Source organism: Tenrec ecaudatus, chromosome 6 (assembly GCF_050624435.1).
Source record: "Tenrec ecaudatus isolate mTenEca1 chromosome 6, mTenEca1.hap1, whole genome shotgun sequence".
NCBI lineage: Eukaryota > Metazoa > Chordata > Mammalia > Afrosoricida > Tenrecidae > Tenrec > Tenrec ecaudatus.
Window position 1 is genome coordinate 80,977,406 of NC_134535.1, and position 60,031 is coordinate 81,037,436.

At 51.5% G+C, this 60,031-nt stretch overlaps 2 protein-coding genes across 2 annotated transcripts; both read left to right on the top strand.

The window, feature by feature from the left end:
* Window positions 1-22,332: 22,332 nt before the first annotated feature.
* LOC142451495 (keratin, type II cytoskeletal 3-like) lies at window positions 22,333-30,512 on the top strand. Its single transcript, XM_075553286.1, has 10 exons — window positions 22,333-22,651; window positions 22,715-22,869; window positions 24,914-25,134; window positions 26,552-26,612; window positions 27,287-27,382; window positions 27,714-27,878; window positions 28,056-28,181; window positions 29,035-29,255; window positions 29,854-29,888; window positions 30,163-30,512. The coding sequence occupies exons 1-10, from the start codon at window positions 22,333-22,335 to the stop codon at window positions 30,510-30,512; spliced, it is 1,749 nt and encodes a 582-aa protein (XP_075409401.1).
* An 11,299-nt stretch (window positions 30,513-41,811) lies between these two features.
* LOC142451004 (keratin, type II cytoskeletal 1b-like) lies at window positions 41,812-53,147 on the top strand. The gene is made up of 9 exons (XM_075552941.1): window positions 41,812-42,369; window positions 45,037-45,254; window positions 47,475-47,535; window positions 48,418-48,513; window positions 49,470-49,634; window positions 50,369-50,494; window positions 50,598-50,818; window positions 51,479-51,513; window positions 52,891-53,147. Exons 1-9 carry the CDS (start codon window positions 41,812-41,814, stop codon window positions 53,145-53,147), a joined length of 1,737 nt encoding a protein of 578 aa, XP_075409056.1.
* Window positions 53,148-60,031: the final 6,884 nt, after the last annotated feature.

Here is a 60,031-nt window from a genome sequence, read left to right on the forward strand (position 1 = left end):
CAGACTCCAAGATAGCATTGGTTTAAGGATGGAAAGAAGTCAGTAATGACACACACACATACACTTGCACAACACACTGATGAGAAAGGAAGGTAGGAAAACACCCAACATAAAAAGGTATAAGATGACATCACAGAGTCTGCAGATGGAGATAATAACCCTGAATATCAATGGCCTGAACTCAGGCATTAAAAGACGGAGACTAGCAGACTGGCTTAGAAAGCACAACCCATCAATTTGCTGCCTACAAGAGACACAGCTCAAGGCTACAGAGAAAAATAGGCTGAGAATCAAAGGCTGGAGAAAGGTATACCAAGCAAACAACAATGAAAAAAAAAAAAAGCAGGGGTTGCAATCCTAATCTTGGATAAAATTGACCTCAAAGAGCAAACCATAAAAAGAGATAAGGAGAAACACTATATAATGCTCAAGGGAATAGTAGACAAAGAACCACAAAGCATTGTAAACATATATTCCTGGAATGAGAGACCCGTTGAATACGTCAACCAAACACTCCAAAATATGAAAAAAGAGAAAAAAAAGAGAAAGCAGGTGAATAAGTAAATGTGAAGAAATCTGGTGGTGCCCGGTTATCAAAAGATATAGTGTCTGTGGTTTTAAAAGTTTAAAGGTAAACAAGCGGCCATCTAGCTCAGAAACAACAAAGCCCACATGGAAGAAGCACACCAGCCTGTGTGATCATGAGGTGCTGAAGGGATCCAGTATCAGGCATCAAAGAACAAAAAATCAGATCATTGTGTGCTCACCTCCCTGATACGATCGCTGAAGACAAATGGGTGCATAAACATAAACAAATGTTGCGAAGAATGCTGATGGTGCCCAGCTATCAAAATATATAGTATCTGGGGTCTTAAAGGCTTGACGGTAAACAAGCGGCCATCTAGCTCAGAAACAACAAAGCCCACATGGAAGAAGCACACCAGCCTGTGTGATCATGAAGTGTTGAAGGGATCAGGTATCATCAGAACAAAAAATCATATCATAGTGAATGAGGCGGGAAGTGCAGAGTAGAGACCCAAAGCCCATTTGTAGGCCAGTGGACATGCCCTTACATAAGTGTCTCAGGGAGGAGATGAACCAGTCAGGGTACAATGGAGCAACAATGAAACATACAAGTTTCCCCTAGTTCCTAGTTGCTTCCTCCCCACCCACTATCATGATCCCAATTCTGGCTAGACCAGAGGATCTACACCAGTACCTTACAAATCTGGCTATACCAGAGGTTGTACACTGGTACAAATAGGAACTGGAAACACAGGGAATCCAGGGCGGATGATCCCTTCAAGACCAGTGGTGAGAGTGGCAATACTGGGAGGGTATAGGGAGGGTGGGTTCAAAAGGGGGAACTGATTATAAGGATCTACATGTGACCTCCTCCATGGGGGACAGAAAACAGAAAAGTGGGTGAAGGAAGACGTTGAACAGTGCAAGGTATGACAAAATAATAATTTATAAATTATCAAGGGTTCATGGGGGAGGGGGAGTGGGGAGGGAGGGCAAAATAAGGAGCTGATGCCAGGGGCTTGGGTGGAGAGCAGATGTTGTGAGAATTATGAGGGAAATGAATGAAAAAATATGCTTTACACAATTGATGTATGTATGTATTGGGATAAGAGTTGTATGAGCCCCTAATAAAACAATTTTTAAAATGTAAAGAAACCAAGACCCCTCAGAAGTAGACCAATATGCAATGTCATACTTAACAGAAAAAAAAGACTTCAGTTGTCTAGGGTTTTATTCTGCTTCGATCTATATTAGACCTCCATCAAAATAGTCAATGAATGACACAGTGCACTGGGCAAATCTGCAGCACAAAACCTCTTGGAAGTGTTTTAGGGAAAAGTTTTCATTTTAAGGATTAAGGTGGGTCAGACTCAAGCCCTAGTATTTCAACTGCCTTATATTTTGTGAAAGCTGGACAACACGGAAGGAAAACTAGAAGACTCATCGATACATTAAAAGGAAGGGCTTGGCGAAGAATCTCAAAGGTGCCCTGGACTCTCGCAGGAGAGTGAGGATGGCGAAACTTGGTCTCACATACTCTGGGCATGTTAAGTGCCTGGAGAAGGGCATCTTGCTTAGTCAAGTGGAAGGTCAGCTGAACAGAGGAAGACTCTCCATGAGATGGTCGGTATGGTGGCTGCAACCAGAGGCTCAAACACTGTAACGGTTGGGATGATGGTGCAGGATCAGGCCGAGAATTGGGACCATGACTAGATGACACCAGAGAACAACAGTTCTGTAAATTGTAACATAGTTACACTTGAATGTATTTAGAAAGCCATCACTCTTTCATCTCCTCAAACTCCTTCTTGCTGGTGTTTTATAGTCATGTTGCCCCCACCATCCCTAACTCCCTGTAGCTGCTGATTTGTTGTCTCCTGTTAAAGTTTTCAACTTTTTGAGAATGTTAGATAAATGAATAACACAATAGGTGTGTTAGACCAGGTGGACTGGAGAAACAAATATAGGGACACTCATATACGCAGAAGAGAGAACTTTATATCAAGAAGTAATTATATTTAAAGAAACCATTCCAGCCCAGTCCAGATCAATATTAGTGCATAAATCCTTCTTTAGCCTCACATCCACATACAATGATGCAGAATGGAGGAAGATCAGACCGGTGGGTGCAAAGTCTTGCAGATCCAATAGCAGTGGACACATCTCCAGGGCTCTGGCTGCCATCAGTGTTGCTCAAAATGGTTGTCAACTGGAAAGTGAAGCAGAGAGAGGGAGAAGGAGAGGGAGAGGGAGGGCGGGAGGGCGGGAGGGCGGGAGGGCAAGAGAGAGAGAGAGAGAGAGAGAGAGAGAGAGAGAGAGAGAGAGAGAGAGAGAGAGAGAGAGAGAGAGAGAGAAGGTTCCTAGGACCCTCTTTATGAATTGACCATGCTCAGAAGGAGGTACCATTAGCTGTGACTCGATTGGCAGGCTAGACTCCACCCCTTCACTCTATATATCAAGTTGACATGAGATTATGTAACTGCCACAGTAGGTAATTTATTGAAACTGACTACTTCCACTCCACACAGTGCCTTTGGGATTGATCCAAATCATTAAATGTATTGACAGTGTATTCCTTTGTATTGCTGAGAACATTCTATTGCATTGATGACCTATGGGTTGTTAACCAGTTTGGGGTGATTGGAAACAGAGCTAATATAAACATTCATGTTTGGTGTTAGTCTGGGAAGACTAGAGAAACAAATTCATAGACACTCAGATGTGTATAAGAAAGCTTTATATACAAGAGTAATTGAATATTGAGAAACATCCCAGCCCAGTCCAGATTAAGTCCATAAATCTGATATTAGCCCATATGTCCTATACTAATTTATAAATTCCTCTTCAGACTCATAAAACATATGAAATGATACTGAATGCAGGAAGATCACAGGCCAGTAGGTGGAAAGTCTTGTGGATCCTGTGGCAGTGGAAGCATCTCAGCACTGACAGGGGTCTTCACGTGGATTCTTCAGCTCCAGGGCTTTAGCGTAGCTCCATGTGTCTTCTCAACAGGAATGTCTCCCAGGGAGTGAGTATGTGTCCTGTCTCCAGCAAGGTATATATCTCCTTAGCAGCTCCAAATGAGATCATCAAGCTGTGACCTGCTTGACAGGCTAAACTCCACCCCTTCACTCATAAGTCTCAAAGTGACAACAGATTACGTAACTACCACATTTAGGTTTTCCTGTGAGCAAAAGTTTCTATATCTCTAGGACCATTTCCAGCAGTTTGAATTTCTGGGTGGTGTCGTGCTTACACATTGGGCTGCTAACCATAAGGTCAGTAGTTGAAAACATCAGCTGCTTTGGGGAGAAATATGAAGCTTTCTTGTCCCCTAAAGAATCACCTTCTCAGAAACCCACAGGGGCAGTTCTACCCTGTCCTACAGGGTTTCTATGAGTCGGAATCAACTCCACAGAAGCAGTGAGTTTGAGGACGGTAAATTTCTACTTAACTATGAGAAACTGCCAGGTGGTTTCTCAGGGTGGTGTGCATTTTGCTTTTCATCACGCAGTGGGAGAGTGGCAGTTGCACTGTGTCCTTGGGATCACTTGGTATTGTCAATACTCATTATTTGAACTATTCTGATCAGTGAGTGGTGGTGTTGATCTTGGCTTTGAGTATGTTTAGACGGATTCCCTGGCCTTTGACAGGTGAGTCCTCTCAATCCCTTCCTCCTTTCTTGTCTCCTCTATTCCATGATGTAGAGAGGATGAAATAACCCCCAAAAGTTTATTATCCTGCTTAACAAAATGAGATCGATTTTGAATTTCCAAGGGGGTTGAGAAAAAAGGGGGCAGAGATACATGCTTAAGAGAAGAGAGGGGTGAGGAGGGCCCCAGAGTAAGAGGGGGCCCCTGGAACATGTTGGGAGACCAAGTCCTGTGGAAGCCAGGGCCAAGAAGGCACAACTTAGGGGGCATCCACTGAATTTCTAGTAACAGGAATGTCTACCAAGGATCAGAGTCATTTCTGTCTTGTAACCTCCTGTCATTACTGCACATGGTCAGCAAAGAAAGGGCCTAAGGTCCGAGTGGACTGATAGGGGGACATTCTGGCTCTGTGGGGATACAAGCAGCATACCATTAGCAGCTGTGGTGCAGACTGACCAGGAGAACGTCTTGCTCAGGGATCAATGGGCATGTGGAGTGGAGGGACAGTGTTGACATTCCCACAGTCCTAGAATGGGAGCGTGAGACATTTGGTTGACAACAGATTATGTAACTGGTACCACAAGTAGGTACCATCATCTGTGACCTGATTGACAGGCTAGACTCCACCCCTTCACTCTATTAAGTTGACATGAGATTGTGTAACTACCACAGCAGGTGATTTGTTGCACCTGACCTCTTCCACTCCACACAGTGTCTTTGGGATTGATCCAAGTCAAAAGAAGCCTTGAAGAGTTGGAGGATTTTGAGGACATGAACCTTACCTATGTCATTCTCCTATCAAGTCCTTTCAGGCTTCTCACTACCTAAAGAAACCATCTGACATCTGATGAAATACAAGCTCTTTTTGATGGGGCCCTGACTATCTCTCTACGACATCGCTGAGCATCAAACCCCTTTCTGCACTGCTGTTTCAACCAGGGGCAACATTTTAACATTTCTAAACGATATTGAGCTTTTCCATGCTAAGCTTTGCACGTATTTCCCTTTGGCGAACATACCCTTTCCCCATCTTCCTTCAGGTATCGACTTTGGCATCTCCGTGTTTGCCTCCTACCTGCCAGCACAAGTGTCCACCCCTCATCTCTGTCACCATCAGGCCAGCACACATTGAATTAAAACCATGCAGAATCATTTTGTATTGGCATGTCTGCTCTCCCCCTTCACCTGTGCTCTTGAGAACAGGCAGGAACCTTTGTTTTTTCTTTGTGACTCCAGCACTCAGCAGTCCTGGGTCCACAGTAGATACTAAATCCATACTAAATCTGTCAGGGGCAGCAGAGTAAGGTATTCTGCCAGATGTAAATATGCTTCACAATGCTATCTCCCTCTGTCTACTTCATGAACAATCAGAGCGATGCTTTGCGTGGTCCTTGTTTCCCTGCATCTGCAGCATCTTCTGGTCTATCTGGCCAGCTACCCTATTGGAAATGAGAGTGAAAAAGTCCATCACAATGTATCCTTAGTATAGTCTAGCTGGACTCGGTGTGTATGTGTATGTGTGTGTGTGTGTGTGTGTGTGTGTGTGAGAAAGAGAGAGAGAGAGGCTATACCCAGATTTATCTTCAGCTTATGTTTTGTAGCTTCTGGCTCTCTTTCTTAATGTTCTAAATGCCTACTGTTCCCTTTGTCATATGGGGGTGGGGTGGAGGGAATTGTGCATGTAAGGGGTTGTAGCTGCCTTTCTGCATCTTTCCCCCCATTTCTCTCAAGCATCCCCAAATGAAGAGGTAATGGAGAAGGATATATGATGGACTCTCCTATTGAATTGTCACATCATGATCTTGTCCTTAGAAAACGCTACACCAATGAACCATTTGACAAAGTGAATGCCAAATCCCGGTGTGTCACCTGGTACAAGGTACAGTTTGTGCTTTATGATAATTTCCCTGCAACACATCATGCCACTTCTCAGGTACTTTTACTAATTCCCCTCAGAGCCATAGAACACTTTTGCGAAGCTTCACTGCAAAGATATTCCGGCTGAAGAGATGAGTGGGGCCAGAGATTTAAGCACCTTCTGTGAGCCAAGTCCTATTCTCCTTGGCTGCACTTTTTGGAAGGATACCTTTCTGTAACTTGTGCAAAAACACAACTTAAAGAGCCGTGGTCCTGATCCCTCTTATTTAAAGTCAGCTTTTCCAAGGAAATCACTTGCCTGAGTGCTCTTTGGCTTGTAGGGGGAAAGAGGAACATACCGCCTTTTTTCCTATGCATTCCCCACACATCCAACCCTCAGGATTGTATTAGTCTGGGTAGACTAGAGAAACAAATCCAGGGAGACACTCACGTGTGCAAGAGAAAGGTCTATATCCAAGAGCAATTGAGCACTGAGAAAACATCCCAGCCTATTCCAGATCAAGTCCATAAGTCTGAGATTAGCCCATATGCCTGATATCAATCTATAAATTCCTCCTCAGACTCACAATACATATGCAATAATGCCAAATGCAGGAAGATCACAGGCCAGTAGGTACGAAGTCTTGTGGATCCAGTGATGATGTAAGCATCTCAGTGCTGGCAGGGGTCTCCATGTGGCTTCTCTGGCTCCAGAGGTCTGGCTCCATCAGCCTCTCTCCATGTGTCTTCTCCACAGGGATGTCTCACAGGGAGTGAGCATGCGTCCCACCATCAGTGAGCTCTTTATCTCCTTAGTGCCTCCAAATGAGGTCATCAAGCTACTACCTGATTGACAGGCTAGACTCCACCCCTTCACTCTGAATCCTTAGATTGACACCAGATTATGTAACTGTCACAGAGTATGGGTGGTCTATACCCTGAAAGCTAAGACTTTGATAACTATGAGGAGGCTAGGGACAGGGGTCAGAATAGGGAGAGGGGAGGAATAGGATAGTGAGGAGGGAGGGAGGGAGGGAGGGAAGAATGGGGTGGGAAGAAAGGATCACATATATGGGAGCTTTAGCATTACATTGTTGTGTACTTCATTTCTTGAGATGGGCTGTGCAAATCTAAACAGTATATTTCTGTAAAAACAAACATACAAACAAAAATCCCTCCAGATTCCTTAGGCTTCAAACCTGAATAGTGGTCTGAGTGGTTTTAAGAAAAAAAAAAAAAGGAGGAAAAGTAAAACTGAAATGGACTTGGAATCTTTTGCGACAAACAAGCTCATCTTAAACAAACACAAACAAACAAACAAACAAACAAACAAACAGTATGGTCTCCCTGCTCCTCAGTGGCTTCCCAACCCCTGCTGTCCCCGTGGAGTCTACCTTCCTCTCTGTTCTTTGGCAGACTTTGTCAGAGGGGGCTCTGCCCTGGTCTGGGGTGTAAGTCTTGCTTCCCCTTCAGGGTGAAGAGACTTAGCTGGCTCCCCTGACTCTCCTTCAAGCCCAAGCCGCCTACCAGGCAGTTGACAGCATTTACAAACTTGATAAGTGAGTCGATGAGCGAGAGTTGAGTTCCTTTCTCCTCCACACCTTCCTCTCCGTTACAGCAACGTTACTGCCTCCAAGGTGAGCAATCTGGCTTCCACCTCAAATAACGCACAAGAAAGAGTTAGGTCATGTTTGCCAATCCTGGCACCTTAGGGTCATCTAGGGAGCTTTGAAATTTTATGGTGCCTGCGTGGAACCAATTAAACCAGAATCTCTGGGGCGAGATCCAGACATCAATATTTGAAAAGCTCATCAGTGAGTCTCTCATTTGACCACAGTGTCATGGCTTGTCAGTTGTTGAGCCTTGGACACTTCCAATGGCACAGGGCCACCTACAAGGACAGGTTTCTGTGGCGCTTCTAGACGAAGACAGACGAGGCAGAAAGACCTTGAGATGTTCTTCCAAAAATTCGTCAACGAAAACCCTGCGGTGCACAACAGAGCGTTGCCTGACTGGTGTGTTTTGTACACATCACCAGGAAGGATCAGTCACTGGAGGAAGATACTGTTTTTGGGAAGAGTAGATAGATGGCCTACGAGGGTGAGGGAGGTTTTGTAGGTTTGCATGTAGGTTTGCCAAGAGTCAGGGTGAACTGGGAATTCTATCTATCTATCTATCTATCTATCTATCTATCTATCTATCTATCTATCTATCTATCTATCTATCATCTATCATCTGAGTCTAAAATGTTTGAGAAAGCATGAAGACTAGTGGGGTAGCTGGAAGAATAGAAAAGACCTGTCCCCACTAAATTTTCTGTGATTTAAACACTTTCCCTCCCTGCCAATAAGCTTCAAAGAGCCTCTGTCCAATTCATCCTTTACCTGGACATCCAAGACACCGATCAAACGGTGTTCTCTTCTGCTGAAAATCTTTCTGTGGTTTCCCAGCATGAAGTCTGAACTAGCACTTCAGACCAGTTCCCTCATGGTCCTGCAGCCTCATCTCCCACATTTTCTCCCTACGAGTCTATATTCGGATCCCTGGCAAACTGCTTGTGATTTCATGGATACGCCATGGTGGCACTTGGTGACCCTACAGGACAGGGTAGAACTGCCCCCTCAGAGTTTCCGAGACTGTAACTCTTTACGGGAGTAGAAAGCCCCATCTTTCTCCTGAGGAGCAGCTGGTGGTTTCGAACTGTGGACCTTGAGGATCACAAACCAATGTGTCACCACTATACCACCAGAGTGCTGAGCACTCGCCCCCACCCTCCAGGATTCTGCTGCATTGCAAACATGCACAGAAATTCATGCTTTATGATGTCACCTGATTTTGAACTGCCTCATCTATCTGGGCATGGAGAATTAGTCCCTTGCCTGAAGGTCCTTGCTGTCGATCTGTCTTCTCTAGTGTTTTGCTAATGTCTGCCATCAAAGCCTTCCTTAGCATGACCGAGACGTTCTTTGTCGGACATTCACCCTAACATCTAGCCCGAGTGAAGCTGAGCGAAAGGCCACCCCCATTTTCACCTTGTTCCCAGAAGGCGGTGGCATGTGGTGTCCCTTGATGGGTTCAGGATCGCCATCATTTTCCACTGCTGCCTTCGACATGGCATGGAGTCCAAGTTAGTACGGCCACCTCGTTTTTGTTGCCCCCTTACACAGGTGCCAGATTGCGGTCAGGAAGGTCCAAGCTGTCTTGTGAGCAAGACCCGGCACCCAGAGATGGAGAGCGGTTGAGTATGTGGGTGACCTCAAAGCCAAACAGGATGATTCTTGGCTGTGTGGATGTTCCATTCCATTTAAAGCTTTTGTTTCGCCCATGAGGTGAAGGACGAGGAGGCAGCTACTTTTCTAATGCACCGTGTTGGGCAGAAGAAGGAAACATTTCCTAAAAGAAGGTTCTTAGAAGTTGCCATGCGTATGTCTCCTTTTCCTTAAGGAGCCTTGGTGGCATAGTGGGCTATGCAGGGGGCTGTTACCTGCAAGGCCAGCTGTTGAAAACCACCGTTGCTTCATGGGTGAAAGGTGAAGCTTTCTACTCCTGAAAAGAGCTACGGTCTCTGAAACCCACAGGGGCGGCTCTCCTCTGTCTTTTGCGTTGCTGTGAGCTGCTTGCCAAGTGGCCATGACTTGCAATCCACTTGGTGGCAATGAGGGCGAGGACTCTTCCATATCTTGTTCAGAATTCCCATGTTCAGGGCTCTGTGGTGAGCGAGGAGCCGGCCAGCGGCAAAGATCCCTGGGTCTACTCACCTCAGTGGGAGGGTAACAGAGAATAAGTCCTCGTAGAGAGCCCTGCACGATGAAGTCCATTCATGTGGAAGTCTGGTGGAGGCTGGGCTTCGCAGATTCCCCAAGGCATGCAGTAGTATGGTGGTCAAGTTCTACATCAACCCAACCCAAGTCCGTGGCCATCCAGCTGGATTCTGAGAACTGGGGACCCATGTGTGGCTGAGCAGGACTGTGCGCCACAGGGCTCCCGATGACCGTGGCATTGCAGGAGTAGCTTGTCAGGCCTTTCTTGGTGGTGCCTCAGGGTGAAGTCAAGTCACCAACCTCTTGTTTAGTAGACGAGCGTGGACTAGTCTGTGCCACTCAGACACTCCAGGGCTGTCGAATCTGTGACGGAGAACAGTGAGCAGGGAGTGTGCTTTACTGAGAATACGAAAGAACCCACCTTACCTGATTTTAGAAACTGGACAACTTCATCATCCCGACTCTCCTCACCCCTGCGGGGCTGGCTCCCAAGACTGTTGGAGGAGCTTTTGCTAGGGAGGGCCAGACTCTCCACCCCATTGCCGGTGACAGAGTTCTCCCAGGAGATTCTTTTATTCTGAAGATCTGAGGCCAGAGGGACAGGAGCCAGTGGCTTGAGTTGCCAGAGATGGGAGGAACATGAAAAGTTACCTAATTACACCTTCACAATGAGAAGAGGTCTTGATTGAAGCTTGGGATCAGTCCCAGTAGGAAACAGCCCATCCCTGGGTTCAGTGACATCAAAAAGCAAATGAATACTGGAGAAGATAAAAGCAATAGTTAATGCCACGATGTGTTAGACTTGGTCGACTAGAGACACAAATCCAGGGACATTCATATAGGTGTAAGAAGGAACTTGATATCAAGAAGTAATTATAGCTTAAGCAAACATCCCAGCCCAGTCCAGATCAAGTCCATAAGCCTGACACTGGTCCTTAAGTCCCTCTTCAGCCCCATGCAATGGTGCCGAATGTGGGTGCTGAGTCCTCTCGATCCAATGGCGGTGTACTCATCTCCAGATGAGGTCTCCAAGTAGCTTTCCAGCAGGAAGGTGAATCATGGAAAGAGAGTGGCCCACTTCCCGAGAGCCTTGTACATCAGGTGGCCTCCAATTGACAGGCTAAACTCCACCCACATGTTCCTATGGTAGTCATGTTGGCACAAAAATCCCTAGCTATCACGCAAGATTCTGCTTAAGATATATTCAGGATTTGAGGCACTGACTGCGTTTGGCTAAAAACACAAACTCATGATCCTATCTGATTAATGACAGAATTCATCTGGGACCTACAAAAGGGGCTACCCCTCTCCCTGTCTCAGAAGGTGCCTTTCCTCAGAGGGTTTTTGCCCAGGACGTCTCCTTGGATCCAGAGAAAATGATAAGCCAACATTCCAGCGGGCCCTCCAGTACTACTAGGACCACCAGTGACCACTTCTCCCATTGCTGTATCTGGTCAGAGCTGGCCCAGAGCAAAAAGAAAATATGAGGAGATACTCACACACACACTTTTTCAGTAATGACACTTGTCATAAGGACACAGAAAGGACTAGTCCAGTGGGCGTTAAGCCATCAGGGTAAGAATGATTTAACAATGGAACACAGGAACTCAGAAGAGTCTATAATACTGGGGCTTCATTATAGCAAGAAAAAAACTCACTGCTGTTGAGTCAAGGCCAACTCATCCCGACCCTGTAGGACAAGGTCACTGTCACTCTCAGAAGGGTCTCAGAGACAGGAGGTTTTGAACTGCTGACCTTGCAGTTAGCAGCCCAATGTAGACCTACTTGACCACCAGGGCTTCCCCATTACAGCGAGAAAGTGTGCTAATTGCAAAGAACTTTAAACAGTCTGGCATATGTTGAGTACTTATATAGTCTCAAAACAGCTCAGTTAATGGGGAGGGGGCAGGCAGAAAACATCTGCCTTTTGAAGAGATAAGCTATCAACAATTGTGGATCAGATGTGGTTGATGTGTGTCCTTTCCACGGCTGGAAGGGGCTCTCCTGAGAAGCATCTTAGGCTCAGGGGGACTATTTCAAAACTCAGTTTTCCTCACTACCCTCCCCCCTTCTCCCCTGAGCCAGGGCCACGTCGAAGCTACCACCCAGCTGGTATGCTCTTCTCCATCTCCAGCAGGGACAGAGCAATGGGGATCTGCACTCACATGCCACAGGGCCGGGCGGTCCAGGAACCCGGCCCATCTCCACCCTCCTCTTGCCTCCACAACAGCACCTTGCAGAAGGTCATCATGGACGTGGAGCAGCGAGGGCAGTTGGCCATCCAGGATTCCTGGGCCAGGTAGATGGAGCCCACGGAAGGCCTGCAGCTGGCCAAAGACAATCCAGCATGATGGCTGGCAAATGCCAAATGCCAGGTACTGATGGGTGGGCAGCTGGCCTGGGACATTGAGATGACCACCTAGTGCATGATAATTAAAACAGTTACTTTTGAAAGGAGCACACCCTGTGTCCCAAGAACATCTGACAGTCGTTTTGCATGTTTTGGCCTGTGATCATCCCTGCTCTTGCCGCTCTCTTATCCCGTTGGCCTCCTTGCCTCCGGGAGACTTTCTATTGTCACCCCCCTTCTTTCCTTTGGATGGGGCGAGATCAATATCTGCCCCTTCCATGGCTGCTCACGACCTTTGAAGACCCCAGTCCCTACTCGCCAAAGGAAGACGTAGAGCGTGGTTTTTGTGAACCATGCTATGTCCCTTGAACTTGATGTTGTCCTGGGACTGTGGGTCTGTGTCTTTGGGCTCAGCAACTCCTTCTATCTGGGTGTTTGCTTCTGTCTAAGGAGTTTTCATAACATTGCTCCTTTCAGGCCCCACCATGTTCACAGATACATTTGGAGCAGAAGCAATAAGTTATATTCCATATATACTGGGGTTTGGCTTATACAAGGGTCAGTGGTACCCCAGAGAGGTGTAACATCTCACTGCGCCCCCCCCCCACCAGGTAAAGGGACGAACGTCTGCTATCCTCACGGGTGGTTGCCGTTTCTCTGCTGTTCATTCAAAGCCCCGCTGACACTGCAGGGTCTTGAATGTTTGTTTCCTCACATCTAACCAATAAGAGCCGTCCTATGACGTGGATGGCTCCAATTCGCAGAAGCACCCGTAGTGATTCACTTACACCGGCAGCTGAACTGGTAAGGATGTGTCTGTGGCTGCGCTCTGTCTCTCCCCTCTGTGTTAATTCACATCCTGCATCCCCCGTCCACATGGACTCCCCCCAATCCTCCTGGCTAACACGTCACTGCGGGGTGGGGGTGGGCATTACCATGAAAGTTCTTTTTCAAAGTCTTATTTTTTTATCCTATTAGAAATGGCGACTCTTGAACCAAAACAAAACGCTGGTCATATGAGGCTGGTTTCAAAATGAAGGTTGTGTCAAGAGCAGAAGAGAGCAATAAGAGTATTGCAAGTAGGGAATTCTGTGTTGACGAAAAGCAAGTGAGGGAGTGGCGGAAAATGAAGGCTGACTTGGAACAGATTCCTAAAGCTAAAAAAGCTCGTCGTGGTTTAACGTCTTTTTATGGGGCTCTAGCGAGTGAATTGCATTAAATGGGTTATGGAGTGTCGTCAAAATGGTTACTGTGTAACACGCATGAGAATCCGCATACGTGCTCTACAAATGGCTGAGGATGACAAATATAAAGCACCAGGCATTGAAAAATTTGCTGCGTCAGCAGGATGGTGTACCCGCTTCATGAATAGGTTTGGCCTACTATGTTTGAGACAAAGAACAAAGATTTCCCAGAAATTGCCACAAGACCTTGAAGAAAAATTACCATATATCATTCCAGTCATTTATTATAAAGCAAAGAAGGATTTATAATTATGACCTGGCAGATATTGGGAATATGGATGAAACTGCCATGATTTTTGATCTTCCAAGGAACAGAACTGTGGTAAAACACTTTACAGTTGTTCTATCATGTTTGGCTAATGGAACTAAGCTGTGACCTGTAATTATTTTTAAAAGAAAGACCTTGCCTAAAAAGACCAATTTCCCACCAAGAATTACTGTGCATATACATGTTAAAGGCTGGATGGATGAAGACGGAACAAAAAAAATGGCTTGAAGAAATTTGGAACCGATGACCAGGAGCAGCCTTAAAGAAAAAGTCATCGTTACTTGTTTGGGATATGTTCAGAGCCCACCTATCGGATGACATTAAAAAAATTGGCAAAATCTAGTAAAGTTACTTTAGCCGTTATTCCAGGTGGGCTTACATCTGTATTTCAGCCTCTGGATGTATCTTTGAATAAGCCTTTTAAAGACCGTGTGCGAAGGATGTGACATGAATGGATGTCATCTGGTCAAGCCCGACTAACAAAAGTAGGAAATCTCATGAAGCCTGACATAGAGTTAATAGCAAAGTGGGTTCGAGATGCACGGGAAGACATTCCAGAAGACATGGTGCAACGTGCCTTCCAGAAATGTAGTATTAGTAATGCTATGGATGGCAGTGAAGACTGCGCTTTGTATGAAAATGACAGCAGTGATGGTGATGACGGCGATCTCAGTGAGGACAGCGTCTGTGATGACCTCACACCAGCCGAAGCTCTGCACTGGGATACAGATGATGATGAGGAATCCAGTTTTGAAGGATTCTTAACTCTACATTTTGGCTTGGTTGCTGATTGAGCTCAGGGAATAGTACTCGTAAGGTATCATTGTTGATACCTTATTGTTTTTGTTGAACCTAGTTTCCACTTACTGTGCTGGTTTACTAATGTTAAATGACTTGTCCAGGCTCCAGGAGGTCAGGAGTGGGTCTTGAAACCTCCTTTACAAGCTGCCCACTGTTCTTCGTGTGTGTCTGGCACTGAGGACCACTGTCTCTAGAATATAGTCCCATTGACTGTGGTAATGACTGTACAGCTTTCCTGGATAGGATTGAACTATTGAATAGTGTGATGTGTGGATTAAGTGCCAAGAAAACTGTGAAACAGACAAACAAACAAAATAAAATCCCCACTCAAGCAGAGTACAGAAAAGTCAATTGCATCCCGTTTCATCCGACACCTTTGGCTTCCGCCATTACCAACCCCCTTCCCCGTCCTTGGTTCTGCAGACCTGAGGGCTCTCTCACCGACACTTCCTCCCACCCACCGGGATTGCCTTTCCCTCTTTATTCCACTGCCTTTCTTCCAATGTCTACTCCTACTTAGCCTTCAATACTACCGCCTCTAAATTATTCTCCATAGACCCCTGGCTGAGTCTGTTTTTCCTTCTTCGCTTGCCTGTAGTGCAGTGCTGAGTCTGCTTCCATAACACTGATCAGCCCTGACTGTTAGGGAGTCATTCAGGCCTGTCACCCCCCACCAACACAACTGTGAGCTCCTTCGTGCTGTGGCCTGTGTCCAGCTCACTAGGCAGCCTGGTACCTGCTGCAGGAGGTGTATGACCCACCATGGCTGTGTGACTAAATGAATGGATAGATCTTTGGAGAGAAGGCTGAAAAGGGGGTGGTCTATTGCTGTATCCTTTGGAAGGAGGGAAAATGAGGGCTGGGTGTTCCCGCCTGGGTTCTGTGGTCATTGTGCTGGACCACCCCCCAGGGCCTGGCCCTTCCTCTCTGCAGAGCCAATGGGCAGGCTGGGACAGCATCTGCCTTTAGACTGCATCGGTCTCCAAACCTAGCTCAAGCTTCATGTTCTTGCCATTCTTATTTGGGGGCAGAGAAATGATTTTTGCTGTGAGTCACAAGAGAGTGTGTGTTTGTGTACAATTTGTTTGTGTACAATTTGTCTGCCTGTTGGGTCAGATATGCAAAAAAAAAAAACAGGAAATTCTCCATGAACATCAGATACTTTTATGAGCCGGAATGTAAACTTGTTTGGCCTTGTCAGGGAACCAAGAACTTCCCTGAGTTGGATGGGGCTGGATGCAGTGGAAGGCGGTGTGCATCCCCTCTACGGGCTTCTATATCGGAGGGGTGGGGGCTGCGTAGTAAGGCATTCTTATTTGACTTGTGGGCAATGGAGGGGCAGCGGTGTCCCAGGACTAGAGCACAGATGAGCACAAGGGGCCAGGCTGGTTCTACAAGGTATCATGGTAGGGCTGGGCCTTTTGCTGGCTCCTAAAGGGTTGGTTGGTTTGGGAATGGAGGCTGTAAGGGGAAAAAGGGCTTTAAGTCAAAAGAGTCTTCATGATCCACCTACGGAGAGGTAAGCAGTCAGAGGAGTCCACATAGCGCCCAGGACAGAGTGGGTGCTCGGCCGGCCGGTCAGATGAGTGGATGGGAGGGAGAGGGCACCTCCTCAGAGTCTGGGGAGGAAGCAAGCCTCACCAGGTGTGAACTGCTGAGCATCATGGAGGGCCATGGCTATAGGCTCTGATCCACTGCCCAATCAACTTGCAGAGTCAGGGCCTCAATCCTCACCTGGAAGCATCAAGAGGGTAGAGCACAACCAGCCAATAGCGTCCCGCAGGGGACCGCCTGTGGACAAACGTCAGGGCCAGTTTGTGTTTGCTCTCCCTCATCCACAATCTCTCCTTTCACTTCAGTGATTTTTTAAAAAACATTTTATTAGGGGCTCATGCAACTCTTATCACAATCCATACATATACATACATCAATTGTATAAAGCATGTCTGTACATTCTTTGCCCTAATCATTTTTTTCTTTTCTTTTGTTACATTTTATTAGGGGCTCATACAACTCTTATCACATTCCATACATATACATACATCAATTGTATAAAGCACATCCGTACAGTCTTTGCCCTAATCACTCTCAAAGCATTTGCTCTCCACTTAGCCCTCCGCATCAGGTCCTCTTTTCACTTCAGCGATTTTTAACCAGCTGCCAAGGATAAGCACAGAAAGCGCCCAGGCAACCACTGAGGCAGCCTTTTCTCTATTCAGCTCACTCCGCAGGGCAGACTCCAGATCAGGACAGGCCTGCGCTCGAAGCCTGATTCTCTACTTCAGATGAGGTGAACTTGGACACGTTATTTAACTTCTCTGAGCCTCAGTTTCCCTCCTCTGTGAAATCAGAGAAAAACCCCATTACAGGGCTGGGGAGAGGGCTGGATGGAGTCTGGCCTGTGAAGAGCTTGGCCACCTGGTGAGCGTCCCATCGCTTGTCGCTGCGACGGCAATCCCTCTGTGAACACAGTGCCTGTCCACAGAGTGCACGGCTGTACTTATTTCCCCAGGCCTCCCAACTGCTCTGCTGCACAGGCAGAGTTTAGGACCCCAACTGCTCTGGTTTAGAGCTGGTTAATTAGAGGCCAGAGAGACCTTGTGGCAAAAGGGTGAAAGTGCTCAGTTGGTGGTCGAAAGCCACCAGTGACTGTACAAGATGTGGCAGTCTACCTCTGCCTGGTCATTGACAGCCTGGTCAATCCTGTGGGGCGCTTCTCTCTGGCTTGCAGGGTCATGGTTAATGAGCATTAACCAGAAGGTCGTGGGTGGGAAATGGAGAACCAGAGGGATCTGGAGCCTGCCTTGCCTGGGGTGCTCTCTGCGACACGACTCTGCTGGCTTTCTGGGCTGGGTGGGGCTGGGGCCTCTCAGGAGAGGCTGCCTCATTCCAGAGACTCTCACCTGCGGACTGAGCTGTGCTCAGGGCTGCAGCTGCCAGGCCAGCAAGTTTCTTACTGGGCTCCAGAGGTCCTGAGGTGGGTCCCTCCTTGGTGGGAATTGGCTCCGCGCTCATCTGGTATCGGGGAACAGTTCCTGAATGGGCAGCACTATCCTCCTAGGAAACCAGAGCCGGGTCCCTCATCCCTCCATCCTCTGCCAAGACCCTCGCGGCCTGCTATGACCCGCTTTCTTCCCATCCTAACTTAGCTCTGCGTGATTTCCCGCCAGGAGGGTCTAGCTTTCTAGAAACCTCTTTCTCAGCATGGCTCAGCCCCAACCTGCTGTCACCTGTAGGAGCGCCCGTATCTGCGTGCCCGGTGTCCTGAGAGGTCAGGGGTGCCAGGAGGAAGAGACTTCCACTCCTCTTCCTTCCTGGTTCTCCAGCTAGAGTATAGACTTCCCAAGACAGAGAGGGTCTTGGTGCCAGGCCTGGGAGGCATTCACATGGCCGCCAAGCGGAAGCTTCACAGGGCAGTGCCTCTTTGGGGATGCCTGTGTCTTCACTCTCTCCTTTCCCCAGGAAAGGCCCATCTGGGCCAATCCCAGCGGCAGAGACCCCTGGCCAGCCTCACTCTGTGTCTCACCCTAAGAGGCATCTGAAGAGCGCAGTGGGGCTTTTATAGTCTGCAGGCGTGGGGGATTAGCAGCGGGGCTTGCCAGGAACAAGGGATTTGGGATGGGCCTTCTTTAGCGTCTCAAACTTCCACCCTTGGGAATTTGTTCTTGATGTTTGAAAAGTAATCTGACTTCTCAGCAAATTCAAACTAGGCCAGGCGATTGGCAGCTGTCATCTGGTGTAAACCTGTTAGTTGTTGGGTAGTGTTTCTCCTTAGTGGCAAGCATCGGAGGAAAGGTGGGAGCGGTCAGGTAGATAGCGTGGACACCTTGCTTCACTGACTCCCACGGTCCCTTTTCGTGAAGGCATAGACCATGATGCTTGGAGCCCAAAGTGTATATGGGCTTAGGAATTGGGATCAGTTCCACATGTAGGCCAAGAGAGCTGGAAACACAAGGAGTCCAGGACAGATAAACCCCGCAGGACCAATAATGAGAGTAACCATACCACGAGGGGAAGGGAAGGTGGGGTAGAAAGGGGAAGATGATCACAAGGATCTACATATAACCCCCTCCCTGGGGGACAGACAACAGAAAAGTGGATGAAGGGAGATGTTGGACAGTGTAAGACATGACAAAATAATAACAATTTATAAATTATCAAGGGTTCATGAGGGAGGGCATATGGGGAGGGAGGGGAAAAATGAGAAGCTGATGATACCAAGGACTCAAGTAGAAAGTATTCTGAGAATGATGATGGCAACAAATGTACACATGTGCTTGACACAGTGGATGTATAGATTGTGATAAGAGTTGTACGAGCCCAAAAATGATTTAATAAAGAAAAAAAACCACGATCTATAATTAACATGACATACAATTCCATGTTCAATCATATCAAGAAGGGCTGTGTGATCATTGTCATCATCAATGTTGTAGCTCCCCCTCCCCTCCTTTTACACACTGATGCTGATTCCTCCCCACCCCCTTCCCTCCATGTAATCCTCAATCCATTATTATCTGTGTATTTCCGCCAATCCCAGTTTTCCCATGCAGATAATCATATAAGGTGATGGCAGACATCAAGCCAGGACCCATCAACAATGGTGATTCAACACCGATGGAGACAACAGAAAGCAGAGACCATTAGACGTTTAGAATACATTCACATTGGGTCCATAGGAGATCCTATTATAAGACATTACATTCCAGTTTAAATACAGTTGCTGAAACCCCCTTTCCAATGCTCACCATTTGATTTCCGGGTTACTGTCGTTTCTAGCCAATGGGTATTAGGGGCTCCCTGGAGGCCAATAATATGATCCAAAGCTGGAAACGAAACAGTGCCAGTACCTACAGACCCAGACTACAGAAACTGTGGCTGACTGTGGCAGCTCAAAGAGCACAGACTGATGTGCTGTACTGAAACAAGCAGGGAGTCCTGCTGGTGTGGTGGTTGGGTTACCCACTGGGCTGCTAACCACAAGGTCAGCAGTTCGAAACCACCAGTTGCTCTGCAGGAGAAAGATGAGACTTTCTATTGTTGTAGAGTTAGAAGTCTGGAAACCCACAGTGGCTATGAGTCAGAGCTGACTCGATGGCAGTGAGTTCGTTTTTTATTCATAAAAGCCCACCCTCTCCCCAGTCACCAAGACACCCCCTCTCCAGGCCCGACTCTCCTCAGCCTCGTGATGTCAGCAGGGTGTGGGGCCTCAGATGGCATCGGGCCCAGGAGGTTTAGAGTTGTTTGCAAGCAACAGAACACTTTCTTTCAAAAACCCTTTTAATTGTGCGTTGAGTGGAGCTTTACAGAGCAGATAAGCAGCTTTGCACTCCAGCCACATTCTGTTTCATCCCATGCATTTCCATGCCCGCATCGTAGCATGGCTTATCCCACTTCCTCTCAGGGCTTCCTGTTTCCATTCCTTCTGATTTCCCAACCCTTCAATTTTGCTCTTGGGTAAATGCTAACTGGTCACACAGAGAGCGGTGGGACCCTCAAGGCTGTGGCCATGAGTTGCCCCTTCAGGTATAGAACTGAACTCACCCCTGGGCTCAGTTTTCAGCCAAACAATAGAGGAACAACAGCCCCAGCAGAGGATGCACACCTTCGAACGACTTCTTCCAAGAGATCAAAGAGGAGGGACAAAGATGGGGGTGGCAGCAACGGCGAGGCTAGAATAACGCTGCTGCATCCCCTCCCACCCAACCTCCTCCAACGGAACTATGAAACTTCAGGAGGGCCAAGTTTGAAAAACCAAGCTCAAGTCTAAAGCCCTGTTCAGAAGGGGAAACTGAGGGCAGTAAGCAGCGGGAAGACTCAGTTCGTGGGCACACCGGGAGAGGCCCTTGGTCCCTGTCTCACACACTGCGCCTTCATGTGGGGAGAGTTATGGACTCTTGAGCTCATAAACCAGCATGATGCTCCGGGCAGGAGGAAGGGCCCGAGGAAACGAGGGAGGCTCCTGGGGTTTGAAGGGAGCAAGGAGAGTGATAGAGGCTTCGTGGGGAAGACCCCTGTGGACAGGAAGTGTGTGCTTGCGGTTTGGGGACTATGAGTGTGTATATTCACATGTTTGGGAGACGGTATGGGATGTGTGTTTTTCCTCTCTGTTTCTCAGTGATTCTCTGTACCTGTGTGTAGAGAGTCTGGCAGCGTGAGGGAGACCTGAGTCAACGATAACCTTTATTACTCACACTCTCTCCCCCAGCTTTACTTGAGGGTCTCATATGAGTCTGCGTGCTTAAATTGGCCCTTCCCCCAGTTGACATCTCTGATGACCGAGCACTCCCGGAGAAGGCACAGCTGCGGGGCAGCCAGCGAGCCAGGGGGGATTGCCAAGGAAAGGAGGGGAGAGAAACGAAGAGAGGGCCTCTTGTGGGAGCTAGTACCTCAGTGACTTGGGAGTATCGCACTGGAAGGGGAGACTGGAGGGGAACACCCAAGAAGGGTGGGCTCCCTAGGGTCACAGTGGGCATCTTGGGCTTCGCGGCCATCAAGACTGGGTTCATCAAGGCTGTGACCACCAGGCTGGACTTGGCAGGCGAAGGGAAGGAGGAGGCAAATGTTCTAAGAGGAGTTAACTCTCAGCACACACCGCACTTCAATCGAGAACTTTCCTCATGCACGATCCTCTCGACCACTGTAGAAAGAGGGCACCGCTGTTCTTGAACTTCACTGGGAGGGACTCAAGCTTGGTAGGTGGTGTAGGTGATGCATCTCACGATGAGAGGGACAGGGCCCCCAACAATCGTGCCTTCAGGTTCTCCATTCGAGCTGGGAAGGGAAGAACGCAATGGCCCCACTGGTCTGGACCTGCTGCTCTACGGATTTATCCCTGGCTGGCTGGGTCTTCCTCCAGTTAGCCGTCTCCCGTGAACACGCCCCAGCCCAACCGCCCGCTCCTTCCACACTTCTTGGGATGCTCTTTTCTCAAGTCATTCCTCGTTCCCCTTCTTCCAGGGAGCCTTCCCAGGTCGACCCTTTTCTACCCCTTGCCAAAACTTTCCCTTCAAGGTCTTTCAGGCCCCGGTTCTGGTGCACTTGTAGTAGAGAGGTTCTGGTGCACTTGTAGTAGAGAGCTCAGTCCGGAGTCTCTCTTGTATGCGTGTGTCCTCTTCCCTGCGTGGCAGGATCTCAAAGGGAGCCGGCCTATGCTTCCTGGCCTCTGCACATCCCTTCTCCTTATCAGTCTCTCTCTGTCACAGACGGCCTCTCTCCCTTCTCTTTGCTGGAGGCCTGGCACTTCTGAGGGCTCCACACCCATCCCAGTGACCTACTAAGGCTGAGTGGATCAGTGGAGTGGCCACGGGGACACAGGAGAGGAGGCGAAATGCTGACCTGCCATTCCCATGATGGGAACATAAGTCTCCCAAGGATTAGGGGCTGTGTCCAGCCCTGAAGGATGGCCCCTCTCCCGACTTAAGCTTATTTCAGGTGAGTAACCCTGGGTAAACAAAGCAATTTGGAAATTTGGGGTGATTATCAAGGTGTGTTGTGAGTTTGGACTTGACCTCTTGCTGCCAGGCAAACCAAAGCTGATAATAACTCAATTAGTTGGCTGGCACCACACAGTCAGCCAGGCTCCTGGGCCCTATATAAAGGCCATCCCAGGCCCCAGACTCCAGAAGGTTCCTGAGAGTCCTCCAGCCTTCTGAATCCACCTTTCCTTTGGAATACCTTGCCGTCCACCATGAGTCGCCAGGCCAGCTACAGCCAACAGTCCTGCAGGTCTTCTAGCGTGGGTGGCCGCCGCCAGGGCTTCAGTGGCCACTCGGCTGTGGTGTCAGGCCAGAGCAGAATCAGCGGCACCAAGTCCTCATCCTGCTCCCGCTCAGGAGGAGGGGGCGGTGGATCTTCTGCCTGCGCCATGATGGGCGGCGGTTTAAGCAGTAGGAGTCTCCACAGCCTTGGTGGGACCAAGAGGATCTCCCAGAGTGTGGCTGGAGGCAGCGCTTGGGCTGGCGGGTTTGGGGGTGCCAGCGGGGGCTGCTTAGGAGGCAGTGGTTTTGGAGGTGGTGGAAGAGGGATGGGTGGAGGTTTTGGTGGAAGAGCCGGAGGCTTTGGAGGAGGAGCCAGGGGCTTTGGAGGAGGAGCCGGGGGCTTTGGAGGAGGAGCCGGGGGCTTTGGAGGAGGAGCCAGAGGCTTTGGAGGAGGAGTCGGAGGCTTTGGAGGAGGAGCTGGTGGCCCTGGTGGCTTTGGAGGCCCTGGTGGCTTTGGCGGCCCTGGTGGCTTTGGTGGCCCTGGTGGTGCAGGCGGCTTCCCTGGTGGAATTCATGAAGTGACCGTCAACCAGAGCCTCCTGCAGCCTCTCAATGTGGAGATTGACCCTCAGTTTGGACAAGTCAAGGCCCAGGAGCGAGAGCAGATCAAGACCCTCAACAACAAGTTTGCCTCCTTCATCGACAAGGTGAGCCCACCTCAGCCCAACTGGACAGAGACAATCTTATGTACTTGGACTGTCCTCATTTCCCATGTTCCTTAGGAGTCTGAGGAAGGGACGGGGGCTCATCCTAGACCTCAAGCCCACTGTGGCACACCAACAGGAGGTAGACCTGTACAACCAACCCCCAACCCATTGCACTGCCATTGGGTAGCATCTGACGCATGCCAAACTGACAGATGGCTTCTGAGGGTGTAACTCTTTACTATGGGAGCCAGTAGCCTCATCTCTCGTCTGAGGAGAAGTTGATGGGTTTGAATCGCTGACCTTGTGGTTAGCAGCCCAGTGCTTACCTGGAAGCGCCACACAGCCGATGATCCAGATAGCCCAGCCCTTTGGTGGGAGGAGTGTGCCTGCCCACTGACCACAGAGGCTAATCAATGCAATTATTGGTTGGCACTCTGACGTCCCCTCACTGTGTCTCCTGGAATGTGCCCTCAGAGTCCCTGCTCTGCCGCAGAGTGATCACGAGCTGCTCACCCATTGAAAGGGAGGCCAACTCTCTCCCCAAACTGGGATTTGTGCTGAGAGATGAGTTAATCTACCATCAGTCTACAGAGAAGGGAGCAAAGCGGGTTTCTTTTTGTTGGGGGGGGGTAGTGGGGTGGGTGGGTCTCACAGGGAGATTTCAGTTGCGGTGCTGCAGCTGTTAAGGCAGACAAGATGTTGAATAGGGACTTTGGTCCTTGATATGCCCTGCCATGATACCAGTCATGTTGACTCTATGGGGCCTAGGCTTGTTTAACTGTGGAGAATTACCCTTGGGGGTAATGTGTGGTGAGCCGGTGGTGCAGTGGTTACGAGTTGGACTGGGATCCGTATGGTCAGCAGGTCAAAGCCACCAGCAGCTCCTTGGGAGAAAGACTGGGCTTTCGACTCTCGTAAATAGTTACAGTCTCAGCAACCCGCAGGGGGTACTATGAGTTAGCATGGACTCGCTGGCAGGGATCTTGGTTTTGTCTTTGTATTTTCAGGGTGATATTAGGCTTTAAAGAGAGACTTTGTAGAGACCCTTTGAACGGCTCTGTCATCATAGACATAAGTGTCCTGGGACAAGCCGAAGGGGTGCGGGTGGGGGAAGTTGGCCGTCACAGAGAAAAGTATGCCTGTTTCATACATGAAGCTCTTGAAAGTCACGTGACCTTTGAGGGTTGGGGGTGGTGGTGGTGCTACCTGGTTTTCAGCAGACACCTGGGTGTCTGAAGAAGTTCATCCACAGAAGGGCAGATGATGCTTCTCCACAGGTGGGGCCTAGCTGCCCAAGGCCTTCTCGGGAGCAGCTCTTTGCTTCCCCAAGGGAAATTCCAAGCGTCTGTGACTCTGGCCCTTTAGCACAAGGCCCAACCAGGCTCGGGCTCTGCAAATGCTACTTGAATTACTTCTTTACAGCTTTCCAGGTTCGGTTTTCAACTTGTGTGCAGAAACGGTACACAGAAACTTGTTCAGGACGTGTGTGCCAGTGGCTCTGTTTAAATGCTGGGCTCAGGGTCTGGGTTTGGCAGAGAAGGGCCAGCCCTGGGTGCATCTGGGACCTTTGGCTTAGGCAAAGGACTGCCCTTTCTCCATGTTTTCCTTTATTTCCCCAAGTGCACATAGTCAGGGCTGTCAGTCTTCTGGAGGACTGCCTCTGCTGTGCAAGGCTGGAATCGCCCGCAATTTGCTGAGCAGCGTGTGATTCACGAGTGAATGAATGCATGCGTACTGTAGTGGTGACCTTGGTCACGGCAGGGCCATATGTCCTCTTATATACAAAATACGAGGGGGCTTCAAAGAGTTCATGGAAACATTCCGTGATCTTTTAATTCCAGTTTCTTAAGAACTTTTTGAAATCCCCCCCACACCTTGGTAGGACCAGACCTCCCTCACGTGACCCCACCCCTGGCATTGGCATTGAAGCATGGCCACATTAAGACTGCAGTCCTGCAGCAGGGGCATGGTGGGCACCCGCAAGCCCTGGGCTGGGAGCTGGCACCGGCAAACTCCTTGGGTCCCTTTTCTTGTTGGGCTGCAGGTGCGGTTCCTGGAGCAGCAGAACAAGGTCCTGGAGACCAAGTGGAGCCTCCTGCAGGACCAGGGCTCCAGTTCCAACACCAGCCACAACAACCTGGAGCCCTTTTTTGAGAATTACATCAGCAGCCTCAGGGCCTTCCTGAACGGGCTGCTCGGTGAGAAGAGCAAGCTGGAGGGGGAGCTGAGGAGCATGGAGGATCTGGTCGAGGACTTCAAGAAGAAGTGCGTGTTGCTCAGTGGCTCGGTGGGGTGGGCTGGGGCTGGTGTGGCAGGGGGCAGATGGCTGAAGACCTGGTTAAGGTTCCAAGAGGCGTGGGCTCCAAAGCCGTGTTCTACTTGGTTATGGGCTTATTGGGATTCTCTTCCATGCTCGTTGACCTCCAATATCCCAGTCTTCAAATGAGTGGCTAAGGACTTGTTTGGGGGCAGGCGCACTTTTGGGGAACTGGGATTTAATGAAAACACACACACACACACACACACACACACACACACACACACGAGGACCTCAGTGGTGCAAATGGCTAATGATGTACTCAGCTGCTAGCTGAAAGAGGGGGAGGTTTGAGTGCCCCTGGAATTGCCTCAGGAGGAAGACCTGAGAATCTGCTTCTAGAAGATCAGCCATGGATATCCCTAGGGGGCACAGTGCTATTTTGATACCCACTGGTCATCATGAGCCAAAATGGACTCAATTACATGTAAATATAATTTGGAGGGTTCCCAACCCCCCTGAGACTCCTTTATGAGCTTTATAGACCCAACTTTAGAGGACTCACCCTCCCTGTTTTTGTTTTGTTTCCCCTGCCAACAGCTTGCAAACAGGAAGTAACTTGCTGTGTGCTTACAACTACAGGCTCTGGAGTCCAAGTTCCTTGATTAAGACCCGTTCTGCCACGTACCTTCTCTGTGCCTCAGTCTTCTCATCTATAAAATGGAGCTATTGATAGCAGTTATGGGGCTGAATGAGTTCGTACAAGTATACCTCATGGAGCAGAACTTGGCCCATCCCCTGCCACTCATTCTTGGTTTTCATTCACCAGCAAGTATCTACAAGAGCCCACAGCATGGCTGTATTTACTGTCCACAGGGTCAGCGCCAGGCACTTGCCCCCAAAGCTCCGCGAAGTTCAGCCATCTCCTTCTGATTAGATAAACAGTTATTAAGAACTCCACTTTCTCCAGGAAGCCTCCCAAGATTACACCAAAGAGAATCCTAACCAGTGGGGGCTTCTCCTCTAGGGTCCAATTACCACCACCATCATAGTCCCAAATCCCCAAATCAAAACCAGCCCTATTGATAGCATGTCAGAGCCCCCTTCTACGACAGAGTAGAACTCTCCCATAGGGCTTTGTAAAGATGCACACTGCCATGTGTTTTTCCTATGGAGAAGCTGGTGGGTTTGAACCACCAACCTTTTGGTGTTGGCAGCTGGGAACTTTAACCACTGTGCTACTAAGACTTCTTCACCATAGCCAATGCTCAGTATATATATATTATATATACTGAATGAACTGGGTCCAACAGAAACCCATAAAGCTGCAGACCAGGCTTTACTATGACACAGACCCAAGCTCCACTGGCAGGACAAGGAGCCCCCAGTCCAAGTTCCTTATGGGAAGCGGTTCTTATCTCACAGGTATGAAGAGGAGATCAACAAGCGCACGGCGGCAGAGAATGACTTCGTGGTCCTGAAGAAGGTGAGGGGTCCTCTCCCTTAGTTCCTGCCACTGAGCAGGCAGGCAGATTGGTGCCTAGCAGCTGATGGAGCTCACCAGCTAGTCCTGTTCATTGGAGAGCCTTCTTCAGAGATTGCGTGAAGGCCCGGAGCAGGGAGAGCCAGTTAGCAGAGCCATGGGCAGGATCTGTGCGTGGCTCAGGCAAGTGGGCTCCATGAGCCCCATTAGGTCTTGAATTGTGATGGGGACATGGATAAAGAGATGATTTTTTTCCTTCAGGAAAGCCTGCTCATGAACTTTCAAGAGAACCTTAGTGTGCGGTAGAGTGCGTGTCAGCAAACTGAAGGTTCTCCCTGAGGCTCTCCGCACAAGACCTTTCCACCCTGTCTCCATGTCATGGTCCCAGCCCAGCCGGCATCCTCCCTCTCAGACTCATGATGTCTCTTTGCTCTTCCCTGCCGTGTGTTCTTGGTCCAGCTGGTCTGCTGACCAACCCACACATCTGGCTTGGGAGTGTTGTTAGGATGTGTCTGCTTGACTTTGGTTCAAGGTCTCCTTTCCCCTGAGCGGGAGCTCCCAGGCTGCAGGTTTTGTGGCCCCTTCCTCCATTCCTAGACCAGCATGGAGTCCACTGCAGGAGGGAGGTGAAGGAGCATGGCGGGGACACAGGAGACAGTGGCTGCATTCTCTTCCAGGATGTTGATGCCACTTACATGACCAAGGTAGAACTGGAGGCCAAGGTGGAGAGCCTGACAGATGAGATCAAATTCCTACAGGCCCTCTACAACGCCGTAAGTATGCTCGCCATCACCCCACCTGCGGGGCCCCTGCTCCAGGAGGAGAGGACTCAGCAGCAGAGGCTCACCCGCAGGAGGGTGGGTTCTGCTGGTCCTCCTGGTGAAAAAGAGACCCTCACCCACCTGGATGGGTAGTTCTCTACTCAGGCAATTTACATCTCGGCCTCACTACCTTTAGTGTGCCAAGTGGCCATTGATGCATTTCTGCCTCAGTCAGTCTGAAGCCCTCCCTCCTGAGCTGGTGGCCCGCTGTCCTCTGGACATCCTGCCCCCCCCCCCCCCCGTGGGCCTGCTCAGGAGTGAGCGGGTCTGCCTGGCTCTGCAGGAGCTGTCCCAGATGCAGTCAGACACCAGCGACACGTCCGTGGTGCTGTCCATGGACAACAACCGCTGCCTGGACCTGAACAGCATCATCGCTGAGGTCAAGGCCCAGTACGAGGACATCGCTCAAAGGAGCAAGGCCGAGGCAGCAGCCCTGTATCAGTCCAAGGTGAGTGACGGGGTGAGGCAGCCACAGAGATTCTCACTCCCCCAGTGGCCTACCTAGAAGGGCATACAGGCAGATGCTTGCCTTTCCAGTTGGTCATCCGAAGCGTTGGGGTGAGGTGGTCCGTTAGGCCTCGCCCCCCTGCTCCCTCTCTGAAGGTGTGCTTCTTTCCTGGACCAGCTGGGTGAGCTGGAGAGCACGGCCGGCAGGCACGGCGACGACCTCAAGAGCACCAAGAGCGAGATCATGGAGCTCAACAGGATGATCCAGAGGCTGCGGGCCGAGATCGAGAGCGTCAAGAAGCAGGTGGGAGGGAGGAGGGAATGGCCATGAGGAGACCGTGGGCTCTGCTCGTACCTCCAAGCTCAGGGCTTTCTGCACGTGTTCACGGCCAACTCATGACCCCGCTCCTACTCGCTCAGAAGTTTCCCAGGGCGGTTCAGGGTGGGCGCTGACCACGGACTGGTATATGGCCCAGGTCCTGTCTCCCCGCAACAGGAAGGTTATTGCGCGCAGGAGGGTGCAGGCATGATGCGGGACGAGGCTGCGGGAAGAAGTCCACTGGGTGGAGGCTGGATTGGGAGAACAGTCAAGGCAGCCCCTATTTGGTGGGCTGATGAAGGCCTGGGTTTCTCTGGAAGTTCAGGAGGAGGTATGGGTTTAGAAGATGTTCGGCCAACTCGCCACAAAAAAAGATGGCCCTGAGTTGGGCCAGGTCTTTGCATCAGGTGTTGCTAATTTCCCCTCATGGTGCCCCACAGCCGGATGTTGAACCATTTCCTTCCTGTTTGACACCCCCTGCTGAGGATTTGGCTATACTGATTCAAAATCAACAGTTTTAAACAAAGGGATCAGAGGAATGACCCTGGGGGGATCTTGTTCAAAGGAGGAGCCTGGTTCAGTGTATTTGGGGTGGAAATGCAACTTCTCACCAGGGTGTGAAGCAGGTGAACCTAATGGTGGCTGGAAGCCCTGGCAGGACCTGGATGCAAGAGCAGGCTCTGCTTCACATCAGCTCTCTGTCTTGTGACCTCTCTGAGCCTGCTCCCTCCCAGGTGCCCAGTGCAAGGCAGTGCACCCACAACTACCAAGCCCACAGAGCAGGCCTTCAGCGGTGGCTACCCAGATCTCAATGGGACTCCCATTCCCCCATGCCCAGAATGCCAATCTGCAGACAGCCATCGCCGATGCTGAGCAGCGTGGGGAGAATGCGCTCAAGGACGCCAATGCCAAGCTCCAGGACCTGCAGGACGCCCTGCAGAAGGCCAAGGAGGAGCTGGCCCGGCTGCTGCTTGACTACCAGGAGCTGCTGAACGTCAAGCTGTCCCTGGACGTGGAGATCGCCACCTACAGGAAGCTGCTGGAGGGCGAGGAGTGCAGGTAAGCACAAGCCCACCTGGCCCTCAGAGGCTTGGAGACTTTCCTGCCTAAGCCTGCCTCCAGGCATGGTGTATGTATCCACGTTAGAGGTGTGTGTGTGTGTGTGTGTGTGTGTGTGCGTGCGCACTCCTCCTGTTTTGGCTGGAAGATGTTGCCAGACCTTCAAGGGCGCTGTGCCATACTGTGCCAGGGCCCGGTCTGTGGAACACCAGCTGAGCCGCGAGCTGCGTCCGCCAAAGGAGGCCGCAGAGGCGTCAGGATCATTTGTAGGCTACTTAAATTGCTCATGGTTTTCGAAGAGGAGATTCCTAAAGGAATTTGGTCCTCAGGCGCGACCAAATGATACTGGTCGCACCAAGAAGGTCTGAGAACTAGGGAGTGGGTGGGAAGGGCCAGGCGACCATCACTCCCTGGGAGCTTGCCAAAGAGAGATGTACCCCACCGCTCGGAGCACCTTTCCAAGGGATTTCTTGTTCACGCATGAATGGGGGTGGGGTGGGGTGGTAGGTTGAGAGGATGAAGGCTTTACATGTGAGGAAGGCGCTTTTGGGGGGAGCCCAAGGGCTTGAGGGCACCCGTGTTTGGTCTTCCCCAACAGGATGTCTGGGGAGTGCCAGAGTGCAGTCAGCATTGGTGAGCACGGGGCTGTCTTGGTGTTGGGCTCTGGCTTGGAATCGCATCCCATCTGCAGGCTGGGGCATGCTATTGGGGAGGTGGGGGGTGGAGTAGGAGCAACTCAGGCTCTGGGTACCAGAGGAGCCTAGCTGGCATCTCTCTCGGAGGTCTGCCCTCCCCATCCTTGACAGACCCTCAGAGCCACCCTCCTTGTGGCAGCACGCTGGGCAGACTGGGCTGGAGGGGCAAGCGGGCACCTGGGAGCCTTCCCTCACCCGCACTTCCCTTGCAGAAATGGTCAGCAACTACAGTGGTGGCAGAGGCGGCAGCAGCGGCTCCGGCTCCGGTGGCCTGGGCGGCGGCCTGGGCGGCAGCACCGGAGGCCGTGGAGGCGGCAGGGGAGGCTCCTTCGGAGGGGGCAGCGGGGGTCTGGGCGGCTCGGGGCGCAGCGGCGGGGGCAGCCGCGGCGGCCTGGGCTCCTGCGGGAGCTCCGCGGTGCGCGGGGGCTCTGGGGGCTCCGGGGGCTCCTGCGCCGTCAGCGGCAGCGGCAGCGGCAGCGGAGGCAGCTCTGTGCGTGTCTCCCAGAGCTGCTCTCAGAGCCAGAGCCAGAGCCAGAGTCAGCGGTCCCACCACAGATTCTGAGCCCGTCCGACCCGCCTGGTCCCCACCGTCCCCCTGCACACCCCAGCTCTGCGTCCTGCCCCGCTCCGCTGCCAACTCGCCCTCAGCGGCGTCTTGGGGCCTGCTTCCCTGAGCCCCCACCCCACCCCACTCCACCCCCCACTTCTCAGGGTGGCATTGTCGAGAAGGAAGGGTGCTGTGAACATCTACACCCTGAGGCCAGGCCATGGGGCGGGGCCAGAGGTGGGTCCTGCCATTGCTCCTGCCCCACAGGTGGCCCCAGCCTCGTCCCACTTCCTTATGGGAAAATCTTCTCTCCACCCTGGTCGCCAGGGGCTGCCCTGGCCCCCACTTCACCCTGGCGCTTGATTTCCTGCGATTTCTGGGGTCCTTCTTGGCTCCAAGAAAGGTCTCTCTCTATCTCATCTGTATCTTCAATAAACGGCATATGTTTCAGACATCTGGCTCTGTTTTTCATTCTGGGCTTCCCCAGCTCTCCCAGGCAGGAGGTGGGGCCTCCCAACCACACCCTGAGCTCTGAGGGAGAAGATGGGGTGGGTGGCGGCTGGGGGAGACCTCTCCAGAGCTCTCTCAGACTGGTAGGGGGACTGGACATGCAGGATGAGAGAGCAACGTTCATAATCAGGTTTTTGATTCCCAATGGACCCCTGGTGGCCCAGTGGTTACAGCACCTGGCTGCTAACTCACAGCCAGAGGTGGAAACCCATGTGGTAAGCCGGCTTGCAGAAAGATGTTCGGCCTTAGAGAAACCTACCTGGCAGTTCTACTCTTTCCTATAGGGTGGCTAGGGGTCAGAATGGGCTCCCGGCAGTAGTGTTCGAATGCACACAGATTCCACCACGTTAGAAAAATGTGTGGATTAAGATGTTCCGGCTTTTCCTCAATTCCCAATGTGCCTGATCACAATCCCCTGGATTGCTGGTAGCCACGCACCTCATAAGCCAGGTAAACATCCACATTTTGGGGTGGCACGAAAGCATACTTCCTGAGGGTTATAGCACGGTGAGGGCAGGACCTTGAAATAGCCAGAGTTCCAGTAGCTACAAATAATGTTCTTGAGCTTGACAAATGCCCCACCCCAAAGTGTCCAGCCTCTCCACCACCACCCCCGACACACACACACACACACACACACACACACACACACACACACACACATACACACAAAATCAAGGTAGGGACAGAAGTATGCTATCTGTCCTCCAGTCCTTTGGGAACGCTTCACTTGGCCCCTCCTAGTGCGACTCGAGGAGGTATGGATAATCTGAGCGTGCCCAAGACAAAGCAGAGACAAGGCAACTCTACCAAACGGAATCACACTCTTCAGAAACCAGTCATTCCTGAAAACACGCAGGGCAAGCCAGCAAAGCGTTGCTACAAAACCATAGGAACTTTCATTAGACACTCGGATGGAGCTATTGTTTCCGGGCATCGTGACGCATCCTCCATCTAGGTGTCCTCTGCCTTTCTGAAGAGAGCGGCTCCATCTCCCTAACCTTCCCTGGAGAACCCTCTTCTCTTCGATTCACACCATGTCCAGAGGCGGTTTTGGCATCCTCCAGGGGTTCAAAAGGTGTTCCTTTTCCACGGGGGTGCAGAAAGGAACTTCTCGGGGCAGTAGATGGGCTGAGAGGGTGAGGTTTCCCAAGGAAATCCCCACAGGTCAGCCCTGGCTACCCTTTAAGAATGAATGATCAGGTGCACAGTTTTCCTGATTTTGATTTTGGGGAGGGGGAAATCCTGAGGTGCAACTGTTTTGGCCTTTTCCTCACTAATACAGTTTTCACTTTTCTTCAATCTTTTCATGGCAAGCTCCACCTGTGATCATCCTGTGAAAATACATCAAAATGGCCTCTTTGAGATCCCCCAAACCAGTGACCACAACCTTCGGAGTAGAGCATTGGAAAGCAAGGGTGTGACTTTGACGACTAAGGCGCTCCTGACCCAAACCACGGTATTTTCAATGGCCTCATGTGCATGTGAAAGTTGGACATTGCATAAAGAAGATAGAAGGAGACGCCATGCATTTGAACGGCGGTGCTGGAGAAGAATATTGAAAGTGCCATGGACTGCTAAAAGGACAAACTGATCTGTCTCGGAAGAAGTAGGGCCAGAGTGCTCCTGAGAGGCCAGGGTGATCAGACCCTGTCTTGCCTACTTTGGACGTGCTGTCAGGAGAGGCCAGTCCCTGGAGAAGGACCTCATGCTTGGTACAGTGGAGGGGCAGAGGACCAAGAGCAAGGCCCTCAAGGAGATGGACTGACAGTGGGCTGCAACCCTGGGCTTAGGAACCATTGCGAGGCTGCTGCAGGCGTGGAAAGTCTTTCATGCTGTGGTGTTTGCTATGGGCAGGACATCAACAGCAACAACACAATCTTCTGAGCTGACCTGGCGGCCCACTTTGCACTTAGCTGGCTCAGAAGATCCTCTTGGAAAGCTCCGTTTGGATGGGATTTTGTTCTTTGAGGGCACCCCTGTGAGACTCAGATGAGGGATTGACTTGAGAGAACTTGTCTACAGTCATCCATGGAGTGCAGAGGCACAGAGTGCTTTGAAACACATTCAAAACACAGCTAAGCAATGCACGTGCAAACTGGACACCAAGTAGCTAAAGCACAGATGGCTTTTAGATGGTCCTGACTCCTTTCCTGCAGCAAAGACGTTATGTTGGCTAATCCCACCGCCCGAGGGCACCTTGTGGCTAAACTTTGGGGTGTTGGAAACGCCCAGCCACTCCCACGCAGAGAGAGAGGTCCTTCTGCTCCAGTCAACAGTTACAGCCCTGACGCTGGCTTTTGAGGCATACTGTTGCAAAAGGTAGCAATGTAGTTTATTGTTATTATATTAAGGCTATTACCCATGGTACGCTGTGCTTCAAGACAAAATTTCACTTATTTGTAATTAGAAATAAATATTTCACCCTGTCTAATCACATACTGTTTTTGTGATGCATCACTTTGCTTCATTGACGTCCCATTTGTAACAAGGAAAATACATCCTGCATATCAGATAGTTTCATGACGAGTCAGAACAGTAGCAAAATGATAGTTACGAAGTAGCAACAAAAGTTATTTTATGGTTGGTGGGGGGCGGTCACCACCACATGAGGAATGGTACTAAGGGGTTGAGGCCTTAGGAAGTTTGAGAAAGGTTACCCTCTATCTTTTCCATCAGTTGACTGTACTTGCTGCTTGTGCCTCTTTTGCATCTCGGAAGCCCTCAATCTAGGGTAGTTCTAAATTGATGATGGGGATGGGTCACGCGGGAATGCTGACGTGAAGGTGGAGAACTAGCTTCCGAGTGGGCGCTCGGTAAATGCATGCCCGAGTGGTGTGGAGAAGGCGAGGTACCATTTCCTTTCCTCCAGATTTTAACTCACTGGCATCCTATCCTTCTGGATCATAACGATGATCCACCACAGGACAGAGCAGAATCTTACTACGCTAAGGTGACCAGATTTTAACCTTGGTAAAGCAGGACACCATTGATCAAACTCATATCCTAGCGAAATAGCCACATGGCAGCCGAAAACCGTATACCCTGACTTGTCATGCATTCTTTCCAAAAATTGGAACTTTTTAAAAACGCTGCAGGAAGCAGGAAAAATTGTTAAAAATCGGAACTGTCTCGCCAAAAGCGGGACGTCTGGTCACTTTAGTGACCAGGACAGGGTAGAACTGCCCCTGGGGGTTTCTCAGACTGTAACTCTTTATAGGAGTTGAAGTCCCCATCTGACCTTGTAGATCGAAGGCCACTGCATAGTCACTAGGCCACCGTGGCTCCTGCTCCATCCTTTTCCCTCGGAGTGGCTTGAGCTGAAGACCTTGCCCTTCGCAGCGCCGCACGTAGCCCACCACACCCAAGTTTGGAGAAGCAAAATAGGGGGTGGACAGAGGTGTGTGCATGCATGAATGCCTTTCCCGACAAAGCATCCTCATTTGCCTAAAGAACTGATCAAGGGTGTCAGATCAGCAGGGGACGAGAGGACACACCTATGGTGGTGACAGAAACCCTTAGCAAAATAAGCACAGCTGGAGATAGGCAGGAACAAACATACAATTGCAATGTGGACAGACAACGATCTGGCTGGAGGGGGAAGTGCTTCCTGAGTTTGTCTAATCCAGGTCAGGAGAAGCCTGGGGATTGGCCAGGCTGCCCTCAGAGGACCTCTGGCCTCACCCCTCACAAGGAAACTCTCTGTCTGCCATCCATCCCTCCTAGGTGAATGGTGGACTGTGGATGGAATGTTTCTGACGTCTTCAGAGTTATTAAGAATTGATAGATAGATAGACGTGCAAGGAAAACCTTTCTGCACCCTCTGTACGATCCACAGCACGCCAGAGGACCATGTCTTCCCGTGGCATGACTTTATTTGGAATGGAAGCCGGATGCAGAACACTGTTGCTTAACAGGCATTTGCTTCGCTGCACTCCAATGAGCACAGAATGCACTGTGATCTCCTTGGCTGTTCACAAACGAATTTTATAAACACAGTCCTATGAGGTCAATAATACAAAAGACTCCGTTTTACAGATGGCCAGACAGAGGCACCAACAGGTGAATGAATTAGTCCAGGGCCAGGCAATGAGTGGAGCCAAGATCCAAACTCTACCGACTAAATCTTTTTTTTTAATCACTTTATTGGGGGCTCATACAACTCTTATCACAATCCATACGTCCATCAATTTTGTAAAGCCCTCATCATTCTCAAAACATTTGCTCTCCACTTAAGCCCTTGGCATTAGCTCCTCATTTCCCCCCTCCCTTCCTGCTCCCCCTCCCTCATGAACCCTTGATAATTTATAAATTATTATTATTTTGTCATAATTACACTGTTCAAAGTGTCCCTTCACCCACTTTTCTGTTGTCCAGCACCAGGGAGGAGGTTCTATTCAGATCCTTGTAATCAGTTCCCCCTTATCACCCCATCCTCCCTCCACCCTCCCGGTATCGCCACTCACACCACTGGTCCTCAAGGGATCATCCATCCTTGATTCCCTGTCTGTACCATTGTACATCCTTTGGTCTAGCCAGATTTGTAAGGTGGAATTAGGATCATGATAGTTGGGGGTAGAGGAGGGTAGGAAGCATTTAGGAACTAGAGGAAAGTTGTATGTTTCATCATTGCTACACTGCACCCTCACTGGCTTGCCTCCTTCCTTAGACCCTTCTTCCGTAAGGGGATGCTGCTGACTAAATCTCAATCCTCACGAAGCAGGAAATCATTGCCAGAGAAGTTCTTAGGCTTTGAGCCAACCTGCTCGGGTGCCCTCTGGGACCCACCGCTTAACAAACTGTGAGATCCTGGGCAGGGCACGGCAGCCTTACCCCATCTAACTCCTGAGAGTTTCAAGCAGGGTTTTACACGATTGACATTTCAGGAATGTACCCATTCTTTAAATGGAGGGGGCCATTGTCAATGGCTAATCCTTATGTTTGTGTAGCACTCTGGATGGATGAGGTCAGACCTGGACACAGCCTTTCCCACCTGTCTCTCTCTTATTCTCCTATGGACTCAGACTTCCGGCCTCTGCATAGCCATGAACTAGCCCTGTGGCCCTGAGTCTATCCGGAGTCTCCCTCTTTGATCCACACTCTTTCCCTTGGGAGCCCATCCAACTCTAACCCGCAGGTTTCTTTTCCTTCAGGCCCTCACCTGCCCAGCTGCTCCCCGACTGTGGAGACAACACACCTTGGAGGAAAGAGCCTTACTTCATATGCCCGGGGATTGGCCATGGGAATTTGCAGGGCAGCTCTGTGACCTTTTGAGCTCCTATTTGGCTTGACAAGGAGGGAGCATGCCTGCATATTAGATATGTACATGATGTGGCTCAACAGGATGTTAGAGTGGGGTCCCTGCTGATTTAGGGGCCCAGGAAGGAGCTGGAGGTGGAGATCCACAGGCAGTCTGCAGGAGTCGCAGGCGCACACAGGGTGCCTACGGACATCTCGGACATAGGTTAAGTTCTCCAGGCTCCCAGGGATAGGGAGCGCCAGCTCTAGCCCCTCCCATCCATTTCTTCTGTGCCCTTGATCAAGTTGTTCCCTTCCTTTGCCTCTGTTGGCATCAGACTGGGCTGATGATCTCCGTTGTATGTCTGGTGGCAGCCTCCTGTGTGGGAGGGTGTGATGGGGTGGTTAGGGGCTGCTCCCTTGAGTTTGATTCACAGTGAGCCTGCGTGATGGAGCGGACCTGCCAGAGCACGGTCTAGGCTGCAGTCTTTACAGATGCAGATGGATGGGCAGTGAGCTGCTTGGTTGGTTCGAACTGCCAACCTGGTGGCTAGCAACCAAGTGCCCTGCCAGAGCTCTTGATTAGGAGACTCACTCATCCACTACCATCCATCCAGAGGATGGGTAGAACGGCTCCTGTGAGTTTCCAAGATGGTAACGGTTGATGGGAGTCTCCCACACAGCAGCTGGTGGTTTTGAACTTTGGGTCTTGCACATTGCAGCCCAACGTGTAACCACTATGCCTAACCAGGGCTCCCGTGACTAGGAGACTAGGAACTTCTATTTATTTGCAGGGGCTGCTTTCTCTGAAAGGAGCCCGGGTGGCGCAGTGGTTACATCTTTGGCTGTTAACTGCGAAGCCAGCAATGCGGGGGGAATGGTGGGGCTTTCTATTCCCACCGTGGAAAGACACAGAGGCAGTTCTACCCTGTCTTATAGGGCCGAGCACACGATGAGCCGGCGTCGAGAGCAGGGAGGTTTCTGCGTGTTTGCCTGGTTGTGTGTGTGACGTCACACACGATGCTGTTAGCTGTGAGGCCGCCACTTTGAGCAGAATAGCAGCTCCTGGGAAGGAAGAAGAGGCGTTCAGCTCCTGTAAAGAGTTCCAGCCTGAGAAATCTGGGGGAGCGGTTCTCCTCTGTCCTCGGGGGTTGCTCTGGGTCAGAATGGCCTCGATGGTAGTGGGTGGGCTCTCTCTGGGCCTGGCAGTAGTGTCTCCCCTATGCTGCCCACTTCACCGTGCTAATACGCCCAGTTTGGGGATGCTGGGCCGGGCGGGGAGGCACCTACCCGCCTACACCAGCTCTCTCCTCTTTCTCACACCGGGGCTGATGAGTGAGAGTCTCTTTCTCTCTCTGCCAACGGGCCCTGCCTCTGCCCCCACACCCTGCCCCACCTCTCTGCTGTCCTGTCAGATCCACCTCCGGACCGTGGGTGATGCAGGGTGAGGCGGGCGGGGACAGCTCCTTTCCAACTCTACCTCCGGTTGCTGCCCGAGACTGCGATCAGTGGTTGGGAGCTGTCCCAGCCTCACCCTCCTGGCCGTTCTGGGTTTCAGTATCTGGAAGACCGGCCCGGCCAGCTGGAGCCCACACCTGGCCTCTCACTGTCCCCTCAGGAGAGCACCAGCAGCTGGTGGGGCAGGCAGGGGCTCATCGCTCCTCGGGCACCCACCTCCTTGGCTCTGAGAACGCCTGGCTGCCATCTTCACCTGTGTGCTCTTGGCCCAGTCATTTCCTCTAAGATGCCCTTCTGCCATCTGTGGAACTGAGCCGGGTCTCTTAAATGGAAGGCGAGAGTTCTACTATGGAGCCCCCAAACCCTCTGTTTCCTGGCCTTCTCGGTAGCACCCCCTTTAACTCTGCCAGACCTCTTCGCCCCGCCTGTTGCTTCTCTTGCTGGTAGGCGGCTTCCTCACAAGAACTCACCCATCCACCAGCTCCGATTCCTGTCAGTTCCTGGCCTCTCCTGACTCTATTAAAGCCCGAGTCCTGGCTTCCCTGGTTTACCAAGAATTCCCTGAAGGTGGGTCTGGCCTGGGGCTGTGCGGACCAGTTTTTGCATGGAAAGTCCCCAGCAAAATGGAGCCCTTGATCCTCCTACCAACACCTGTGTCATTGCCATTGCTGGTGGATTCTGACTCGTGGTCACCCATGTGAGCAGCATGGAATAGCCCCATAATGCTCCCATGCCCACCCGGGGAATGAGCTGGGCTGCGCACGCAAGGGCCGCAATTCAAACCCACCAGCGGCCTGGAGAGAGCAAGGCCAGGCTGTAGGGAGCCGTCCTCCATCCTGTGCTATTGCTGAGTCAGAATGGACTCAGTCCATGGCTGTGGGCTCGGGTTGACCTTTTGGAAGCAGATGGACAGGTCTAACTTCTGGGAGACCTCTGGGTGGCTGGACCCACCAGCTTTTCAGTTTAACACTTATCCAGTACACCACCCAGGGGCTTCCCCAGCACCTGTGAGGAATTAGAGTTACCCTTGTTGAATGTATTAGAGATAGTTTTTGGCATATTTTTTTTTCCCGTTTCCCCACATGCATCATCACAAGGAATTAAAACAGGAGTCTCTGAGGCTCAGGAAATAGGTGACTTATCTGCCATCACGAGGCCGGTGAGAAGCAGGGCTGGAAACTGAAACCAGCTCTTCTAACCATGAGCTCCAGGCTCATCCTCTTCTGCCCACAGTTTCCCGGAGTCGGTCCACTACACAGTTAGGGAGCAGAGAGAGCGGGGGTTCATGAAAGAAGGCGTGGAGAGTTGAAGCTGCCCCAGGTGGCCCTCAGAGTCTCCCATCCTACCTAGCAGGCCTGCTTCTCACCACTGTCCCTGTCCCACACCCATCCTCATTCTTTCTCACCCCCAGTACCTCTCTGCTCCGTGAGCTATTGGCAGCCATGATTTCAGCCCCAACTTTTTAAAAAACAGCAGAAGTGTATTTGCGCACAGTTCAGGAGGATTGTTGTCCTTGTTCTCACTCAAGCAACTCTAAGTACAACAGATGGGCTCACCGTCTGGTCTGGCACCATCCTCACAATTGTGACGTCTGAGCCCATTGTTGCAGCCACTGTGTCCGTCCAGCTGGTGGAAGGTCGTCCTGTCTCTTGCTGCTCCTCTATCTGACCATTCGTGATGTCAGAAGGATCTAAGCCTGAATTAAGAATACCGCTTCGAGGGGAGCTCTTGCTCTCTCCGTCAGCTCTGGGGGAAAGTTTTGGTCTTCTTTTAACAGCTGTAGGTCCTGTGTTTTCTCGGCAGTAATCCTCCTCTGGGTCTAGTAGGGGCTCAGCACGGTGACTCCAGGTCCGAAGGATGGGCACCACTCCGGACTCGTCTAGATTTCTTTCCCGTTTTGGAGTTTATTCCTAAAATAACAACAAAACTTTTTTTGTGAATCGGGTGAAGGTTACAGAGAAAATCAGTTTTCCATTCAATAGTCCACCTGCATTTTGTTACGTGTCATTGGTTGTAATTCTCTAAATCAGTGGTTCACAACCTGTGGGTCACGACCCCTTTGGGGGTTGAACAACCCTTTCACAGGGGTTTCGTGATTCATAACAGTAGCAAAATGATAGTGATGAAGTAGCAACAAAAATAATGTTATGGTTGGGGGGTCACCACCACATGAAGAACTGTATGAAAGGGTGGCGGCATGAGGAAGGTTGAGAATTGTAACATTATTCATCCCACTTCCTTCCTAAGCCTTCCTTTGGAACATTGGCCATGGAGAAATGCTGCCCTTTGGCTCGCAAGTGGTGGAGCTGAAGGAGTTCGTAAGCTCCTAGTGCTGTTGTTCCCTGGAGAGCCCTGTTCAGTGCTTGGCTGGAAATTGGGCCACTTCATCCTCAACTTTTGAAAAAACAAAGTCTTGCAAAAACTCAAAGACAAAGGAAATCTAAAATATTAGATAACCAAACTAAACCCTCCTGTAATCTCTATTAAGAGGGTCAGGTGACACATTGGGATGTTAACTGTAATGGTGGCAGTTAGAAACCACCAGCTGCTCTGCCAGAGAAAACCAGGGCTTTCTACACCCACAAAGATTTACAGTCTCATAAACCCACAGGGGCAGTTCTACCCTGTCCTATAGGGTCGCTGTGAGTCTGCATCGACTCGACGGCAGTGACTTTGAATCTCTAATCAGTAATTTCACTTTCTATGTTACGTTGTAAGCCTACCTTTCTGCATTCTTAACATGCTGCCTTTCCTTTTTGGTCTTCCTAGTTCTTGTGAGCTCATCGCACAGATGTCATTTGGTAGTCTGCTTCATTCCTTTAGTATTTGGTCATAAGCCATTTTTTCTGAGGCTGGACATTTGGTGATTTTATTTGTTATGGTTTATGGTGCACGTCACCTGGTTTTTCAGTCTAGAGGGCAATGCATTGCTGTTGGCTGATACTGATGCTCTTTGAATGAGCTTCGCCACAGGTGTAAACCGGGGACATTGCTTCTTAAAGTGTGGGGCCAAAGACCCCTGCTGGGCCATGGACTCTTGTTACTGGTTTGTTTTAAGTATAGAATTTGAGAGTAACCACTTAAGAACACACACACACACACACACACACTATATTATATATATATACACACACACACGCATACATACACCCATATATGTATATGTAGTGTATATACACACAGATGTATATATAATCAACATAGAAAATTTATTTCTGTTGAATCTAAAAAAATTTGGGACTTATATTACGTCTACCTCAAAAATGAATTTTCTGGTAATTTTATTGTATCCCATGAAAGCACTGGCTTGCAACAGATTGAAAACTGGCAAAAACGTATCCTTTGGTACAGCTTGTTTCCTAACTAGAAGACAATGTTAGGTGCTGGTAGGTGTGAGATGAGTCTATAATCAGACCCCCAGCCCCACAGGACTGCTACCGTTTTGTCTTGTGCTTACAGAGCAGCCAGGTGTGCCCAGCAGCGTGCAGGTAGCCTTGGGAAGAGGCTTCTGGCTCCCTCTTGCACCTAAGATCACAGTGCTATGCTTTCATGTGCATGGTGGTGATAATAGTGGGAAGCAGAAACAGGGTGTGGGGTGTTAGCATAAAGCATCTGCCCCAGCAGGACAGCAGACATCTCCACCCTCAGCCTCACTGTGGTCCTGAGGTAGCCAGACACCACCTCGCTTTTCCCCCGATCTCCTGGGGAGCACCCCAAAACAAACAGCACAGCAGTGGCATTTCTTCGGCAGACATTGGCCGATGATTTAGGGGGAACTGTAGAGGAATTGATAGTAAGTAGATCCGGATAGATGATATCCCTCTGAATGGCAAGAGGCGAATGATAAATACATGATCAAGTCGGGGAAGTTTATCTACAATGCAATTTCTGCAACTCTTAGGTGTGAAGTTTTGACCAGACACTGCTGGCAGACAAACGAAGCAATGTCCTCTCCTCCCCAGATTCTGCAGTGGCCCAACCCAGTGCCTGCATGTCTATAAAGCGGTGGAGCCAGAACGCCTCTTCCTTTCCTCCCTGGGCTCCTCCGCCTCCTTCCTTCCAGCGGGGCCTCTTCTCTCCTCCCACCTCTCTGGATGCTCTGACAACCATGAGCCGCCAGTTCAGCTCTCGGTCTACCTTCGGCTCAAGGAGCAGGCGGGTTTGCAGTGTTGGCTCTTCTGCCGGCTCCGGTGCTGGGGGCCGTACCCTGGGTTCTGTGTGTTTCGCCCGAGGACACTGCGGTGGCGGCGACGGCAGCGGCGGCGGCGGTGGACATGGGGGCTATAGCTCTAGAAGCCTCTACAACCTGGGCGGCAGCAAAAGAATCTCCTTAAACCTGGTGCAGGGAAGTTCCAGTGGTTGTCACCAGGGGGGTAGAATAGGGGGAGGACTAGGAGGGGGCAGAAGCTTTGGGGGCGGTGGCGGCTTTGGGGGTAGTGGCTATGGAGGAGGTGGTTTTGGTGGTGCTGGGTTTGGGGGCAGCAGCTTTGGCCTTGGGGGCTTTGGTCCTTCATGCCCCCCGGGGGGAATCCAAGAGGTGACCATCAACCAGAGCCTCCTACAGCCGCTACACCTGGAGGTCGACCCTGAAATTCAGAGGGTCAAGACCAAGGAGCGGGAGCAGCTCATGGTTCTAAACAACAAGTTCGCCTCCTTCATTGACAAGGTGAGTATCTCAGGGGCAGGCAGGACTTCTGATCAGAAGGGCCGTGCCCCCTGACACAACTTCACATCACACGTGGTCCTCTGGTGGTCAAGACAGGTTGCAGATGTGTGTCCTGGGGACATAGGAAAGCACCCATCCCATTTAGGTCTCCATCTGTCTTCATGGGGGGGGGAGAGCGAGATTTGTTTTTATCTTTTTCTCTCAGCAGGGAAGCAGATAAGAGGTGTGGAGATTACCACAGTACAACTAGATGATGTCAGAACTCCATTCTCATCCATCCGTAGTCATTTTCATCCATCTAATCACCAGCACATCTATCCATTCACTCACCTGTCCAGTCAGCCAACAGACACGAAGTATTTGCCATATGTTACGCACCCTCATACCCACCATATTCCATGCACCCTGTACCCCCACAGGGCACACTGCAGGGGTTTCTAGGACACAGGTGCTTCTCTTGAGGAACCCCAGATCTTGAGGGGAGGTAATGAAGGCAGAGGCCTGGCACTGGGGTACCCTCGAGGAATTTAACATAGGTTAAGTCCCTGGAGAGGGGGGCGTGACAGGAGGAAGAAGAAGGAGGTGGACGTGGAGGTGCAGAGCAAGGCAAGGTGGATGGGTTTGTCAGAGGCAAGGAAAACACCTTGCCAGGCACCCCTGGGAGATAAAGTTAGCAGTCTACCATGAGGGTTCTATCAGACCTTCTCCTTTTGGCTCATCAAGGACCAAAAATGGACCAGAAAGAGTGGTAGGAAGAGCCCCTCTCCCTTGTTCCCCAATTAAACCTCAGATGATGCCTGATTCAGCCCCAAATCTCTACGCAGAGGCCACTGGGACAGCTACAGCCAGGGCCTTTCTTCAGCATTCTTTTCTGTCCAGGGATGGATGTCTGCTGGTCACTGGAGGCTCCCTAGAGAGTGCTTTGCCTTCAGGGAGTGAGGTTGAGAACCACTGCCCTATGGGTTTCTGAGACGGTAGCTCTTTACGGGGGTTTCAAACCGCTGACCTTCAGGCTAACAGCTCAGTGTGTAACCACTACTCCACCAGGGCTCATTTGATTAGCCCCCAAAATCCCCCGATTGGATCCCCATTGGCTCTTTTAGTAGAGACTCCCCTTCAGACCATAAGAGGCTTTCTTTCGGTCCCCACAGTGTGACCACAGAACTGCGAGTGAGAGTGAGTGTCACGTCGATCTCTCCACTCCCTGGGGAGTGTCAGCACAGAGGAAAACTAGGCCAGGTGACAGGAATTTCTCACGGGCTTTACGGGTTGTACCAGCCAGTCTGTGAGAATGGGTTGCTTCACCTCAGGCTTTGATAAAGCCCACAAGAATAAGTCATGAGAAACAGTGATGTCTCTTCTAGCACCTTCTAGCCTGGGGTCAGACAGAAACCAAAAGGAATGAACCAGGCTTAGCCCCTCAGACGGAAAAGCGGGTCCAGGGCTGGGGTATTCTGGGTACCCTTTGAGTGCCCGATGGCAGGGGAGTGTCTTCTGGGCTCTGCTGTAATCTCAACTGCACAACATCATGGGCATGGCCACACACACACTCAGTTCCTGGAGGAGGGAGCCAGATTCTGGGGAGATGTGTACGCAGAGACCCAGAGTCCCAGAGACCCAGAGTCCAGGTCTTTATCTCTACACGGCAAGGCGAGGGAGGGGGGAGGGGGCCCTCCCCACCCCCCGCCCATCTGTGGGCAGACTGACAGTGTCCATCGCAATGGTAAAAAGGCAGCCTGTTCCGTTTTCTCTTGCAAATGGATATCCCGTGCACCTCATCTCTGACGTCTTTACATCACAGTTTGGAAGTGCCTGATGGAAAGTCGTTTGGGGGCCCAGGTAGCACGACACAGGGTGTTTGATGTCTGCTCTCAGCCTCGCAGCTAATGAAGGCTAAGGATGTTTCCCAAACACCAGGCCACCCCAAGGCCTTCCGGGCCCACGGAAACACAAGCCATCTTCTTTTTTTTTTTTTTTTTTTCCACAAGAGAAAAGCTTGTAGTTAGTTCAGGGATTGTTTGCTGGCCCTTAGGAGTGTTTTCCAGTCCAGTCTGTTGGGGCATCACGCCCTGGCCCCAAAGTCCACTTTCAGCATTCCCTGGGGACCTTGCCACTTCTTTTTTAATGAGGAAAACTGTACTTGAAAATTCTTGTCTTGGCGTTTTAAAAGTATTTAAAAGAGATCGCCTTGCTGAAAAACTTCCTTCGCCGAGAAATCCGATTCATGTTCCAAATCAAAGAGTTCTTTCTGAATTGAGGAGCTCATCTTTCCTCTTCCTCTCCCAAATCCCATGAGGCTCCCCAAGAAATGCTTTTCAGAAACGACGCCTAGGTTGTCAGCACCGGGGCCACACAGAGAACCCAGGTGGACGGTGCGCATTCGTGATACAGAGGGTCATGGTTGAAGGATAGGAGGCCCGTGGTGGGAGAGGATTCAGCCTTCCCGGTGGGAGGCAGCGTAGTGCAGTTCTGAGACACGCTGCCCTTACAGCCATTGCCGGTCACCAGAAACCCCATCGCTGCCCCTGTGTCCAGCTCCAGAGAAAGGGCAAGTTCTCTGGGCCTGCGAGGAGCCGTCCGGATACTTGGAAGTCTTGACTCTGCTTGGGGGTGCTGGTCCTTGTGCGGACCCAAGTGTGGGCTGGGCCGGGCGTCTTCTGCTTTTAGGTGAGGTTTCTGGAGCAGCAGAACCAGGTGCTGCAAATGAAGTGGGAGCTGCTGCAGCAGCTGGACGTCTCTTCTGGGAAGCACAGCACCTTGGAAGCTGTCTTTGAGGCCGACATCAGCAACCTGAGCAGAGAGGTGGACCGGCTCAAGGCAGAGCAGATGCGCCAGCACTCGGAGGTCAGGGCCATGCAGGGCGACGTGGAGGACTACAAGAACAAGTGAGGCTCCTGGGGGACAGCCGGTTGGCAGGGTATTGAGTCACTGGTTCAAGGCCTTCTCCTTCTCCCCCTCCTCCTCATTTTTAAACATTATATTGAGGGCTCTTACAACTCTTGTACCAATCCAAATACCAATGATACCAAGCACACTTTTACACATGTGGTCATCATTATTTTCTAGACATTCACTTTCTATTGAGCCCTTGGTGTCGGCTCCTCTCCCCCGACCCTCGTGGCCCCTTGATAAACTATTATGATTTTCATATCTTACACCAACCACTGTCTTCCCTCCCCCATGGTTTCTTTTGTTTGTCCCCCACCCCTGCTGGGGGTGTTGGGGTGGTGTTGCCGTTATGTGTCGATCATCGTGATCAGTTTCCCCCTTCCTCCCCTCCTCTGCCCTCCTCCCCCCTACCCTCCCGGCACTCCCATTCCTGTTCCTGGATTCCGTATGTTGTGAGCTTTTTTCTCTTACCTGTACCTGTGCACCTGCTCCGGTCTAGCCCACAGTGAAAGGCAAGACTGCGGTCATGATAGTGGGGGGTGAGGAAGCCTCAAGGAACCAGAGGAATATTGTGTGTTTCATTGGTGCTTTACTGCACCCTGAGTGCCTTATCCCTTCCCTATGACCCCTTTGTGAAGGGATGTCCCATTGTCTACAGATGGGCTTTGGGTCTCTGCTTCTTCGGATGCAGTGCTTGTGTGTTAGGGATTGGGGGATGGGGCAGACCAGAGCCACCAGACACAGCCAGGCCAGCTCTGCTCTGCACAACTGCAGGGCATACGGATTTGCTGATGGCTGCCCGGCTGGGATGGTTTGGACAGCCAGCTCCCAATGGGGCAGGATGTCTCCATGGATACTGGAGCCACATAAGGTCCAGTTCTGCTGTGGGTGCTGGTACTTACTCTCACTCATTGAGTGAATACTGACTCACAACGACCCCCTGTGGGGTTCTGAGACTGTAATTGTTTATGGGAGTAGAAAGCCCAGCCTTTCCCGTGAAGCTGCTGGTGGATTTGAACTGCAGACCCTGGGGATTGCAGCCCCACGCATAACAATGACACCACCAGGGCTCCAGTCATGCTTCCTAGCTGGAGGTAAATGATGCTTCCTCAGCCTTTGGCTCTCATGCTGGTAAAGTGGGGCTACTGAGAGCATCGGCCTTGTTGGGTTGCTGTGAGGTACACATCTGTGGTCTCAAGTTTTAGTGGCTTGCTCCAATCAGATGACTTCTCCACTCTTTCCTTCTCCCTCCCTCCCCTTGAAGTTGTCCTTCCACAGGCCCGCAATGCAGTCTGCATGTAGAACACCTTTCCAGGTGATGCTGATGGTGTTGGGCTGGGGCCACACCTCAAGAACCATTAGTTTCCATGGAAGGAACCCTGGTGGCACAGTGTGATTAAGTATTGGGCTGCTCACCACAAGGTTGGCAGTTCAAACCCACACTTCGCTCCGCAAGAGAAAGATGAGGCTGTCTGCTCCCATCAAGTTGTACATTCTACTCTGCCCTCCTGTGTGCTGGTGAGCTGGTGTGCACTCCACAGCAGTACGCCTGATGTGTTTTTAAAAACCTTTCACGGTGCAGGGCCTTGGTTCTGTGGCTGCACACAGTGCGCAGTCTCCATCAGCACTGGATGGCATTGGTAATAACGGTCAGGGTCAGGCTCGGCGGAGGTCATTTCAGACCAGCTTCACCTGCCTCATGCTGGCATTCTCGTGGTCTCTGTCCCTCCCCGGGCTGGGGGAGCAGGGCACTTCTCTTGCCACCACCTCCATATGCTCACTGCTTTGCATCAGTGGACATCAAGTATGTGTGAGCTGACAACAGATAGAGGAAAGTGCCCATTGGGGTGCCAGGGAGCCCAGAATTGTAGGTGAAACTTTTAATTCTGAATTAAAATTTTTTTTAAGCAAGTGGTTATTTCATGTCCTCAGTTGAAAAAAAAATCTTGTCAGTTGACAAGTTTACAAAGGTTAAAAAACAAAACAAAATTCAAATGGATGTTTTGGGTACCACGTGGCACTGGGTGTACCATGCCGGGCTGTGGCTCCTCTGTTGGCCTGGAGAACCAGGCTCCAACTAATGGGCCATGAGCATGGCAGCTGAGGCCTGGGGAGGGCCATCCTCCCATAGGAAGGGGTGGGCCTCACCCCCCCCGAGATGTCCAGGAGCCGCCCCAGCACTGCAGCTCCTCTGTGTTTCTTGCCTCCCCTGACAGGTACGAGGAGGAAATCGTCCGGCGGACCAACGCGGAGAATGACTTTGTCGTCCTGAAGAAGGTGAGGGGAAAAGAGTGTAGATAGGGCAACCGTGAGCCCGGGAGGCAGCACACCACAAGGGCCGCCAGAGCCCTGTGGCCTGTGAGCGGTGTGAGAGCGGGCTCGATGGAGTGGCTAGCCGTGTGCGTGCTGCCCAAACACTGGGACAAGGCTCGAGAAAAAGCAGGGTTTCAAAATGTATCCTGAAGGAAGGAGTCGGAAACGGATGCTGGCAAGAATCCCTAGGCACCCTGTGCCGGAGCCCTGGTGGGTCAGCAGTTCAAAACCACCAGCTGCCCCACAGGGGAAAGATGAGACGATCTCCCCTGTAAAGAGCCACTGTCTCGGAAGCCCACAGGGACACTTCCACGCTGTCCTGTAGGGCCGCCCGGCGTCCACGTCAACTCGATGGTGGTGCATTTAAGAGAAGCACCCTTTGTTTCTGATCTCTCCAGGGTCCCCACAATTGGATGAAATGGGTGACTGCTACTGAATGTCCGTTGTGCTCGGCCTTGTGCCCTGGTGTGGGACAGGGTGTTGTGTGTGACCTGACTCAGTGTGGGTTTTGTACTGTCGTTCCTCCTTCGTCCTGGGGGGGCAGGGTTGGCAGGTCCCTTATTTGAGTGCAAGCGGTTCATGTTGGGGGTTTCAATCCACCCAGTGGAGCCTCAGAAGAAAGGCCTGGCGATCTACTGCTGAAAGAACGGGCCGTTCACACCCTGCAGAGTCCCGGTTTCCTCTGCTATGCTTGAGGCTGCCAGGGGGTGGTGTGAACTCGGTAGCCACTGGTCTGGCAGGTTTGGTTTGATCTGAGGGAGGCCAGTAGGTTGAGAGAGGCCCTGCCCCTTGGCGCTGGGCCCTGTGAGAAGCTGCAAAGCCCAATGGCCTCTGTTTGCTGCCTAGAATATGGACTCTGCTTATTTGGGCCAAGTGGACCTGCAGTCTAAGGTGGACACTCTCTTCGGGGAGACCAAGTTCCTGAAGTACTTATATAAGACGGTGAGTCCTACTTTCCTGAAGAATCGTTCCTTTCTCACAGACTCCATGGGGTATGGATGACAAGTTGGGGGGGATCGAAAACCCAGCATTCCTCACTAGGGGCCCAGCCCCCTGCAGTCACCCATTCTTCAGCACCCCCAATCCCTTAGAGTCCCAAGTGAGGCCAGTGGAGGTGAAACAGTCCCTGCTGTCCTGTGTCCTGGTCTCTCCGAAGACTGAGGCACCCAGGGGCACAGGCACCCAGGCATCCCGAAGTCTATGGATTCCATGCAGGTCCGTTGGGGCAGCTCCCCCGAGGGAACTAAAAACGCCTTTCATCAGTGCTGGGAAGCAGAGAGGGTTCTCACTAGAGGATGGCCGCGTGAAGACCAACACTGGAGCCGGGGCAGGGGAGGGTGGTAGTAAGCTCCTGCCCACGTTTAACCTGGGGACACTTGCCCTGGGCCAACTACTCCGCTAGGGGCTTTAGATATTCAACTGGGAATCTCCAGTCTCACTCCAGAGGAGGAAACGGAGGAAATTCAGTGATTGGTGTTGGCACACAGCTTCTCCACAGCAAAGCCGGGTCAAGAGCCTGAGCCTGAGTGGAGAGGCTTGGGAGAGGGAAAACCTGCATGTGGTTTAAGGAAGAAGCCAGCCACGTCGGAGGGCCAGACTGAGGAGGTTGCCAGTGGGAAGGAGCACGCAGAGGCAGGCAGCAGAGGGAGGGAGGGGGTGTCTGTAAAGCTCAGCTTGGCTCCTTCCTTCTCCCTGGAGACTAGGTCTAGGTCACCTCAGTGAAGGCGACAACCTAAAGACGTTTCCCCAGGACTCCCGCCTGGCCGAGGCTTTGGACTGCACCCCCTGTCCTTCCCCAATCCTCCTCACCCTCCAGGAGACCTTGACAGGGCACCTGAGAGAGCCCAAGCTCTAGATGGAGGATTGTGGGAGGAACCACCTGTCCCCATGCCTCACAGGAGCTGGCCCAGATGCAGACGCACATCAGTGACACCAACGTCATCCTGTCCATGGACAACAACCGCAACCTGGACCTGGACAGCATCATTGATGCCGTGCAGGCCCGGTATGAGCTGATCACCCAGAGGAGCAAGGATGAGGCTGAGATGCTGTACCAGACCAAGGTGGGCAGCCCGCCCACCCCTCTAGAGTGCAACTGCTCCTGGGGGGTGGGGGGGTTGTTTCTGAGGCTATAAATCTTTATGGGGGCAGACAGCCTCATCTTTCTGCTGCAGGGTGGCTGGTGGGTTTGAACTGTCACCTTGCATTACTGTGGCAAAATCTACTCCTGGCTGATCCCTTCGCCACTGTCCTACAGACAGATCTTCTGGGGATTGAAGTGGGTGCCAGCATCAACCTGAGGGGGTGGGGTGGGCAGAGAGGGAAGAACTCCGATCGCAGAGATTCTTTGAGCCTTCCCTTCTGCTGGGCCTTTCCACGCCATGCTGACAGATGGAGCAGTGCAGACACTGGACAGGAGGCCGAGGAAAAGGCCAAGGAGTCTGGAGCACGCTAAGGGCCTGGGCACACGAGGGCCTAGCTCCTGGGGAAAGGGAACCTTGGCAAAGAGGAGGGAGGAATATGACCAGATGGCAATGTGGGTCTCGGGGGTCCAGTGTGTGTAAGGCCCAGTGCGATGGCTGGCTGAGGCATGGGGAAAAGGAAGTTAAAAGGGCACCGAGGGGCAGGTGTGCCCGGCCCCTCGGGGCATGGGTCTGACTCAGGGGCTGATGGGGAGGAGGGCAGCTTGAGCGCAGGGAGGGGAGGTCACAGTTCTCACTGAGATTGCAGCCCTGGGCAGAGTCTGGCAAGGTGGGCAGCGGGAGGGAGCTGACTCCGTGGTTGCGCTGCCGAGCAGTACCAGGAGCTCCAGATCACAACGGGCAGGCACGGGGATGACCTCAGGAGTATCAAGATGGAGATCGCTGAGCTCAACCGCGTCACCCAGAGTCTCCAGGCCGACATCGCCAGTGTCAAGAAGCAGGTGCGCTAGGGGCTCTGGGCGGGCTGTCTGGGCACACTGCCTCCACCAGGCCCTCCCAGAAACCCCCCTTCCTCCTGGTGTCTCCTCCCCATGCCCTGAGCAGATCGAGCAGATCCAAAAGGCCATCTCTGATGCTGAGGAGAGAGGGGAGCAGGCCCTGCAGGATGCAAGGCAGAAGCTGCAGGACATGGAGGAGGCCCTGCAGAAGGCCAAGGAGGACCTGGCCCGCCTGCTGCGGGACTACCAGTGGCTGCTGGGAGTCAAGTTGTCCCTTGACGCGGAGATCGCCACCTACCGCAAGCTGCTGGAGTGTGAGGAGAGCAGGTGGGCCTGGCGTGGGCACTGTCGGGGGGCAGGGGGCAGGGGTGTGCATGGCAGTCGGTGTCTGAGCCAAAGCTCAGGATTCACTCCTAGGGCCTTGGGACTGGAGAGAAGACAGTCTCTGATCTACTGAGATTTACCAATCCCTTCGGATGATTATCAAAGCCAGTGGTGTCCCCCATCTAACCCAGGCAAGCAGAAATATGGACCTTTGAAGCACAGGGTGCCCTCAAGTCGTGGCAGGGTCTGAAATCATTGTCATCCTCCCTGTGCCTCCAAGCGGAACGTCCCCATTCCCCAACTAAAGCCACTGCAGCCGGGTGGTGATCCAGGATGCTTAAGGGCTCCCCTAAAATCCATAAAGTCCCCTCGGACCCCACTGGCTCCCACACACGACCCTACTGCTTGAGGATGGTGCTTCCTTCCCACGGAGATATCTCCTCCTGATCAGGATCTCCATCTTACCTGGGTCTCTTAAGGAAAATCACCTGGGATCTTGTTACAATGGAGATTCGGGACTCAGTAGACCCTGGGGGTGGGGAGTTGGGGGCGGCACATTTTTGGGAGGGGTTGAACCAGAAGGGAGTGTTTGGAAGTCTTGTGGGAGACCGCCGTGCCTTCTTGGGCTTTGCAGGTCTGGCTGATGGGGTTTTGCTTTTGCAGGATGGCGGGAGACCTGCAGAGTCAAGTAAGCATCTGTAAGTAGCAAAGCCCAGGGCGCTGGGGGGCAGGAGGGCTCGGGGGAGGGAGGTGACTGGAGTGGGCAGAGGAGGGCTGAGGAAGGTGGCCAGGGGTCTGGAATTTTGGCTTTGAGAGCTCTGAAATGAGGACCAACAGAAGCAAGCACGGCCGCCGACCTGGGAAGACCTCCTTTAAACCAAGCGTCACGGTTTCCGTTGGTTTTATTTCCATGTTCACAAACCGACACCCAAACCAAACCCCCTGCCACCAAGGTGATGCCAATTCATCACGAGCCTGTAGCACAGGGTAGAACTGGGCCCCGTGAATTCCTGAGACGGAAACTCTTTATGGGAGTGGGAAGCCTCAGCGTTTTCCTGTGGAGTGGCTGGTGGTTTCGAACTGCCAACCTTGTGTATGGGAAAGTCCCTGTGGGGTGTGGCGGGGTAAGCGCCAGGCGGCTAACTAAAGGTTAGTGGTACAAGTGCCCTGGCTGTGCCAAACGATGAAGCTATTGTCCCCGTAAAGATGGATAGCTTCCGAAGCGCCAAGGAGCACTGCACCTCTGCCCTCTGGAGTCCCTGTGACTCAGGAGGAACTCCTTGCAGTGGGTTTTTTGTTTTTTTAGTTTTTAATTTTTTAGAAGTCCCTGGATGTGTTTAAAGGTCCTTGGCTACTAGTCCAAAGGTTGGCAGTTTGAACTCACCCATCCGCTTCTGAAAGCCCCGGTGGAGCCGGTCTACTCTGCGCAGGTAGCCTTGCCATGAGTCAGGCCATGAGGAACGACAGCTGTGGATCAGCAGTGATCTGGACTCTCTGTGGCCGCGGCGGGGTGCCTTCGAGCCCCTTTTTGATTCCTAGTGACCCGGGGTGACAGAGTGGAACCTTGTCACAGATGTTCTAAGCCAGGAGTTCTCAACCTTCCTCATGCCGCGGCCCTTTCATACAGTTCCTCATGTTGTGGTGACCCCCCCAATCATAAAAGGATTTTTGTTGCTACTTCATAACTGCAATTTGGCTACTGTGATGAACTGGGCTATCTCTGTGAAAGTGGTTCGACCCCCCAAGGGGTCGCGACCCACAGGTTGAGAACCGCTGTCTAAGCTGTAGGAGCCTCTGGGTGGCCTCAAACTGCCTGCCAGGCTAGCATTACCCCACGGTAATGGCTTTGGCCACCAGGACCCACTAGGGCCTACCCAGGAGCCCTGCAAGCGTGCTCGGGAAAGGGAACCTGCCAGCCTTCTGCTGTAGGAAGCGTCTATTTTCCCCAAGGGGAACACTCCACCTGCCCAATGGGTTCCTTTGCAAGCCGCGTGCTGTTAATAGCTGAGGTCGCGAGGGCTGTTTCCGGCCCCGCCCAGGCCCTCTGACGCTCCTTGGTGGCCCTCTCCCCGCAGCGGTGCAGACCAGCCAGGTGTCCGTCAGCGGCGGCGCGGGCGGCGGTTCTGGCGGTGGCAGTGGCGGCAGCGGCGCGGGAGGCGGCGGCTCCCGAGGGGGCTCCCGAGGGACCAGCAGCGGCAGGAGCTACAGCTACGGAGCCAGCAGCGAAAGCAGTCACAAGTACGGAGGGAGGAGCGGCGGCGGCGGCGGCTCCTCCCGCGTGCAGATCATCCAAACCTCCACCAACTCCACCCACAGGCACGTCGTGGAGTAGTGACCACGGCTCTGCCATGCAGAGCCACGGTCCCCTCTCGGTCGCCCCATACACCGTGTGGCTCTCTCGGTCCGCTTGTCCCCAACCCTTCCCAGCCCTCCAATGCCTCTTGCTATTGTGGCAATAAATTCAGCTCTACATGGAGAAACATGGTGGATAAGCTCCAGCAGCAGATCTGTCCTTGGAGGGCCCGCCTTGCAGTCCCAGTCCTGGTCAGGCATGGTCTCCCTGGGCTGAGCAGTGTGGCCAGGAGCCTGTGGAGCTCGCCCTCACCCCCACACCTCTCCTCTTGCCCCCGGGATGTTCTGAAAACAATAGCCTGTCCCTCCCCAAACCAACCCCATCCACCGCCCCCTCTCCCCTGCAGCCTGTCCTGGCTCATAACAACCGTATAGGACAGAGCAGGGATGCCCATAGTCTCCAGGGCTGTACATCTTCATGGAAGCCGACTGCCAGGACTTTCTCTTGTGGAGTGACGGGGTGGCACTTTAATCACTGTGCCCCGGAGGCTCCTCAGATCCATCCCCCAGGGACCACGGCCTGAGCACTCAGGAGAGCAGCTGGTGGCCAGGCAAGCTGACTTGCTGAGGGACACTCTGAGCCAGGGATGATGTCCAGCTCCTGCCTGTGAGCCTCCTAAGTTAATTGATGGAGAGTAGAAGTTTGCTGCCTCATTCAGACCTTTGGAAATCGCGTCCGGTCCTGATTCTGACTCTGGAGGAGTCCCTTCTCCTGGGTTAGCAGCCGCAAGCAGGACTGTTCCAGATGGCCACTGGGGTGCAAGGAAGACGATTCTCAGCTGTGCACAGAGGGGTGGAATAGGCAAGCGGTCAAGCCCCGCTTTTGTTGTGGCCCCTCCTGACAGCTTCCTTCTTCGGCAGCCTGGTCCTTCCTGAACTCTGCCCCAGAACACCCACTTGCGAATCACCCAGCTAGGTGGGCCCGCGACCCCGCCTCTGCTGTGTCCAGCCGGTCAGGGCCCAAGGAGTCTTGGCCCTTGTGAAGGCTCCCAACCCGAAACAACCTGGAAGCTGCTGGCGCCTTGCGAGGCAGTCTAGTGCTTCCCCAGGTCTCCCCAGTCCCTCTGCCCACCGTCCTCAGTAACTTGTGAGAGTTTGACTCCTAGTGGGGGCAAACGCTTGGGGTGTGCTGGAGGGCCAGAGAGGGCAAGTGACCAGCCACGTAAATGGGCCTCGAGAGAGGGCTGGCTTGCTTCTAAGACCTGGCGCCCTCTTCACTCACTTGCTGAGTTTTAATCACACCCATCCAAGTACACACGTCTCTCGGGCCCTGTGACGGCCTCAGCGTGGGCCCGTGAGGAGAGCTTGCAATGGCAGCGTTTGCTGGTGGAAGGCTGTGCCTGGAAGTTTGACATTTCCGGTGGTTCTATAATAAAATGGTCGGTGATGTTGAACTGCTGTTGGGTCAGGAGGTGATTTATTAATTTCTTTTCTTTTTTTCAATCATTTTATTGGGGGCTTGTACAACTCTTATCACAATCCATACATCCATCCATTGTGTCAAGCACATTTGTACATTCATTGCCCTCATTAGTCTCAAAACATTTGCTCTCCACTTAAGCCCTTGGCATCAGCTCCATATTTCCTCCCTCCCTCATGAGCCCTTGATAATTTATAAATTATTATTTCATCATATCTTACACTGTCTGACGTATTTCTTTAGTTTTTGTGGGCCCCCGAGTGTCTTTGTGTTCGGGACGTGGCAGGGTGTTATTATAGTTTTGTTGCTAAAGTCACACACCATCTTGAGGAAGCTTGCGGCTATCACCTCACTAATCCCTACAGTGGATCATCCGCCCAGAGTTGATGACACATTTGTTAACAATGCACATTTGTTTGGTCCTTGTCCGCCCATGGCAAGGTCCCCGGTTGGTGTGGGCGGCTTACACTTGGCTGCTACCTGAAAGTTGTGGTTTGAATCCATCTGGTGGTACTGCAGAAACAAGCCCTGGTGATTTGCTTCCATCAAATTTCCAGCCAAGAAAACTTCCCTGGTGCGGCTCAGTTCTCCTCTGTCACACTATTGAGTAGCCAAGAGCCATCATTGACTTGGTGACAAGGGGTTTGTTTACTGGGTGGCCGATGGTGTCTTAGGCACCAGGACTGCTGAATGACCTCATCTCTGAATCTCAAGTGCTCCCAGTTCAAATGGTGTCCTGTTGTGGGGAGGAGAGTTCAAAGGCTACGGAGAAGGAGAAATCTAGAGTGTGTGCCTTGCCTACCCTGAGGACACAGGCAGATCCTTCAAACCCAGGCAGTGGGATTGGCAACAGGTGTCAGTGGTGGTGGAGGGGAAGTCTGTCACAGCAGGCTGGAGGAGGCTCTGGAGCGTGTCATGAGGCTGGGGAAGAGAGTAGGGGCAGGTGTGGGCAGGGAGGTCAGGGATTGAGGGCTCTGTTTGGAATAGCCTCCAGAGAGGGCAGGAGGCTGCACAGAGAGGCTAAGATACGAGAGGTGAATGTGTGTGAGGGAAAGAGAACAGGTCTGCCCATCGGGGTAGGAGACACTGAGCTGGGGAGAGAAGGAGCTTAGGTTCATTCACTGAGCTCAGGTCCTGGGCAGGGTGTCTTTATTTGAAGCTCCTGAGGATCATTGATGCAGAAATTCATGAAAAGAGCACCCTAAACTGTTATTTTCATCACATGTAGAACCACTTAAAGCACACACACACACACACACACACACACACTCATGCAACTTTTCACTATGAACTGGGTGAAGGTTTACAAGGATGACCAGTTTTCCATCCAAAGATTCATACACATTTTGTTTCATGTCATTAATTGCAACCCCCGCCAGGTACTATCACCCATCCCACTTTCTCCCTGTGTGTCTCATGCCCAGTCCTCTTTCTCTCGTCTTTCTGAACTTTGTCTTCGGGCAGAGGCTTCCATTTTGATTTCAAAGGGTTGGTTATTCTGGGTGCATGCCTCCCTAGCGCTGTTTGCTCCCCTTATCAATCTGACCACTGTTTGATTGAAAATTGAGCTGTGGGGATGAGTTCACTTCCAGGTCTGTAGGGTGAATAAGAGTCCACAGCCTTTCTGTGACCCATAATCCTGGTCTTTGTTATGAATCTGAGTTTTGCTCCGTATTTTCCTCTGACTCTATTCAGACTTCTTACTGGGACCCATTTCAGAGTGCCCAGCAGCGGCATTCAGGCACCATCTGGTTCTCCTAGTCTCAGGGTCATGGAGATTGATGTTATGTGTTTGAATGGACTTGGTGGCAGTGAGTTTTTAAGTGCGGAGTGGGGACCCAAAACCCATCTGTAGGCAATTGGACATCCCCTTACGGAAGGGTTACAGGGAAAAGATGAGCCAGTCAGGGTGCAGTGTAGCAACGATGAAACATACAACTTTTCTCTAGTTCCTAAATGCTTCCTTCCCCCGCCCCCGACTATCATGATCCCAACTCTACCTTACAAAACTGGCTAGACCAGAGGATGTACACTGGTACAGATAGGAACTGGAAACACAAGGAATCCAGGACAGATGATCCCTTCAGGACCAGTAGTGAGAGTGGCGTTACCTGGAGGGTGGAGGGAGGGTGGGTGGTAATGGGAACCAGTTTCAAGGATCTACATATAACCTCCTCCCTGGGGTATGGACGACAGAAAAGTGGGTGAAGGGAGATGTCAGACAGTGTAAGACATGACAAAATAATAATTATAAATTATCAAGGGTTCATGAGGCATGGGGGAGCAGGGAGGGAGGGGGAAAATGAGGAGCTGATGTCAGGGGCTTAAGTAGAGAGCAAATGTTTTGAGAATGATGAGGGCAATGAACGTACAAATGTGCTAAACACAATTGATGGGTGTCTGGATTGTGATAAGAGTCATATGAACCCCTAATAAAATGATTTTAGAAATAGTCATGTGCATGAAAGTGAAGTGAGTCTACTCTATATATTGTATTTTGGAAGAATAAGGTCAGAAGGCAGGGAAAGATGAAGCAATGGGGAGGACAAGGGCCTTGTTATGATCACAAGCCTTGTTATGGTGACTCTTCCGGCACCACTAACTTACTGTCCCCGCGAGTCTCTCATTTTCTTCATCCTTTGCTCTGGATGGGCAGAGGCCACTACCTGTCCCTTAGATGATAGCGTACAAACTTTGAAGACCCCACTTTGCAACTTACCAAAACAGGTTGTAGATCATTCTCTCTGTGGGCTACGTTGTGCCAATGGACCGTGGTGTTCCCCAAGACTGTGGTCCTGAGCTCCCAGGCCAGGCCACTCATTCCCTGCAAGGTGTCTGGTTTTGTCTCAAAACCTTTCTTAGCATCGTCTCCTGTATGCTCTACTACAAGGGGGCTCAAAAAGCTGGTGAAAACTTGATTCCTCTTTTAATTCTGTTTTCCCATGAACTTTTTGAAGCCCTCTTGCATATTCATAAGGAGTCCTGGTGGCATAGGGGGCTAAGCACTGAACTACTCACTACAAGGTCAGAGGTTCAAACTCACTAGTGGCTCTGCAGGAGAAAGCTGAGGCCGTCTGCTCCTGTGAAGAGTGAAAGCCTCAGTAACCCAAAGGGCTGTTATACACCTGCCTTCTCAGGTCGTTACGACTCGGAATCAACTTGATAGCAGCGAGCGTTTGGAGAGCAGGCTCATGGATGTATTTTCAGCCTGGGTCTTTACGTACCTATGTAGACAAATCCTCTGTCAAACATATATAGTGAGGTATGTCTTCATGGGTACAGTCTCTTCCTCTTTCCCACACCCATGTGGTATTTCTGAGTCACCCGCACGATATGACCTACTTTCTCTTTCCCTGAAGGAATATAGATGGAATTTGGATATGGAGCTCATCTTAATGTGGCTGCAGCCCATACTGATAAGCATTCTTTTCCCAGGACACCCCTGTATTCTCTCTGAGAAGTTCCTCCCCATCTTATCTGTCTGTGGGTGGATGGATTAGGCAAAAGCGCTGCCCAGTGGAGGGAGAGTGGGTGCTGACCCTAAGTCAACACATCAAGAGCACAAGGTGGAGGAAGGGAAGGCCCGGGTAATTAGCTGTAGGTACCATGGTGATTTAGTGCTCAACGGACATTAATAACTTATGAGGCGTCACCAGGGTGGGGTGCTGCTGGGGCTGGGTGAGGACCCCAAAGCACGTAGTAACCAGAGTTCATTTCCTCTCTTCTGTAGTCAGACCGTTTTGGGGACTCTGAGCACCAGAGACTTTACTACAAAGGACACTATTCAGAGGTTGGAGCTCAGGACTTGTGGTGGTGATGAGGAATCAGCTGATGATTAATTGCAAAGATTTGAAGAGTTTCTTTTAAAAGAGAAGTTGGCCCTGACTGGACATCCCGCTGGACAGGTGGAGACGATATCCGATTTGTCGTTAGAGAAGAAGCACATTTCTATTGATCCTGAGGAGGGAGAGACACCCCTTCCCCCCGTGGGGAGGGGGTTAGTGAGTTTTTCATCAAGCAGAGGTTGACTAACCATTGGCAGGAGGTCTAGGGTAAGCATGGACTGGAGACCTGCCAGAGGTGGCATTTCACATTTATGCTACCTGGTGAGGAGTCCTGGTGGCAGTGTTTACACCTGGGGCTGCTAACCTCAAGGTCAGCAGTTTGAAACCATCAAATTCTCTGAGGGAGATAGGCAGGGCTTTCTACTCCTGCCAAGAGTTAAAGTCTCAGAACCCACAGGGGCAGTTCTGCCCTGTCCTATCTGGTTGTTATGAGTTTGAATGGACTTGATGGCAATGAGTTTTTATTAAAAATAGTCATGTGCATGAAAGTGAAGCGAGTCTACTCTTTATGTTGTATTTTGGAAGAATGAGGTCACATGCCAGGGAAAGATGAAGCAATGGGGAGGACAAGGACAAACTCTGATCATATTCTGAGGCTAACTTTCTGGGACCACTCACCTTACGGCTGAGTGTGGCTTTAATTTTCCCTGGGAATGTACATGGACTTAGGATTCTCTTCGGGGAGCCAGGTTGACTCTGGGAAGAAGCCCAAAGGAAAGGCTACCCAGAGGTTACCTCTGAGAAGAACTTGAACTCTCCTGGAAACCGTGGCTGGCTTTTCTCTCTAGAAAGCTTGCCCATCTCAAGAAGGGAGCTAGAGGGAAGAAACCAGGCGCTTCCATCCTAGGAATGTTGGAATGGGGATCCTGTAGACCTGGGTCATGAGAAATGAAGTCCAGAGGGGCGAGGAGCTCTTCAGAGAAAGCTTTTGGAATCCACGTGAAGGAGCAACTTGAGCGACCTGCAAAATGGGGGTCAGCATGACCAGACACCTGAGGGGGTCCCTCAGTATCAACTTTCCGCCTTCGTATTGGAGATAATGCAAGAGACCCCCTTGAGAGCAAACACCCTTCATCCTAATGAAAACAACAAGCAGCCCAGAACCAGTTGCCAAGCACCAGCCATCTCGCCTGCACTATCTCATCACAGGATCAGAGCTGGGGAGACCACGTGTAGGATCTCTGGGGTCCCTCCAGGGACCTCGGAGCACGCCACTGCTGTGTCTGGTCAATGCTGCGTCCACAAAAGAAGATACTCAGAGGGGGAGCCAAGCAGAAGGCTGGCACAGGGGAGCCTAGCACCAAGTCCCAGGGGAAATCTTACCAGTTGCTCCTCCCTCGGAGAGCCTGGGGCAGGGCGGGGTGCTCTGGGAATCTAAATTTAACTCCACCTGGGTATCCACCTACAGAGACTTTGCTTTGGGGCTGTGGAGGCTAGGAGGAGCAACACAGGGCTCAGTACAATTTCTAACTCCCTTCAACCTTGGCCATCGTGCGTAATTCTGAGTTGGGAAGGTCTTTGGAGGAGTTTCGTGTGACTGGAGCCTCACCCTCAGTCCCCAGATCTTTGGCCCAGGATGTATCCTATCTTCCACCGAGT

Bases quoted from the DNA above. Each gene is read 5' to 3' on its own strand.
- LOC142451495 (XM_075553286.1), top strand. From the start codon at position 22,333: ATGGGCGGCGGTTTAAGCAGTAGGAGTCTCCACAGCCTTGGTGGGACC. The intron at 22,652-22,714 runs GTGGCTTTGGAG...CTGGTGGTGCAG, and splicing joins AGGAGGAGCTGGTGGCCCTG to GCGGCTTCCCTGGTGGAATT. The intron at 29,889-30,162 runs GTGAGCACGGGG...CTTCCCTTGCAG, and splicing joins CCAGAGTGCAGTCAGCATTG to AAATGGTCAGCAACTACAGT.
- LOC142451004 (XM_075552941.1), top strand. From the start codon at position 41,812: ATGAGCCGCCAGTTCAGCTCTCGGTCTACCTTCGGCTCAAGGAGCAGG. The intron at 47,536-48,417 runs GTGAGGGGAAAA...TTTGCTGCCTAG, and splicing joins ACTTTGTCGTCCTGAAGAAG to AATATGGACTCTGCTTATTT. The intron at 50,495-50,597 runs GTGCGCTAGGGG...TGCCCTGAGCAG, and splicing joins TCGCCAGTGTCAAGAAGCAG to ATCGAGCAGATCCAAAAGGC.